Source organism: Arachis stenosperma, chromosome 1 (assembly GCF_014773155.1).
Source record: "Arachis stenosperma cultivar V10309 chromosome 1, arast.V10309.gnm1.PFL2, whole genome shotgun sequence".
In the NCBI taxonomy this organism is placed as follows: domain Eukaryota; kingdom Viridiplantae; phylum Streptophyta; class Magnoliopsida; order Fabales; family Fabaceae; genus Arachis; species Arachis stenosperma.
In genome coordinates, this window is record NC_080377.1 from 31,535,104 (window position 1) to 31,607,192 (window position 72,089).

The following is a 72,089-nucleotide window of genomic DNA, read 5'->3' on the forward strand; positions in this document are numbered from 1 at the left end:
GGTGTCCAAAAGTGTTCACAAAAGCCATCCAACAAAAAGCCCACAGGCCGGGCAAACCACTAAAAAGATCACAGAGGATCAAGGTCCTTTCCGGTCTCCGCATAAACAGAAGGCTGCGGAGGGAACATCGAAATCGGGACTGCATCGACAGCACCATCATCCCGGCTTGAAACCTCCACACCAGATCTATCCTCAGCCAAAGGTGAAGTCGGGTTCACAACCGGAACCTCGGGGTCGGACACCGGAGCCTTGTGGTCGGACACCGGAACCTCATCCTCGGCAGGAGCAGGAACAATCTTTCGCTCCACAACAATGTTTTCCGTACTGAATAAGCTCAGATCCAGGTCGGGAGCAAGAACCCGGACCTGATCCCTCAAATTCACAAACATAGCATCCATACCCTTGGCCACATTATCTTCCAGCTCGTAAACATCATCCCGAGCAGACTGCAACTTCTCCTTCGTCTCCACAAGCTCGGCATACAGCTTAGTATAGTTCTCCGTCGCCACCCTCGCCATCTCCTCAGATGTCTTCGCCGCCGCCACAGCCGCGGTGGCCCTAGTTTTCTCTTCCTCCAAAGAGGCCTCCAGCTCAGTAATCTTGGCAGCCTTCAGTTGACTAATCTTATCAAGCTCGGACCGTGCCTTCTCAAGTCGGGAGCTGGTCGCCCCAAGGGGAGCTTTCTTGAACTCCCGAGCAATAGCGGCATGAAGACTAGCCATCCGAACACAGCTCCGCGCCATATACTGAAAGTGATGCTCCATAGACGCATCATCAGTAGAAATAAAGGTCTGGGGGAGAATGTGCTGCTCAATCCAACCAAGAGCGTCAAAATCCTTATCATTGAAACCGGCAAGCTCTTGAGAGGTCTTCTGTTTCTTGGGGGGAGGACCGAGGTCGAAGACGGGGAAAGGTGACCGGGTCCGGAGGTCGGAGAATCTTGAGTTATAGCTCGGAACTGAGGAGTCGGAATGGTCTTCGACCGAGTCTGAACACCCACGGTAGTCTTCTGCGGAGAAGATCGGGCAGAAGCCTCAGCCTCGATATTCCGAGCAGCCGCAGACTTCTTCGACCGACGAAGGAACTTCATGGAATCAGCCTGAGAAGACATCTCTGCAGAAACAAAAGAAAGGGATTATCACAACAGAAAAACCTCCAAAACGAAGCCAAAATACTAAGATGAAATCTCAAAGAGGTCGGGAACTACCTAACTCGGAACGGAGAAGGCTTGGATCTCCCAACATTTTCTTCGTATCCAAGTGAGGTGCCCGACCCCATAAACTGCTCAACACACCCACAAAAGCCTGCTCCACCTCATCTAGACTCTCAAAAGTATACTTAACCGACACTACATTCTCCTGCCAACAAAGAGGAAAAGAAGGCTCCCCACTCTCATCTAGAAAGAAAGGTCGGACATCTCCAGCAGCCCGGACCTTGAAATAGTAGTTCTTGAAATCATGAAACGACTCATCATACAAGGTACAAAACTTCTTTCCCTGGTTAGCCCTAAAAGAGACCCAGGACACCTTCCCAGCACCCGACCCCGGCTTCGTCAACACGAACAGATAGGAAAAAAGAGAAACAGAAGGGGAGACGCCCAAAAACTGACACAAAAGTTGAAACAGCTTTAAAAACGCCCAAGAATTTGGATGGAGTTGCGTAGGGGCAAGGTTACAAGACCAAAGGACCTCGGACTCCAAGTCGGTAAAAGGAAGTCGTACACCCAGCTTAGAGAAAAAACAATCGTAAGCATAAAAGAATAGCTTCTCGGAACTTTCTAAAGGCGGGAAGCACACTCTCTCCTCGGACTCCGGGGCTACTAGCTCATAATCCCGCTCAGACTCCCTGTTCTCACAAATACTACACTCCCTACGGAACCTAACTAGATACTCAGAATCTACAACAGAAGGGACCCTTAGAGGAACAGGATCTACCCAACCAAGACCACTCGGAATCTTGGTCGACATTGCTTGAAACACCTTTCGAGACATAAAAATCTTGCCTACAAAGAAGAATACAACAGCAAGCCAAAAATCACATAATAGGCAGACAGCAAAAAACCCATTCAGCAGAAGCAAGAAAACAAAAGTTCTTTTAGAAGAAAAAATGCAGTAACCCGAAAATAAAGTACCAAGAGAAAAGAGCCCCCCCCACATACAAACAACTAAAACAATGGCGGCGCCTCTTTTCGGGGCAACCCCAGCATAGAAGAAAAAGAAACAAAAGCATATGTGCACAGCGAAAGTAAAGACGAGAAACAAACCTGGAAGAAAGGAAGAAGACGACGAGCTCCGATGCAAGAAGAACGAAAACAGCGGCGCAGAGGAAACCCCGAAAAACAACGCACAGAAAGAATCGGAGAAGAAGAACAGAGAGAAAGAAGGAAGATGCTCGAAAGAGAGGTGGCGAAAAACCCAGAAAAAGGGAAAGGGAACAGAATAAACAAAGAAAATGAGGAAAGGGGCAAATAAATAATGCCTTCACAGAGCCCGAACGGAAATCGAGGAGAAACGGTAAAAAGCAATAAATGCTGAAACGGCCATTTTCAAAATTTTGAAAAGACGACTATGCCCGAGCTCGACCTCTCAAAAGGACGAACTCGGACAGGGGCACTGTTCATACCCTGACCGAGCTCTCCAAACTCGGGAAGTTCGCAGAAGGTCCGACCTCGTCCCAAAGGCCCACGCCTAAGGTCGGACCTCGGACAAATAAAGAAGAAGGCCCATCAAAAGGAACGAAGCCCAAAACCTAAAGGCCGAAAAAGGCCTAGGAAAGGCGGTTCCACAAAAGATAGAGATAAGACTCCCAAAGATAAGATAAGATAAGAATATCTTATCCAGGGAAGATCACGACCAACCACTATAAATACACTGGAGCACCCAGGTATAACTCATACTCTAATTCTACTCAATATCTGCTTGGACCCATGCTAACTTAAGCATCGGAGTGTCATTGCAGGTACAACCCCCAGCCGCTCAGCACACCAAGCTCGGGTCACGGAACCCCTACCTCGGGTCTTGCCAGACGACCGAGCTACACGTTTCAGGTAACCCTCGGAACAGCAATGAACTCCAAAAACATCTATGAAGATCAGTATTAATTAGATGAGCGGGGCTTTTAGCTTTTTGCCTCTGAATAGTTTTGGCATCTCACTCTATCCTTTGGAATTCAGAATGATTGGCTTCTTTAGGAACTCAGAATCCAGATAGTGTTATTGATTCTCCTAGTTAAGTATGATGATTCTTGAATCACAGCTACTTTATGAGTCTTGGCCATGGCCCAAAGCACTCTGTCTTCCAGTATTACCACCGGATACATACATGCCACAGACACATAATTGGGTGAACCTTTTTAGATTGTGACTCAGCTTTGCTAAAGTCCCCAATTAGAGGTATCCAGGGTTCTTAAGCACACTCTTATTGCCTTGGATCACAACTTTATTCTTTTCTTTTTCTTTCTTTTTCTCTTTCTTTTTTTCGTTTTTTTTTTGTATTCACTGCTTTTTCTTGCTTCAAGAATCATTTTTATGATTTTTCAGATCCTCAGTAACATGTCTCCTTTTTCATCATTCTTTCAAGAGCCAGTATTCATGAACCACAAATTCAAAAGACATATGCACTGTTCAAGCATACATTCAAAGAACAAAAGTGTTGCCACCACATCAAAATAATTAAACTGTTATAAAATTCAAAATTCATGAAATTCTTATCTTTTTCGATTAAGAACAATTTTTTATTTAAGAAAGGTGATGGATTCATAGGACATTCATAACTTTAAGGCATAGACACTTAGATACTAATGATCACAAGACACAAACATGGACAAACATAAGCACTAAAATTCGAAGAACAGAAAAATAAAGAACAAGGAGATTAAAGAACGGGTCCACCTTAGTGATGGCAGCTTGTTCTTCCTCTTGAAGGTCTTATGGAGTGCTTGAGCTCCTCAATGCCTCTTCCTTGTCTTTGTTGCTCCTCTCTCATGATTCTTTGATCTTCTCTAATTTCATGGAGGAGAATGGAGTGTTCTTGATGCTCCACCCTTAGTTGTCCCATGTTGGAACTCAACTCTCCTAGGGAGGTGTTAATTTGCTCCCAATAGTTTTGTGGAGGAAAGTGCATCCCTTGAGGTATCTCAGGGATCTCATAATGAGAGGGGTCTCTTGTTTGCTCCATCCTTTTCTTAGTGATGGGCTTGTCATCATCAATGGGGATGTCTCCCTCTATGTCAACTCCCACTGAATAACAGAGGTGACAAATGAGGTGAGGAAAGGCTAACCTTGCTAAGGTAGGGGACTTGTCCGCCACCCTATAGAGTTCTTGGGCTATAACCTCATGAACTTCCACTTCTTCTCCAATCATGATGCTATGAATCATGATGGCCCGATCTAGAGTAACTTCGGACCGGTTGCTAGTGGGAATGATTGAGCGTCGGATAAACTCCAACCATCCTCTAGCCACGGGTTTGAGGTCATGCCTTCTCAATTGAACCGGCTTCCCTCTTGAATCTCTCTTCCATTGGGCGCCCTCTTCACATATGACTGTGAGGACTTGGTCCAACCTTTGATCAAAGTTGACCCTTCTTCATGGCCACAACTTCATAGAAGTGGTCTTGATGCACCCTTGAGATGAATCTCTCCATCTCCCATGACTCGGAGGTGGAAGCTTTTGCCTTCCCTTTCCTCTTTCTAGAGGTTTCTCCGGCCTTAGATGCCATAAATGGTTATGGAAAAACAAAAAAGCAACGCTTTTACCACACTAAACTTAAAAGGTTTGCTCGTCCTCGAGCAAAAGAAGAAAGAAGAGAGTAGAAGAAGAAGAAATGAGGAGGAAGGGAGTGGCTTTGTGTTCGGCCAAAGAGGGGGAGAAGTGGTGTTTAGGTTGTGTGAAAATGAAGGGGTGAAGAAGGGTATATATAGGAGAGAGGGGGCTCATGGTTCGGTCATGTATGGGTGGGTTTGGGAGGGAAAGTGGTTTGAATTTGAATGGTGAGGTAGGTGGGGTTTTATGAAGGATGGATGTGAGTGGTGAAGAGAAAGATGGGATTTGATAGGTGAATGGTTTTTGGGGAAGAGGTGTTGAGGTGATTGGTGAATGGGTGAAGAAGAGAGAGAGAGTGGTGGGGTTGGTGGGGATCCTTTGGGGTCCACAGATCCTGTGGTGTCAAGGAAAAGTCATCCCTGCACCAAATGGCATTCAAAATCACGTTTTGAGCCAATTCTGGCGTTAAACGCTGGGCTGGTGCCCATTCCTGGCGTTTAACGCCAGGTTCTTGCCCTTTCCTGGCGTTTAACGCCAGTCTGGTGCCCCTTTCTGGCGTTAAACGCCCAGAATGGTGCCAGACTGGGCGTTAAACGCCCAACTGCTAACCTCACTGGCGTTTAAACGCCAGCAACATCTTCCTCCAGGGTGTGCTATTTTTCTTCCTGTTTTTCATTCTGTTTTTGCTTTTTCAATTGATTTTGTGACTTCTTATGATCATCAACCTACAAAATAAAATAAAATAACAAAAGAAAATAGATAAAATATAACATTGGGTTGCCTCCCAACAAGCGTTTCTTTAATGTCAGTAGCTTGACAGAGGGCTCTCATGGAGCCTCACAGATACTCAGAGCAAATGTTGGGACCTCCCAACACCAAACTTAGAGTTTGAATGTGGGGGTTCAACACCAAACTTAGAGTTTGGTTGTGGCCTCCCAACACCAAACTTAGAGTTTGACTGTGGGGGCTCTGTTTGACTCTGATTTGAGAGAAGCTCTTCATGCTTCCTCTCCATGGTGACAGAGGGATATCCTTGAGCCTTAAACACAAAGGATCCTTCATTCACTTGAATGAACAGTTCACCTCTATCAACATCAATTACAGCCTTTGCTGTGGCTAGGAAGGGTCTGCCAAGGATGATGTTTTCATCCATGCACTTCCCAGTCTCTAGGACTATGAAATCAACATGGATGTAATGGTCTTCAATTTTCACCAAAACATCCTCTACAAGTCCATAAGCTTGTTTTCTTGAGTTGTCTGCCATCTCTAGTGAGATTTTTGCAGCTTGCACCTCAAAGATCCCTAGCTTCTCCATTACAGAGAGAGGCATGAGGTTTACACTTGACCCTAAGTCACACAGAGCCTTCTTGAAGGTCATGGTGCCTATGGTACAAGGTATGGAAAACTTCCCAGGATCTTGTCTCTTTTGAGGTAATTTCTGCCTAGACAAGTCATCCAGTTCTTTGGTGAGCAAAGGAGGTTCATCCTCCCAAGTCTCATTTCCAAATAACTTGTCATTCAGCTTCATGATTGCTCCAAGGTATTTAGCAACTTGCTCTTCAGTGACATACTCATCCTCTTCAGAGGAAGAATACTCATCAGAGCTCATGAATGGCAGAAGTAAGTCCAATGGAATCTCTATGGTCTCATGTTGAGCCTCAGATTCCCATGGTTCCTCATTGGGGAACTCATTGGAGGTCAGTGCACGCCCATTGAGGTCTTCCTCAGTGGCGTTCACTTCCTCTCCTTCCTCTCCAAATTCGGCCATGTTGATGGCCTTGCACTCTCCTTTTGGATTTTCTTCTGTATTGCTTGGAAGAGTACTTGGAGGGAGTTCAGTAATTTTCTTGCTCAGCTGTCCCACTTGTGCCTCCAAATTTCTAATGGAGGACCTTGTTTCAGTCATGAAACTTTGAGTGGTTTTGATTAGATCAGAGACCATGGTTGCTAAGTCAGAAGGGTTCTGCTTAGAATTCTCTGTCTGTTGCTGAGAAGATGATGGAAAAGGCTTGCCATTGCTAAACCTGTTTCTTCCACCATTGTTGTTGAAACCTTGTTGAGGTCTCTCTTGATTCTTCCATGAGAAATTTGGGTGATTTCTCCATGAAGAATTATAGGTGTTTCCATAGGGTTCTCCTAGGTAATTCACCTCTTCCATTGAAGGGTTCTCAGGATCATAAGCTTCTTCTTCAGATGAAGCATCCTTAGTACTGCTTGGTGCATTTTGCATTCCAGACAGACTTTGAGAAATCAAATTGACTTGTTGAGTCAATATCTTGTTCTGAGCCAGTATGGCATTCAGAGTGTCAATCTCAAGAACTCCTTTCTTCTGACTAGTCCCATTGTTCACAGGATTTCTTTCAGAAGTGTACATGAATTGGTTATTTGCAACCATTTCAATTAGTTCTTGAGCTTCTGCAGGCGTCTTCTTCAGATGAAGAGATCCTCCAGCAGAGCTATCCAAAGACATCTTGGATAGTTCAGAGAGACCATCATAGAAAATACCTATGATGCTCCATTTAGAAAGCATGTCAGAAGGACATTTTCTGATCAATTGCTTGTATCTTTCCCAAGCTTCATAGAGGGATTCACCATCCTTCTGTCTGAAGGTTTGGACTTCCACTCTAAGCTTACTCAATTTTTGAGGTGGAAAGAACTTTGCCAAGAAGGCATTGACTAGCTTTTCCCAAGAGTCCAGGCTTTCTTTAGGTTGTGAGTCCAACCATGTCCTAGCTCTGTCTCTTACAGCAAAAGGGAATAGCATAAGTCTATAGACTTCAGGGTCTACCCCATTAGTCTTGACAGTGTCACAGATTTGCAAGAATTCAGCTAAGAACTGATGAGGATCTTCCAATGGAAGTCCATGGAATTTGCAATTCTGTTGCATTAGAGAAACTAATTGAGGCTTAAGCTCAAAGTTGTTTGCTCCAATGGCAGGGATAGAGATGCTTCTTCCATAGAAGTCGGGAGTAGGTGCAGTAAAGTCACCCAGCACCTTCCTTGCATTGTTGGCATTGTTGTTGTTTTCGGCTGCCATGTGTTCTTCTTCCTTGAAGAATTCGTTTAGGTCCTCTACAAAGAGTTGTGCCTTAGCTTCTCTTAGCTTTCGTTTCAAGGTCCTTTCAGGTTCAGGGTCAGCTTCAACAAGAATGCCTTTGTCTTTGTTCCTGCTCATATGAAAGAGAAGAAAACAAGAAAATATGGAATCCTCTATGTCACAGTATAGAGATTCCTTGAGGTGTCAGAGGAAAAGAAAAATAGAAGACAGAAGGAGAAGAATTCGAACTTAATTAGATGGAGTTCGAATTGTGCATGAGAAGGAGTGGTACTCCAATAATAGAAGGATGTGAGAAGAGAGGAAGAAATTTTTGAAAATTAAGTGAAAGATTTTGAAAACATTTTGAAAAACTTTAATTGATTTTCGAAAACTAGAAGTGGGAGGGAAATCAAGTGTTTTTTTTTTTGAAAAAGAATTTGAAATTAGAAATTAAAAAGATCTGATTGAAAACTATTTTGAAAAAGATGTGATTAAAAAGATATGATTGAAAAGATATGATTTGAAAACAATTTTAAAAGATATGATTTGAAAACAATTTGAAAAGATATGATTTTAAAAATTAATGACTTGCCTAACAAGAAAAGATATGATTCAAACATTAAACCTTTCTTAGTAGAAAAGGCAACATACTTGAAATGTTCAATCAAATCATTAATTATTAGTAAGTATCTTTGAAAAAGGAAAGAAATTGATTTTGAAAACATTTGATTGAAAAGATTTGATTTGAAAAAGATTTGATTTTGAAAAACTTTGAAAACTTGAAAAAAAATTGGTTTGAAAAACAAAATCTTCCCCCTTGTGCCATCCTGGCGTTAAGCGCCCAGAATGGTATCCATTCTGGCATTTAACGCCCAAAATGCTACCTTTTTGGGCGTTAAACGCCCAACCAGGTACCCTGGCTGGCGTTTAAACGCCAGTCTGTCCTTCTTCACTGGGTGTTTTGAACGCCCAGCTTTTTCTGTGTAATTCCTCTGCTGCATGTTCTGAATCTTCAGTTCCCTGTACTATTGACTTGAAAATAGAGCCAAGATCAAATAAACAAGGCATGCAAGACACCAAACTTAAAATTAGACACTAGACTCAAACAAGAAACATAAAATCTTTTTGGTTTTTATGATTTTGTAATTTTTTTGTGTTTTTTTTTTTCGAAATTCATATGAAAATAGAAAATGAAGGTTTCAGAATTCTCAATTTGAATTTCCAGGAATCATTGCAATGTTAGTCTAAGACTTCGGTCCAGGAATTAGACATGGCTTCACAGCCAGCCAAGCTTTCAAAGAAAGCTTCGGTCTAAAACACTAGACATGGCCAATGGCCAGCCAAGCCTTAGCAGATCACTGCTCCAATAGCAAGATTGATGGAAATCAACAAGCTATTGTGATGATCAGTTGAAACCTCGGTCCAATAAGATTAGACATGGCTTCTCAGCCAGCCAGATTTCAACAAATCACCATGAAACTCTAGAACTCATTTTTAAGAATTCTGAAGAAAAATGCCTAATCTAAGCAACAAGATGAACCGTCAGTTGTCCATACACGAAACAATCCCCGGCAACGGCGCCAAAAACTTGGTGCGCGAAATTGTGAACAATACTTTTCACAACTCTCATAATCCCCGGTAATGGCTCCAAAGACTTGGTGCTCAATACCATGGCATAAACACAACTTCGCACAACTAACCAGCAAGTGCACTGGGTCGTCCAAGTAATAAACCTTACGCGAGTAAGGGTCGATCCCACGGAGATTGTTGCTATGAAGCAAGCTATGGTCACCTTGTAAATCTTAGTCAGGCAGACTCAAATGGGTATAGATGATGAATAAAACATAAAGATAAAGATAGAGATACTTATGTATATCATTGGTGAGAGCTTCAGATAAGCGTATGAAGATGCCTTCCCTTCCGTCTCTCTGCTTTCCTACTGTCTTCATCCAATCCTTCTTACTCCTTTCCATGGCAAGCTTATGCAAGGGTTTCACCGTTGTCAGTGGCTACCTCCCATCCTCTCAGTGGAAATGTTCAACGCACCCTGTCACGGCATGGCTATCCATCTGTCGGTTCTCGTTCAGGCCGGAATAGAATCCAGTGATTCTTTTGCGTCTGTCACTAACGCCCCGCCTTCAGGAGTTTGAAGCACGTCACAGTCATTCAATCATTGAATCCTACTCAGAATACCACAGACAAGGCTAGACCTTCCGGATTCTCTTGAATGCCGCCATCAGTTCTTGCCTATACCACGAAGACTCTGATCTCACGGAATGGCTGGCTCGTTTGTCAGGCGAGCACTCGGTTGTCAGGCGATCAACCATGCATCGTGCAATCAGGAATCCAAGAGATAAACACTAGAGCCTTGTTTGCTTGTAGAACAGAAGTGGTTGTCAGTCACTCTGTTCATAAGTGAGAATGATGATGAGCGTCACATAATCATCACATTCATCAAGTTCTTGAGTGCAAATGAATATCTTGGACAAAGAACAAGCGGAATTGAATAGAAGAACAATAGTAATTGCATTAATACTCGAGGTACAGCAGAGCTCCACACCTTAATCTATGGTGTGTAGAAACTCCACCGTTGAAAATACATAAGAACAAGGTCTAGGCATGGCCGAATGGCCAGCCTCCCAAAGTGATCAAAAGATCTAAAGAAAAAGGTTCCAAAGATCAAAAGATGAAGATACAATAGTAAAAGGTCCTACTTATAGAAAACTAGTAGCCTAAGGTGTACAAAGATGAGTAAATGACATAAAAATCCACTTCCGGGCCCACTTGGTGTGTGCTTGGGCTGAGCATTGAAGCATTTTCGTGTAGAGACTCTTCTTGGAGTTAAACGCCAGCTTTTATGCCAGTTTGGGCGTTTAACTCCCATTTTGGTGCCAGTTCCGGCGTTTAACGCTGGGATTTCTGAGGGTGACTTTGAACGCCGGTTTGGGCCATCAAATCTTGGGCAAAGTATGGACTATCATATATTGCTGGAAAGCCCAGGATGTCTACTTTCCAACGCCATTGAGAGCGCGCCAATTGGGCTTCTGTAGCTCCAGAAAATCCACTTCGAGTGCAGGGAGGTCAGAATCCAATAGCATCTGCAGTCCTTTTCAGTCTTTGAATCAGATTTTTGCTCAGAACCTTCAATTTCAGCCAGAAAATACCTGAAATCACAGAAAAACACACAAACTCATAGTAAAGTCCAGAAAAGTGAATTTTAACTAAAAACTAATAAAAATATACTAAGAACTCAACTAAAACTATTAAAAACATACTAAAAACAATGCCAAAAAGCGTACAAATTATCCGCTCATCACCAACCAACCACAAGCCCCTCAAATCACCTACCCTTCCCCTTCCTCCAATCAAGATAAAACACTCTGTTCCATTCTCCAAGGACAAAAAGAACTCCAAACTACACTTACATCTAGTCTTACCGGTCATACTTCTACCCTCCAAACTCTCATAGCTGCATGGAACCACCTTCTACCTCCACTCCTCAAGCTTCAAGTTCTAATGCCATGCCCTCCCAACCTCTACCAAACCTCAAGGGTAGCATCAATGCCATTACCTTGAGGTCTGGAACCAAATTGCAAGAGAGGAGTCCGAACACATCGAGCCCAATGATAGTCACTCAAGATGAAAAGGTGGTGGGGAAGAAGAAATTGAAGAGGAGGATGAGGCAAATGAGCTAGTTGAAGATGAAGTCCCTCAACCAAGGAGTGAAGTCTCTAAAGATGAGAATGTCTTGGAGGAAGTTGCTCAACAAATACCATTTCCCACATTGGCAAGGAAGACCAAGAAGCGTGTAGAGCTTGACTTCAAAATAGTGGAGATGTTCAAGAAAGTTGAGGTAACTATCCCTCTCTTTGATGCTATCCATCAAGCACCTTAATATGCCAAGTTTCTTAAAGACTTATGCATGAACAAAGAAAGAATTCATGAGTTAGAAACTATTCCATTGGGGAGCTCTATTTCGGCTTTAATGCGAGCAATACTGGAAAAGTGTGGTGATTTGGGCCCTTGCTTAGTCACTTGTACCATAGATGGTGTCCAATTCATTGATTGTATGTGTGATCTTGGTGCATGTGTTAGTATTATGCCTCTTTCCATTTATCATGTATTGAAGCTCCCACCGTTGAAGCGGTCGGCGGCTAGGTTTATCTTGGCGGACAAGAGCATAATCACTGTGACGTGAATTGCGGAAGATGTGTTGGTAAACATAAAGGGTTTGGTATTTCCAATTGATTTTCATATCCTTAAGATGCCTCCTAGTGAATCTGAAAAGACATCGTCTATCTTACTTAGGAGGCCATTTTTGAGGACCTCTAGGTTCAAATTGGATGTCTATTCGGGAATTTATTCTTTTGAGATTGACGGATGATGCGCGTTCATCATTGCGTACTTTTAGTAGTCATTTCAATAGATTTCTGTTTAGTTTTCATACAAATTTTGCCAAAATATGAGTAATAGCATGAAAAATCTTTGCATGAAACAAAATCTCAAGCATAGGTGACTTTTAGCTAATATACAAGGTAAATATGATAAAATAGATCACCCTAAGTGAAGTTTTGATTTTGAGTATTATTAGCACACTTAGCATATAAAGATCATCTTGTATGTTACCTTGATGCACTTTGTTTGTTTGATTTCAGGCAAAAAAAAAAGCAGAGAAGAGCCACGTTAGTGGCTACGTTAATCTAATTAACGTGACCACTAACGTGGAAGGAAGGAAAATTGGAACATTAGTGGGAACGTTAATGGCATCAACTTTGAAGAAGGAGCAGCGTTAATGGCAAAAGTGAGTGCCAATAATGCTAGCGAAGGCCAAGAAGACCCACATTAGCTTCCACGTTAGTTACATTAACGTGGGATCTAACGTGGAAGGAAAGGGAAATGCCAACGTTAGTGGAAAAAGTGAGTGCCACTAACGTTTGTGAAGCAAGAAGACCCACGTTAGCTTCCACGTTAGTTACATTAACGTGGGAACTAACGTGGAAGGAAAGGGAGACGCCAACGTTAGTGGAAAAGGTGAACGCCACTAACGCTAGCGAAGCAAAGGAAGACTGGTGCACGAAATTATGATTTCTAACAATGGCGATCAGCTTGGTATGCGCGTTTATAACTCAGCACTTTCTTCACAACTTTGCACAACTAACCAGCAAGTGCACTGGGTCGTCCAAGTAATAAACCTTACGTGAGTAAGGGTCGATCCCACAGAGATTGTTGGTATGAAGCAAGCTATGGTCATCTTGTAAATCTCAGTTAGGCGAATAATAAATGGTTATGGAGTTTTCGAATAATAATCATATATAAACAGAAAATAAAGATAGAAATACTTATGTAAATCATTGGTGAGAATTTCAGACAAGTGTATGGAGATGCTTTGTCCCTGTTGGATCTCTGCAACATACTGCTTTCTTACTTTCAATCCTTCTTACTCTTTTCCATGGCAAGCTGCATGTAGGGCATCACCGTTGTCAATGGCTATATCCCATCCTCTCAGTGAAAAAGGTTCAAATGCTCTTGTCACAACACGGCTAATCATCTGTCGGTTCTCGATCATGTCGGAATAGAATCCATTGATTCTTTGGCGTTTGTCATCACGCCTAACAATCGCGAGTTTGAAGCTCGTCACAGTCATTCAATCCTCGAATCCTACTTTGAATACCACAGACAAGGTTTAGACTTTCCGGATTCTCATGAATGCCGCCATCAATTCTAGCTTATACCACGAAGATTCTGATTAAGAAATCCAAGAGATACTCGCTCTTTCTAAGGTAGAACGGAAGTGGTTGTCAGTCACGCGTTCATAGGTGAGAATGATGATGAGTGTCACGGATCATCACATTCATCATGTTGAAGTGCAACGAATATCTTAGAACAGGAATAAACTGAATTGAATAGAAAATAGTAGAAATTGCATTAAAACTCGAGGTACAGCAGAGTTCCACACCCTTAATCTATGGTGTGTAGAAACTCTACCGTTGAAAATACATAAGTGATGAAGGTCCATGCATGGCCAAATGGCCAGCCCCCATGAATGATCAAAAGACCGAATGGTCAAGAGACTATATTGTCAAAAAAGACCCTAGTACAATAGTAAAAAGTTCTATTTATAATAAAACTAGCTACTAGGGTTACAGAGATAAGTAATTGATGCAGAAATCTACTTCCGGGGTCCACTTGGTGTGTGCTTGGGCTGAGCTTGAGCTTTACACGTGCAGAGGCTTCTCTTGGAGTTAAACACCAAGTTGTAACGTGTTTTTGGCATTTAACTCTGGTTTGTGACGTGTTTCTGGCATTTTACTCCAGAATGCAGCATGGAACTGGTGTCGAACGCCAGCTTGCGTCGTTTAATCTCGAATAAAGTATGGACTATTATATATTTCTGGAAAGCTCTAAATGTTTACTTTTCAACACCGTTGAGAGCGCACCATTTGGAGTTTTATAGCTCCAGAAAATCTATTTCGAGTGCAGAGAGGTCAGAATCCAACAGCATCAGTAGTCCTTTGTTAGCGTCCTTATCAGAGTTTTGCTCAAGTCCCTCAATTTCAGCCAGAAAATACCTAAAATCACGAAAAGCACACAAACTCATAGTAAAGTCCAGAAATGTGAATTTTACATAAAAACTAATGAAAACATCCTTAAAAGTAGCTAGATCCTACTAAAAACTACCTAAAAATAATGCCAAAAAGTGTATAAATTATCCGCTCATCAAAGACCCACATTAATGGCCACGTTAGTTACACTAATGTGGACATTAATGTGGGAAAAAGTCTCACCTGGCAGCCTGACCATGCCTTCTTCAAACAAGAATAACTTGAACTGCAAAGGACCTGGCAATATTAAGCCCCTAATCGCTAGCGTTATTGTGACTCACGTTTTCCAGTAACGCTAGCGACTGTGCCAGCGACCTTGTCTACTTCAAAGGAGCATAACTTGAGTTACAGAGGTCTAATTGAGGTGATTTGAGTTGCGTTAGAAAGCTGATATTCAGAGATTTCTAAAGATATATAATAGTCTATAATGGGCATGAAATTGGAGCACAAACAAGAGGCATCTTTTAAGCCCCAAAAACACCAATTGGGTAGCAAGTGTGACGTTAGCCATACTAACTTCAGCACTAACGCCACACTTGTAGCGTTTGTGTGTCTAACGGAAGCAATAAAGCCAAGTCACCCTGGACCTCAATTTGATTCACTTCTCTTTCAAGGACCACCCAACCTCAAGGAAGCAAGCCCAAAATTGTCGACCAATCAAGGCCACAAGAAGCATCTAGAATAAGAATTTTTATTTAATTGTAATTTACTTTTAATTTCATTTTATTTTGTAATTTAGGAGAGCCTATATAAGGGCCTTAGTTTTTACATTCAAGATATTCTGGAACAGAGAATTGAAGGAAGGGGGAGAAAGTGAAGACCAATTTGAACTTCTGTGAATTGGCACACTCCAAGGGGAGTGGGTCTTCGGACCCCTCCCCTCAACCACTCTTCTTCCTTTTCTCTTCTTTTCTTCCTTAGGAGTAGTTTCTTTTCTTTGTACTTTTCATTTATGAATTTTGAAGTTTCAATTTCAGTTTTAATCTTCATCTTTACTTTTCTGCACTTTCTTTCTTTTCTATTTTGGTAGAGCAATGATCAACTAACTCTTTTCATTGGGTTATAGAGCTCTATTGTGATTCAATGGATCAATTGTAGTTCTTATTCTTCTTCTTCTTTCTTTTCTCTTGATTTTACTAGAGAGCTTTTGATCTTCATTCAATTGGTTAGCTATCTTGGAAGAGAAGCTCTCCATAATTGGATCTCCTCGGAACCTTGGAAAAGGAATGAGGAGATCATGCTAGAAATGCTCTCTCACATTGGATTAGGTTGGGAGTTGGGCGGATATAGTGACATGTAATCCCCCCAATACTTTGATCTTTGAATGTGTGTGGTATAATCAGTGACCAAACTTCATCTCTTCCCATGAGCAATTAAATCAAGGAATTGGGAAATTGTTCAAGCTTAGAGAGATTGGATTGCCAAGGAATTGGGATCCAATCACTTAAGATTGCCAAGGAGATCAATGAATGTATTGTTTGAGGAAGAGATGAGAATGAACTTGATCCAGAGGATTATAATATCTCTTGATCCCAATGTTCATTTTATTTTTAGTTCTTACATTTACTTTTCTTGCCATTTTACTTTTCTGTATTTTATCTCTTTCTTTACTTTTGTGCCATTTATTTTCCTGTTGCTTATCACTCCTTAATGATTCGTCTAACTAGAATAATCAATTAACCATTGATTGCTTAATCCGTTAATCCCTGTGGATTCGACCTCACTCTATTGTGAGTTTTTACTTGACGACAAATTCGGTATACTTGCCGAAGGGAAATTCGTTGAGAGACAAGTTTTCGTGCATCAACGGAAGAGTTGTAAGCTTTAGTCTTGATGAAACCATGAGGCACCCACCGGAGGATGATTCCATATTCTGGTGTGACTTAATTGACAATGTTGTGGCCGAAGTACATTATGCTAATCTTGATGAGAAGAGTATAATTGAAGGATCAAGTGTGGGGAGCCCCCATGAATGTGAAGTTAACACCGTACCCCGTCCGGATCCACCGGAAGTTCAAATGCCAAGTCAAGAACAAAGTGTAGAGTTGAAACCACTACCGGCTCATCTAAAATATGCCTATCTTGATGAAGTTCACAAGTTCTCGGTAATTGTTGCAAGGGAGCTCACTCCTCAACAAGAGGAGAAGTTGCTTCATGTTTTGAGGAGGAACAAAAGGGCTATAGGATGAAGCTTCGCGGACCTAGTGGGCATAAGCCCCCAAGTGTGTGAGCACCGAATCCTCCTAGAAGAAGGAGCTAGACCCATTCGGCAACCTCAAAGGCGTTTGAATTCTACCATTCTAGAGGTTGTAAAGAAGGAGGTAACCCGGTTATTAGAAGCGGACATTATCTATCCTATTTCGGATAGTGAATGGGTAAGTCCCGTACAAATCGTCCCAAAGAAGTCCAGAGTTACTACAATCAAGAATGAGAGTGGTGAGCTTATAGCTTCGAGGGTGAAAAACTCATGCAGTGTGTGTATTGATTACCGGCGTTTAAACACGACCACTAGGAAGGATCACTTTCCGCTACCGTTCATCAATCAAATGCTTGATTGATTGTCTGGTAAATCTCATTACTGTTTCTTAGATGGCTATTCGGGGTATTTTCAAATCCATATTGCTTTAGAAGATCAGGAGAAAACTACCTTTACATGCCCCTTTGGAACTTATGCCTACAAGCGCATGCCATTTGGCCTATGCAACGCACCAGCAACTTTCCAATGGTGTATGATGAGTATATTTGCGGATCTTCTAGAGCATTGCATGGAGGTGTTCATGGACGATTTTAGTGTCTATGGGGACTCCTTTGATATTTTCTTGGACAATATTGCAAAAGTATTAGAGAGGTGTACTAAATCAAACCTTGTTTTAAATTTTGAGAAGTGTCATTTTATGGTTAGACAAGGTATTATTTTAGGACACATTATCTCTAATAGTGGTATTTCTGTAGATCCGGCAAAGATCAATGTTATATCTAGTTTGCCTTACCCCTCCTCCAAGAGGGAAGTCCGTGCGTTCCTTGGTCATGCAGGTTTTTACCGATGATTTATTAAGGACTTTAGTAAGGTGGCACTACCTCTATCTTGATTGTTACAAAAGGATGTTGAATTTGATCTAAGTGAAGAGTGCATGGAGGCCTTTGATAAGCTCAAAGTTGCATTGACCCAAGCTCCCATTGTAAGAAGGACCGACTGGAATCGGCCATTCGAGATAATATGTGACGCATCAAACTATGCGGTGGGAGCCGCGCTAGCACAGCACGAAGGTAAAAATCCTTATGTCATTGCCTATGCCTCTAAAACTTTAGATGGAATCCAATCCAATTACACTACCACCGAGAAGGAATTGTTGGCTATTGTCTTTGCTTTGGATAAATTCTGAGCTTATCTACTTGGCTCAAAGGTGGTAGTGTACTCGGATCATGCGGCCTTGAAATATTTGTTGGCCAAGAAAGAGTCTAAACCAAGGTTAATCCGATGGGTTTTGATATTGCAAGAATTTGATATAGAAATCAGAGATAGGAGTGGTTTGCAAAATCTAGTGGCGCATCACTTAAGTTGCCTTGAGCACACAAAAGGCGATTCCACTCCTATTAATGATACTTCCCCCATTGAGGGCTTGCAAGTAATCCCTGAAGTAATCCCTTGGTATGCACCTCTTACCAATTACTTTGTGTCTCGCACCTTTCTTCCCAATTTCTCTAAGCATCAAAAGGATAATCTTAAAAGAGAATCCAAATATTATGTCTGGGATGACCCATACCTTTGGAGATGTGGTGCGGATCAAGTAATTAGGAGGTGCATCCCACAAACTGAATTCCAATCTATCTTGGAGGCTTGCCACTCCTCTGAAGGAGGTGGCTATTATGGACCTTAGAGGATGGCAAGAAAGATCCTAGATTGTGGATTTTGGTGGCCAACTCTTTTCAAAGACTTTTCTCTCTTTTGTAAATCTTGTTCTCAATGCCTTAAGTTTGGTAATATCTCCAAGAAGGATGAGATACCCCAACAAACCATGTTATTTTGTGAGATCTTTGATGTTTGGGGTATTGACTTCATGGGGCCTTTCCCAAACTCTAATGGTTTCCTCTATATTCTACTTGCTGTTAATTATGTGTCCAAATGGGTGGAAGCAATACCCACCCAGATGGACGATGCTAATGTGGTTCTTTCTTTTATGCGGAATAACATAATTTGTCGCTTTAGATCACCACGAGCAATCGTGAGTGATCAAGGCTCACATTTTTGCAAGAAGAGAATGACAGGGCTAATGAAAAATTACGGTATCATCCACAAAGTAGCTATGACCTACCATCCCTAAATGAATGGCCAAGCCGAGGTTTCCAATCGAGAGATCAAGCGCGTATTGGAAAAGATTGTGAAGCCTCATAGGAAAGACTGGAGTGCTTAGCTCACCGATGCGCTTTGGGCCTACCGAGCCGCTTACAAAATGCCAATTGGCCTGAGCCCCTTTCGGTTGGTCTATGGAAAAGCTTGTCATCTATCGGTGGAGATAGAGCATAAGGCATATTGGGTCGTCAAAGAGTGCAATTCAAGTTTGGGGGGAAGAATTGAAAGAAAGCTACAGTTAGTGGAATTGGAGTGTTTGAGATTGGAAGCCTATGAGAATTCTAGACTCTACAAGGAAAGGATCAAACCCGTGCATGATAAGAATATAAGAAGAAGAGAATTTAGAGCCGGTGAACTCGTCCTTCTCTACAATTCAAGATTGAGGTTGATACCTGAGAAATTGAGATTAAGATGGGAAGGACCCTATAGAATGGAGAAAGCGGAGCCATATGGGGTCTATCACTTGCGTCATCCATCAAGCCCCGACATCTTCAAGGTTAATGGGCATTGTCTGAAGCTATACCATAGAGAAAAGATGAAAAGAAACAAGGAGGTTGAGGTGTTCCTTTTGGAGGATGCACCTAATGGCAAAAAAAATTGAGCTAATGATCGTCCAACTTAAGGACGTTAAACAAAAGTTCTAGGTGGCAAACACCCCACTATGGTAAGATCAACCTTTTTGTCTCTTTTGTATAAAGTTCTTGAACTCTTGCTAGATTTGGTGAATGCTTAGTTTTAGAGATTGTTTGGATATACTTGATTTTATTAGACTTAGTTGTGATATTCATGAAGGTTTGCATTAATCTTAAATAGGTTGGATTCTTAGTGTAAAAGAAAACACTCCATTTTAAGTATTGCATGGATTTTTGAGTGTTTTTGTTTTCTTTAGCTTAAAATGCCTACTAAACTTATGATGAAAATGCATTTCTTTATGTTTATGAAAAAAATGGGGTATCCACGCGTGAGCGTGCTAGACATGTACGCGTCGATGGCTTTTACAACTCCTGGTACAAAAAAACCAGAGAGTTATGCGAGAATTTAGTCAGCACAGAGCCCCACGCCTGACCCCACTCACACATACGCATGCCTGACGCGTGCGCGTCTCTGGTCATGATCGCGCAACCCACGCGTAAGCATGGGCGACGCGTATGCGTCGACTGCGCCATCTGAAACTCTGGGTACATTTTCCAAAGAGTTAGGCGAAATTTATGCGAATACTGTGCCTCACACCTAACCCTTCCCATGTGTACACATGCATAAGCGTACATTTTTCCCGAGAGTTGCGCGAACATTGTACGACCACTGTGCTGGGATCCCAACTCCCATCCACGCGTAAGTGTGCGTGACGCTTAGGCGTCAATATGCTTTCTGCCCATCCACGCGGGCGGGCCCCGTACGCGTACGCGTCGATGTCCACACAGCCAACTCTTGGTACTTCAACTAGAGAGTTGTGCAAGATTCATGCTAACATTGTGCTACTAGTGCAAGTTCTCCCACGCGTGGGAGACGCTTACGCGAAGGAGCATCACAGTAACGGTTGGGAAACTTAGTAGAATCCCTCATAGGGTTGTCCTTCTCGTGTTCATCGACATTAATGATGCTCCTTGCCTTCTTAAGGAGGGGCTTAACTTTTGGTGCTTGGTGCGCCTTGGTGGTGGATCTTTGAGGTACCTTTTAGGTAGGCGGTTTCTTCGGTGCCTTTCCCTTATCCTTTGTGATGACCATCCTGAGAAAGGGAGGAAAAGAGAAGACATTAAACTCAAAGAATAGCACATGAATAGTACCACACAAGTGTGAAAGAAAGCCACAAAAGAATAAGTGTCTTGAAGACATGACAGCTGTAACATGTAAGCAAGACAACAATGGAAACAATGGGCAAGTGGCGCGCACGCGTGGGGGCAGTTGCGCTAGTAGCACAATGTTAGCATGAATCTTGTGCAACTCTCTGGTTGAAGTACCATGAGTTGGCTGTAGGGACATCAACGCGTACGCGCACGGGGCGCGCACGCGTGGATGGGCAGAAAGCAGATTGACGCGTGGATGGGAGTTGGGATCCCAGCATAGTGGCCGCGCGATGTTCGCGCAACTCTCAGGAAAAATGTACCAGGAATTGGAGTTGTGCAATCGATGCGGACGTGTCATTCACGCTTACACATGGATGCGCAGATTAGCAGAGGGACGCGTACGCAGCATGCGTGCGTACGCGTGGGCAAGGTTAGGCATTAGGCATAGTATTCGCATTAATCTCGCCTAACTCTCTGGAAAATGTACCCAGAGTTTCAGATAGCGCAGTTGACGCGTATGCGTTGCCCACACTTACGCGTGGGTTGTGCAATCAGAACCAGAGATGCGCCCGCGTCAGGCGCGCGTAGGCGTGAGTGTGGTCATGCGTGGGGCTCAGTGCTGGCTCAATTCTCGCATAACTCTCTGGTTTTTTTTGTACCAGGAGCTGCAAAAGCCATCAACGCATACGCGTCTAGCACGCTCACACGTGGAAACATTTTTCAGAAACATGAAGAAATGCATTTTCATCATAAGTTTAGTAGGCATTTTAAGCTAAAGAGACCAAAAACACTCAAAAATCCATGTAATACTTAAAATGGAGTGTTTTCTTTTACACTAAGAATCCAACCTACTTAAGATCGATGCAAACCTTCATGAATATCACAACTAAGTCTAATAAAATCAAGTCTATCCAAATAATCTCTAAAACTAAGCATTCACCAAATCAAGCAAGAGTTCAAGAACTATATACAAGAGAGACAAAAAGGTAGATCTTACCATGGTGGGGTGTCTCCCACCTAGCACTTTTATTTAATGTCCTTAAGTTGGACAGTCATTAGCTCAATTCTCTTCGCCATTGGGTGCATCCTCCAGAAGGAACACCTCAACCTCCTTGTTGCTTTTCATCCTTTCTCCATGGTATAGCTTCAGACGATGCCCATTAACCTTGAAAATGTCGGGGCTTGAGGGATGACGCAAGTGATAGACCCATATGGCTCCACTTTCTCCACTCTATAGGGTCCTCCTATCTTGATCTCAATTTCCCGGGCATCAACCTCAATATTGAATTGTAGAGAAGGACGAGTTCACTGGCTCTAAATTCTCTTCTTCTTAAATTCTTATCATGCACGGCTTTCATCCTCTCCTTGTATAGCCTAGAGTTCTAATAGGCTTCCAATCTCAAACACTCCAATTCCACTAACTGTAGCTTTCTTTCAATTCTAACCCCCCAAACTTAAATTGCACTCTTTGACGACCCAATATGCCTTATGCTCTATCTCCACCGGTAGATGGAAAGCTTTTCCATAGATAAATCGAAAGGGGCTCATGCCAATTGGTGTTTTATAAGCAGTTTGGTAGGCCCATAGCGCGTCAGTGAGCTTAGCACTCCAGTCTTTCCTATGAGGCTTCACAATCTTTTCCAATACGCGCTTGATCTCCGGATTTGAAACCTCAGCTTGGCCATTTGTTTGGGGATGGTAGGCCATAGCTACTTTGTGGAAGATACCGTACTTCTTCATTAGCCTTGTCATTCTCTTGTTGCAAAAATATGAGCATTGATCACTCACGATTGCTCGTGGTGATCCAAAGTGACAAATTATGTTATTCCACACAAAAGAATGAACCACATTAGCATCATCCATCCAGGTAAGTATCGCTTTCACCCATTTGGACACATAATCAACAACAAGTAAAATATAGAGGAAACCATTAGAGTTTGAGAAAGGCCCCGTGAATTTAATACCCCAAACATCAAAGATCTCACAAAACAACATGGTTTGTTGGGGTATCTCATCCTTCTTAGAGATATTACCAAACCTAAGGCATTGAGAACAAGATTTACAAAAGAGAGAAGAGTCTTTGAAAAGAGTTGGCCACCAAAATCCATAATCTAGGATCTTTCTTGTCGTCCTCTGAGGTCCATAATTGCCACCTCCTTCAGAGGACTGGCAAGCCTCCAAGATAGATTGGAATTCGGTTTGTGCGATGCACCTCCTAATTACTTGATCCGCACCACTTCTCCAAAGGTATGGGTCATCCCATACATAATATTTGGATTCGCTTTTAAGCTTATCCTTTTGATGCTTGGAGAAATTGGGAGGAAAGGTGCAAGACACCAAGTAATTGGCAATAGGTGCATACCAAGAGATTACTTCAGATATTGCTTGTAATCCCTCAAAAGGGGAAGTATCATTAATAGGAGCAGAATTGCCTTTTATGTGCTCAAGGTGACTTAAGTGATCCGCCACTAGATTTTGCGAACCACTCCTATCTTTGATTTCTAGAATAAATTCTTACAATAGCAAAACCCATCAGATTAACCTTGGTTTAGACTCTTTCTTGGCCAACAAATATTTTAATGCTGCATGATCTGAGTACACTACCACCTTTGAACCAAGTAGATAAGTGATGGAGTGCAGAAGCTGGTGAATTAAAAATTTATTAAAATGATTACGTTGCGAGTGTAGTTCTTAACTCACCGAAAATCTGCTATCAATTTAAAAATATGTCACAGAAAGTCTAAATTAAAATTACTGGGAGTTTTAAGTCCCAGGTCATCTCCCAACAAGTTACAGAAAAGTGTGCTGTTTTATTAATCAGATATTCCAAAAAGTTGAGCTAAGTAAATTGGAATTTAAATTGAGGAATTTTAAATAACAAAAATAAAAGGCCTTGACTGGAAATTGATTGGTTAGAATCTCTATCGTTGATGGTGTGATTGTAAGATTAATTTATAATTAATAGTTGTTCTGTTTGGTTATCCCTTACTAGGTAAGGGAAAGTCAAACAAGTGGGAATGCCAGATCTGTTCACAAGTTGCAACCCACTTAGTTCAAAGGGATTGGCGTCGGTGACAGGATAGCAATCCAACATTTAACCCAATTACAAATTTTTCCTTCAATCCTTCCAACTCAAGAGTTCCTTTTAATCAACTCTCCATCAAGTAATGAAACTACTCACGCATTGTAAATAAAGAATCCATGGCACATGAAAGGGAATTAAAAGAAGACATGATTATTGGAATTGGAATTAAATTAAAAAGAAATAATCCTTGCATTAATTAATCATAAAAGTATCTGAATGACAAAATTGAACGTAACAAGAACATGGAAGAATAAAACCAAGTTAAGAGAACAAACTAGAATGATGAAGTCTTGATGAGGAAAATAACTCTTCTCAATGTTCCAATGCTAATACCAATTGAAAATTAAAATCCTAAAAACTAGAGAGAAAAACCAAAGAGAGTGAAAAAACTAGATCTAAAACTGCTAAAATGAATGTGTTCCTCTTATTTTTGCATATTCTCTGACTCTAGTCTGCTGTTCCGGGCCAAAAACTGGGCTGAAATAGGGTCCAAAATCGCTGGTTTTGGATTCTGCAGATTATGCAGATCACGCATGTCACGCGATCGCGTCGTCCATGCGGACGCGTCGCTTGCGCTTTTCCTCTTCACGCGTTCGCGTCGTCCATGCTACCGCGTTGCTTGTGCTTTCCAATCCGCGAGGCCGCGCAAGCCATGCGGCCGCGTCACTGCGATTTGTGCTCCTTCGCGCGGTCGCGTGATCCATGCGACCGCGTCACTTTTCGCTGGTTATCTCCACAAATTCTTGTGTTCCTTCCATTTTTGCTAGCTTCCTCTCCAATCTCCGTCTCATTCATGCCCTATAAAGCCTGAAACACTTGACACACAGATTACGGCATCGAATGGAATAAAGGAGAATTAAAATTAAATAATTAAAGTCTCTAGGAAGCAATTTTCAAACATGTAATAAATTCAGGAAGGAAATCTAAATGCATGCTAAATTGATGAATAAGTGGGTAAGGATCACGACAAAACCACACAATTAAACACAATATAAACTATAAAATAGTGGTTTATCAACCTCCCCACACTTAAACATTAGCATGTCCTCATGCTAAATTGAAGGAGACAAGGAAATAAGTATGAACATGCAGAAACTCATGAAATGCAATGCAATCCTACATATATAAATAAATGCAACTATATGATTATTATCCACTTGATCAAAAGTAAATAAGCCCTTCAAAGCAATTACAAATCAAATTCCACTAATTCTATCATCATATAATAAAACCGATAAAAGTGCAAGAAGATAGCTTATGAAGGCCGGGAACATGAAAATTCAAGCATTGAACCCTCACTGATAATGTATGTACGCTCTAATCTCTAGTGTATAGGGTAATCACTCTATTCTTCTCTAGTCATGTTTTCTAACTTTTGTTTTTCTCCTAACCAATCAACAACAGTTAATATACCAATGCAAACATCATGAGGTCTTTTCAGGGTTGTAATGGGGCCAAGGTGCAGGTAAGGATATACATATGGCTAAGTGAGCTTTATAAATTGAATCTTTAATTAACCTAAGCTCTCACCTAATATACATATATTCTATGTACTTTTAAATTCATGCCTAGCTACCCATAATTCCCTTTTTCAACCCATACTCATGTTTCAACCTTGTATTTTAATTCTATCATATGTGCATTGATCTTTGAATTCTGAATTTAACATTGGGGTAATTTTGTCCCCTTATTTATTGATATATTTTTTGAATAAATAAAGCTTATCAATGCACATAGATTTTTCATTCTTATATTTTGACATGAGTGGGTATCCAAATTTCCTTTAAATTTTCATGACATATTCCCTTAACAACTTTTGTTCCCACAATTTCCAATACTTAACTAGCACACACAATTCTATCTTAAGCTAACCAAAGATTCAATTTGGGATATGCTATTGTTTTTCAGCTTAAGGTTAGTAATGTGGTAAAATATAGAACAAATGGGGTTTTAAAGGCTCAAAGTGGTTAACAAGGGTAATTGAAAAGGGTAGGCTTGATTTGGATAAGTGAGTTTAAACCAATAATGGCCTCAATCATGTGCAAGCATGTAAATATAATAAATATTGGACATATAAGATAAACCAAAATATAGATTACAATCATAGAGAAGTAAACACACAAGAATAAAATAATTATGGTTAAATAATGTAACCATACATAAAGGCTCAAATCTTTCACAAGTTGTGTGTTCTTTAGCTCAAACATCATGTTCCAAATACAACTCAAGCAGATTTATCATAAAAATTTTGAAAAATTAGTGAAATTTTGTTCCAAAGATAGATTTTTAAAAGAAACTTATTGTCTTTTCAATCAAGTAGAACATGCATGCAACTATCCTAACCTATGCAATTTATTCTATTCTATAAAAGAAAGAAAAATCTAACTAAAATATCCTAATTATTGGTGTCAGAGAAGAGAATTTACCTCCAGAAGTCAGGTACTAACTGACCTCCCCACACTTAAGGCTTTGCACCGTCCTCAGTGCCATCTGTCAGGAACAGGGGTGGGCTGGTGGCAGTATCTCCACAGTCGGGATCATCATGGCTCCCGGTGTTGGTAAAAGAAGTGGAGTCCGGGGTGTCTGAGTCTCTAAAGCGTCCCTTGAGTAGCTCCTTGAGGTGTTTGAATTGGCGCTCGTTACGGCGCTCTCTCATCTTTGCTTTCTGTTCATGCCGATCCAACTTTTCAAGTATCTACTGGAGCAATTTCTTAGTGGTAGATGCTTGTGGTGTTGAAAAAGGAATATCTTCAACCGGCTCAGTAGGCTGGCTTGTAGTGGCTGCTGAAAGTCTGAGGTATTTCCCGTTAGGGACATATTGATCATCCCGTGGAAGCATGGCTTTGGTGTCCCCAGCTCTGCAGGAGACTCCGGCTGCTAAGATAAGATTTGAGACCAAGGCGGGGAAAGGTAAGTTGCCCACGATTTGTACATGTTCCATAGCATGCCGGATGTGTCTTGAGAGATTCAGAGGTTGGTCTGTAAGGATGCACCATAGTAGAACAGCCATGTCCGCAGTGAATGATGACTCATGAGTGCTCGGAAAGACGTAATGGGACATGATCTGTGCCCATATGCGAGCCTCCAAGGTAAGTGCGGAAGCCAAGATTCCCTTAGGGCGGTTGCGGTGGTATCCGTAGATCCAACGGCTGCCAGGTAAAGCGATGACTCTGAGAACGGAGTCCCAGTCAAATTGGTATTTCTGGCGCTGAAGGGTGGCTTCTTGAAAAGCATCCATTCCTGCTGGAATAGGGGGAAGACTCAGAACTTGCTGAATGGCCTCTTCTGTGATGGGCACTTGTTTCTGCCAGACATAAACAGACTGCAGGGTTGGTATGTAGAAGTTGGAGTATAACTCAACTACCCAAGAAAGATTAATCTGCCTTGGCTGTCTCCGTAGGAAACCCCATTGTCTTCGCTCAATTTGCGGCTCAACAAAGGTGGCAATATTGGACGGGAGGATAAGAAGGTATTCATTGTTATAGTTCCTTTCTGCTAGGATAGGGAACATCTGCTCACAGTAGCGATTGGGAAATCACGCAGTGTCCTTTGTTGGAAAGGCTTTCTCCTTGTCGTCAACCTTTATTATCCTCTTAACTCTTTTTGTTGAGGGCTTGACTGCGGTTGAAGAAGGCTCTGCCACTAATGCTCTTTTAGTTCCTCTTCTTGCTGGTGGTTTGGAAGTAGCTTTCTCTTTTCCTTTCTTGGTGGCCATCCTGAAAGAGGGGAAGAGAAAGAAAATTAAATTCAAAGAGATAGAGCAAGGAAGAGGGTATTGTAAGTGATAGTCAATGCACAATAAAGATAAATGGCATTAACACATGGTCCAGATTACATGTGAAAAGCTCATCAATAGAAATATAGCAAGTGCATGTAGGACAATGGAATGCAAGAGGTTTATTGGCATGCAGGCAAAGGCATGAGTAGCATATATCAAACATTCAATGTCCAAGTTAGGTTACCATTTGTAACAAACTAACGATCACGTTTGTATTGACAATTAAATTGAATTAATAAAATATGAAAGGGAATTTGTGAAAAGCAAGCATTGCAGAGTAGAGTAAAGTAATGTAGAAAAGTCCATAGTGCTATATGGGCTTTTTCACAAACCCATGGCATGCATGTTAAACAAGATATAAAAAGTATGAAATTGAACATGCAAGCAATCCCTTAAATAATTGTCAAACAATTTACAATAATCCACAAGCATATAATGAGGAATGATGACTCAAAAGGTTTCTCTAACACCATGTAAAAGGAAAAGAAGAAGAAGGAAAAATAAAGATTTGAAAGGAAAAAGAAAAGAAAAAGAAAATAATAATATATATACATAATATAATAAGAATGATAGAAAAGAGAAGAAGGAAGAAGAAGGTAAAACCTTGTTAATGGTGGTGAGAGAGATAGAGAGTGAAAGGTGAGGTAGAAGGGGAAGGGGGAAAGAAGAAGGAAGGAGGGAAAAGAAAAATTAGGATTTGGAGGAAAGAAAGATAAGATAATTTGGTAATTGAAGTTGAGCTGTGCGGCGCATGCGACGCGGCCGCGAAAGGCACGCGTTCGTGTGAGTGCGCATCATGAAAGGGGACGCGATCGCGTCTGTCACACGGTCGCGTGACCTACGTTGTGCTGCTGGCGCGAGTGCAGCCTCACTCCAGCACAACTCTCTGTTCAATATAATTCAATTGCCAAATTAAGGTGACGCGATCGCGTGGGTCATGCGATCGCTTGAGTGTGCATCAGAAATTAATTGACGCGGCCGCGTCGGCGACGCGGTCACGTGACAAGGATTGTGCTTCCAGCACCAATCCAGTACCACTCTCGCACAATATAGCATTGTGCACCCTTTGACGTCGAAAATGCAAAGCACGCGGCCGCGTGGAGCACGTGGTCGCGTGGGAAGCCATGATTTCCATGCGACGCGGTCACGTGAAATAATTTATGCCTTTGGCACGACTCCAGCGCTGCTCCTGCGTAACTTTCTGTTCATTTTTTATTTTTCTTTACTCCCCCTGCCACGCGGACGTGTCGCTGGTGCGATCGCGTCGCGCGGCAAATTTTTTTTTTTTTTTTTAAGGAAAGATAAAGACATGTAATTGAAAGAGCACGAAAGCACTAATAAAGAGAAGAGTTATTCAAAGAAGAAAAGCTAAAAGTGAAGAAAAGAACGATCATACCGCGGTGGGTTGTCTCCCACCAAGCACTTTGCTTTTACGTCCGTAAGTTGGACACTCCAATGGCTCAATTCGCTGCGATGTGGGGATCTTCCAGGCGGAAGATCTCAAGCTCCTTGCTTTTCTGCACCTTCTCACCATGGTATAGCTTCAGGCGGTGTCCATTAACCTTAATAAGTTCTGAACTTGAAGGGTGGCTTAGGTGATAAACTCCGTATGGTTCAGCCTTCTCTATTCTGTATGGACCTTCCCATTTTGATCTCAACTTACCGGGCATGAGCCTCAGTCGAGATTTGTAAAGGAGAACAAAATCTCCAGGTTGGAACTCTCTCTTCTTGATGTTTTGATCATGCACAACTTTCATCTTTTCCTTGTATATTCTGGAGTTCTCATAAGCTTCTAGGCGAAGGTTCTCCAGTTCCTGCAGTTGCAACTTTCTTTCAGCTCCAGCGTTCTCAATCCCCATGTTGCACTCTTTAACTGCCCAGAAGGCTCTGTGTTCGATTTCAACTGGGAGATGACAAGCTTTTCCATAGACTAAGCGGAAGGGACTCATCCCAATGGGTGTCTTGTATGCTGTTCTATATGCCCACAGTGCATCTTGTAGTCTGGTGCTCCAGTCTTTTCTGTGAGGCTTTACTATCTTTTGCAAGATACGTTTAATTTCTCTGTTTGACACCTCGGCTTGCCCATTAGTTTGGGGATGGTAAGCTGTTGCAACTTTATGGATTATCCCATGCTTCTTCATCAATCCTGTTAGTCTCCTGTTACAAAAATGGGTGCCTTGATCGCTCACGATCGTTCGTGGTGATCCAAAGCGGCATATGATATGGTTTATCACAAAGGAAACAACAGTGTTAGCATCATCAGTGCGGGTAGGAATTGCTTCCACCCATTTGGAAACATAATCTACAGCTAACAATATATAAAAATATCCACTAGAATTTGGAAATGGACCCATGAAGTCAATGCCCCAAACATAAAAAATTTCACAGAAAAACATATATTGTTGAGGCATCTCATCCCTCTTGGATATGTTACCAAATTTCTGGCATGGGTGACAAGATTTACAAAACTCAGCAGCATCTCTAAAAAGAGTAGGCCACCAGAATCAACAGTCTAAGATCTTTCTAGCTGTTCGTTGAGGGCCAAAATGTCCTCCACTCTCAGATGAGTGACAGGCCTCTAAAATGGACTGGAATTCTGATTGAGGTACACAACGTCTAATTATCTGGTTAGCGCCATATCTCCATAAATATGGGTCATCCCATATATAATATTTAGATTCTCTTTTCAGATTGTCTCTTTGATGTTTAGAAAAATGTGGAGGAAATGTGCGGCTAACTAAATAATTAGCAACAGGTGCATACCAAGGGACTACCTCAGATACTGCTTGCAGGTTGTCAAAAGGAAAATTATCATCTATAGGAGTAGAATCATCCTTAATATGTTCAAGGCGACTCAAGTGGTCTGCTACTAAATTTTGATTACCACTCCTATCCTTGATTTCAAAATCAAATTCTTGTAACAGTAGTATCCAACGTATAAGTCTTGGTTTGGATTCCTTTTTAGCCAATAGATACTTTAGAGCTGCATGGTCCGAATACACTACTACTCTAGTACCAAGTAAATAAGCCCCGAATTTATCCAGAGCAAAAACAATAGCAAGTAGCTCTTTTTCAGTAGTAGTATAATTGGATTGGGCAGTGTCTAAAGTCCTAGACGCATAGGCAATAACAAAAGGATTCTTACCTTCACGCTGAGCCAGTGCTGCTCCTACTGCATGGTTGGAAGCATCGCACATGATTTCAAATGGCTGGCTCCAGTCGGGTCCTCTCACAATTGGAGCTTGAGTTAGAGTAGTCTTTAGCTTATCAAATGCTTGTTTTCAATCCTCACTGAACTCGAACTCAATATCCTTTTGTAGTAATCTGGATAAGGGAAGTGCCACCTTACTAAAGTCCTTAATAAATCTCCTGTAGAAACCTACATGGCCAAGGAACGAACGGACTTCCCTCACAGAAGAGGGGTAAGGTAAACTAGAAATAACATTCACCTTTGCTGGATCTACAGAAATGCCATTATTAGATACCACATGTCCCAATACAATCCCTTGCTTTACCATAAAGTGGCATTTTTCGAAATTCAATACAAGGTTTGTATTAATACATCTATCTAATACTCTAGATAATCCATCTAAGAAAAGGTTAAGAGAATCACCATAAACGCTAAAATCGTCCATAAAAACTTCCATACAGTCCGCAATAAGATCAGAGAAAAGACTCATCATGCACCTTTGGAAAGTAGCTGGTGCATTGCACAAGCCAAAGGGCATTCTCTTATAAGCGTAGGTCCCAAAAGGACATGTAAAAGTAGTCTTTTCCTGATCCTCAGGAGCTATATAAATCTGGAAATAACCTGTGTAACCATCTAAAAAGCAATAATGTGATTTACCTGACAGGCGATCCAGCATTTGATCAACGAATGGAAGTGGGTAATGATCCTTACGAGTAGCTTGGTTGAGACGCCTGTAATCAATGCAGACTCTCCAAGCATTCTGAACTCTAGTTGCTATGAGCTCTCCATGCTCATTTTTCACGGTAGTGACTCCGGATTTCTTGGGCACCACTTGTACTGGGCTTACCCATTCATTGTCTGAAATGGGATATATGATACCGGCCTCCAATAGTCTGGTTACTTCCTTTTTGACAACTTCCAAGATGGTAGGATTCAATCTTCTTTGTGGTTGACAGACAGGTCTTGCTCCCTCTTCTAAAAATATTCTATGCTCGCATATTTGAGAGTTGATTCCCACTATGTCTGCCAAACTCCACCCAATTACCTTCTTATGCTTCCTCAGTACATCAAGTAACTACTCTTCTTGTTGAGAAGTCAGTTCTCTTGCAATAATAATCGAAAGCTTCTGCTCATCCTCAAGATAAGCATATTTGAGATGTGGAGGGAGAGGTTTCAATTCTAACTTTTGATCATGGGCAGGCTCTGGGTTATCTGGGGCTTGTGAAAATGGCGAAGTGTCCTCATTGTCAGTTAAGAGGGTCCCCACACTTGGACCTTGTCCAGTGTGCCTCTCTTCAAACTCTTCCTTTTGATCTTTAGCCACACTTTCGTCTATGACATCACACTGGAAGATAGAACGATCTTCTGGGGGGTTGTCAATGACTCCATTCAGATTGAAGATTACTATGCGGCCATCTATTTCAAAGGAGTATGTCCCTGAAAAAGCGTCCAATTTGAATTTTGATGTCTTCAGGAATGGTCTTCCAAGTAGGATCGATGATGGCTTATCTGAATCATTATGGGGCATCTCCAAGATATAAAAATCAGTGGGAAATGTGAGCCCTTTAATGTTCACTAAAACATCTTCAGCAACTCCAGCCACTGTGATAATGCTTTTATCTGCTAACACAAAACGAGCTGCCGACCTTTTTAAGGGAGGGAGCCTTAAAACATCATATATAGACAAAGGCATTATACTGACACATGCTCCTAAATCACACATGCAATCATAAATTACTACACCACCAATAGTACAACTAACTATGCAAGGTCCTGGATCACTACATTTTTCAGGTAATCCTCCCATTAAAGCAGATATAGAACTACCTAAAGGAATAGTTTCTAATTCATTAATTTTGTCTTTATGGATACATAAGTCTTTTAGAAACTTTGCATGTTTAGGTACCTACTGAATAACATCAAAAAGGGGAACAGTTACCTCAACCTTTTTGAATATTTCTACCATTTTAGGATCAGGTTCCAGCTGCTTCCTAGGCTTCCTTGCAAGTTGTGGAAATGGGATGGGAGTAGTGTTTTCTGTGGTGCCTGCACCTTTTTGTGCTTCTTCCTGTGGTTGAGCTATCTCTTCTTCCGCTATGTCCTGTATATCCTCTTCCTTTTCAACATCTTCGATTTCTACCACCTCTTCAGCTGAGGCGTATTCTGGTGAGCTTGGTTCCTCCTGATGCCTCTCCTGCAGTGTGGTTCCAGACCTCAGGGTGATGGCATTAATGCCTCCTTTTGGATTGGGTAATGGTTGAGAGGGGATTCCAGTGGTGCTTGAAGGTTGGTTACTGGAATTTTGTGCTGAACCAAGTTGTGTCATAAAAGCTTGCAGAGTAGAAGTGAAACCATTCAGACTGGCGTTAATACTGTTCACGATGGTATTTTCCATGGCCAGTTGTCTTTTCTCAAAAGCTTGTAATAAATCTTCATTAGAAGATACAGAAGAATGAGTAAATTGAGAGGTTTGCTGCTGATTGTTCGGTGATTCTTGGTTTTGCCTCAGGTGAGGTGCTCGGTAAGGTTGATTTTGCTGCCTGTTGTTGTAATTATTCCACCTCTGATTTTCCTGATTATCTCTGCCTCCCCTATTATTGTTGTCCCTCCAATTCTGGTTTGAATTGTCCTGCCATCCATGGTTATTATTTCCACTTTGATTGTACCCTTGGTTGGGGCGGTCATAGAAGTTGTGAGTGGATGCCACCATGTTGTCTTCTTGTTGGAGCTGAGGGCATTCATCAGTGTAATGGCTGTAATCAGCACAAATTCCACAAATTCTTTATGGAACTAGTTGTTGGTTTTGCTGTAGTTGAGTTTGCTGAGCTTGTTGATTTAACTGCATTTGCTTCAGCAGGTTGGTCATTTCACAGATGCTTCGATTTAGAGCAGCGGTCTCTATGCCAGAAGATACTTCTACAACGGCCCTTGAACGGCCTTGCTTCTGTCTGGGGTTCCGAGTAGATTCAGCTAAATCACTAATCAATTGCCAAGCTTCATCAGTGGTCTTGTACTTCTTCATAGACCCATTGCTGGCACTTTCCAATATGGTCTTATCTTGGGACCTCATACCTTGTGTGACATAGCTGAGTAGCACGATCTTGTCAATCATGTGGTGGGGGCATGCTTCCAGAAGATTATTGAAGTGCTCCCAGTATTCAAAGAGAGTCTCATTGTCATCCTGAATAATTGTAGAGATATCCTTCCTCAGTTTATCAGTAACTTCAGATGGAAAGAATTTCTCCAGAAACTCCTTTCTGAGTGTATCCCAGTTGGATACATTTGCTAGAGGTTGAGTGTAGTACCACTCTCTTGCTTTTCCCTCAAGAGAGAACGGAAAAGCTTTCAGCAGAATTGAAGTTTCATCAGTGCCATCACGCCTGATAGTAGAACAGGCTGCCTGGAAATCTCTCAAGTGCTTGATAGGCTCTTGAGCAGGTAGGCCATGAAACTTGGGCATCAAATTTAGCAATGTGGTCTTCATTTCAAAATCCGTAGCTACCGCTGGATGATGCGCTTGAAACGGTTGCATTGTAAAATCAGGAGCTCCATCCTCCTGAATTGTAACTCTTCTAGCTGCCATGTTTTCTGCACATAAAACAACCGAATCAGTAGAACGGGGGCTGGCTTCTTCCTCAGATTCACTTTCAGATCCGCCCTCAGAGCGGACTAACCTACACTGTTCTCGCCTTATTCGTGAAATTGTTCTTTCAATTTCAGGATCGAATATTAGCAAGCGCGGATCAGGAAGTGAACGTGTCATTTGACGGAAGAAACATGCAGCTCATAGTAGCAAAATTAAATAAAATGCAAGTAAATAGATTCTAATTAATAAAATTAGCACTCTATTGCAACTCTCCGGCAACGGCGCCAAAAATTGATGGAGTGCAGAAGCTAGTGAATTAAAAAATTATTAAAATGATTACGTTGCGAGTATAGTTCTTAACTCACCGAAAATCTGCCTATCAATTTAGAAATATGTCACAGAAAGTTTAAATTAAAATTACTGGGAGTTTTAAGTCCCAGGTCGTCTCCCAACGAGTAGCAGAAAAGTGTGCTGTTTTATCAATCAGATATTCCAAAAAGTTGAGCTAAGTAAATTGGAATTTAAATTGAGGAATTTTAAATAATAAAAATAAAAGGCCTTGACTGGGAATTGATTGGTTAGAATCTCTATCATTGATGGTGTGATTGTAAGATTAATTTATAATTAATAGTTGTTCTGTTTGGTTATCCCTTACTAGGTAACGGAAAGTCAAACAAGTGGGAATGCCAGATCTGTTCACAAGTTGCAACCCACTTAGTTCAAAGGGATTAGCGTCGGTGACAGGATAGCAATCCAACATTTAACCCAATTACAAATTTTTCCTTCAATCCTTCCAACTCAAGAGTTCCTTTTAATCAACTCCCCATCAAGTAATGAAACTACTCACGCATTGTAAATAAAGAATCCATGGCACATGAAAGGGAATTAAAAGAAGACATGATTATTGGAATTGGAATTAAATTAAAAAGAAATAATCCTTGCATTAATTAATCATAAAAGTATCTGAATGACAAAATTGAACATAACAAGAACATGGAAGAATAAAACCAAGTTAAGAGAACAAACTAGAATGATGAAGTCTTGATGAGGAAAACAACTCTTCTCAATGTTCCAATGCTAAGACCAATTGAAAATTAAAATCCTAAAAAATAGAGAGAAAAACCTAAGAGAGTGAAAAAACTAGATCTAAAACTGCTAAAATGAATGTGTTCCTCTTGTTTCTGCATTTTCTCTGACTCTAGTCTGCTGTTCCGGGCCGAAAACTAGGCCGAAATAGGGTCCAAAATCATTGGTTTCGGATTCTGCAGATTATGCAGATCACGCATGTCACACGATCGCGTCGTCCATGCGGACGCGTCGCTTGCGCTTTTCCTCTTCACGCGTTCGCGTCGTCCACGCTACCGCGTTGCTTGTGCTTTCCGATCCGCGCGGCCGCGCAAGCCATGCGACCGCATCACTGCGATTTGCGCTCCTTCGCGCAGTCGCGTGATCCATGCGACCGCGTCACTTTTCGCTGGTTATCTCCTCAAATTCTTGTGTTCCTTCCATTTTTGCTAGCTTCCTCTCCAATCTCCGTCTCATTCATGCATTATAAAGCCTGAAACACTTGACGCACAGATTACGGCATCGAATGGAATAAAGGAGAATTAAAATTAAATAATTAAAGTCTCTAGGAAGCAATTTTCAAACATGTAATAAATTCAGGAAGGAAATCTAAATGCATGCTAAATTGATGAATAAGTGGGTAAGGATCACGACAAAACCACACAATTAAACACAATATAAACTATAAAATAGTGGTTTATCAATAAGCTCGGAATTTATCCAAAGTAAAGACAATAGCCACCAATTCCTTCTCGGTGGTAGTGTAATTGGATTGGACTCCATCTAAAGTTTTAGAGGCATAGGCAATGACGTCAGGATTTTTACCTTTGCGCTGTGCTAGCGCGGCTCCCACCGCATAGTTTGATGCGTCACACATTATCTCGAATGGCCGACTCTAGTCGGGCCCTCTTACAATAGGAGCTTGGGTCAATACAACTTTGAGCTTGTCAAAGGCCTCCATGCACTCTTCACTTAGATCAAATTCAACGTCCTTTTGCAACAATCGAGATAGAGGTAGTGCCACCTTACTAAAGTGCTTAATAAATCACCGGTAAAAACCTACATGACTAAGGAACGCACAGACTTCCCTCTCGATGGAGAGGTAAGGCAAACTAGATATAACATTGATCTTTGCTGGATCCACAGAAATACTAATATTAGAGACAATGTTTCCTAAAACAATACCTTGTCTAACCATAAAATGACATTTCTCAAAATTTAAAACAATATTTAATTTAGTACACCTCTCTAACACTTTTGCATGGTTGTCCAAGCAAAGATCAAAGGAGTCCTCATGGACTCTAAAATCGTCCATAAACACCTCCATGCAATGCTCTAGAAGATCCACAAATATACTCATCATACACCTTTGGAAAGTTGCCGGTGCGTTGCATAGGCCAAATGGCATGCGCTTGTAGGCATAAGTTCCAAAGGGGCATGTAAAGGTAGTTTTCTCCTGATCTTCTAAAGCAATGCGGATTTGAAAATACTCCGAATAGCCATCTAAGAAATGGTAATGAGATTTACTTGATCGATGAACGGTAGCGGAAAGTGATCTTTCCTAGTGGCCGTGTTCAAATGCCGGTAGTCAATACACACCCTCCATGAGTTTTGCACCCTCCTGGCTATAAGCTCCCCGCTCTCATTCTTGATTGTAGTAACTCCGGACTTCTTTGGGATGACTTGTATGGGACTTATCCATTCACTATCCGAAATAAGATAGTTAATGTCCGCTTCTAATAACCGGGTTACCTTCTTCTTTACAACCTCTTGAATTGTAGGATTCAAACACCTTTGAGGTTGCCAAACGGGTTTAACTCCTTCTTCTAGGAAGATTTGGTGCTCATACACTTTGGGGCCTATGCCTACTAGGTCCGCCAAGCTCCATCCTATAGCCCTTTTGTTCCTCCTCAAAACATGAAGTAACTTCTTCTCTTGTTGAGGAGTGAACTCCCTTGCAACAATTACCGGGAACTTGTGAGCTTCATTAAGATAGGCATATTTTAGCTGGGCCGGTAGTGGTTTGATCGGGGTAAAACTTGTCTCTCAACAAATTCCCATTCGGCAAGTGTACCGAATTTGTCGTCAAGTAAAAACTCACAATAGAGTGAGGTCGAATCCCACAGGGATTGATTGATCAAGCAACTTTAATTAGAGGAATGATCTAGTTGAGCGAATCCATGAATAGAGTTGATAATTGCAGAAATTAAAATGGCGAGAAAGTAAATGACTGAAAGTAAATAGCAGAATTGTAAATGGGAATGGGGGAATTGCTCATAAAAGTAAATTGCAGAAAATAAAGAGAATGGGTAAGATCAGAAATGGGGAGTTCATTGGGCTTAGGAGATGTTGCATTCTCCGGATCAATTTCATTTTCATCTCTTCCTCAATCAATGCACTCATTGATCTCCTTGGCAATCTTAAGTGATTGAATCACAATTCCTTGCAATTTAATCTCTCAAATCTTGATCAATAGCCAATTCCTTGGTCAATTGCTCATGAGAAGAGATGAAGTGTGGTCACTGATTATACCACATGCACTTCCCAAATCAAATGCTTAGAGGGTTATAGCCACATACCCACCCACACTCAATTTGGTCCAGCATGAGAAAGCATTTCTAGCTAATCTCTTCATTCCTCTTTCAAGGATCCGAAGAGATCCATGTTTGAATAGCTTCTTTTCCAAGATAACTATCCAATTGGATGAAGATCGAAAGCTTTCAAGTAAAATCAAAAGGAAAGATAGAAGAAGAATAAGAAAATTAGTATTGATCCATCAAATTACAACAGAGCTCCCTAACCCAATGAAAGGGTTTTAGTTGTTCATAGCTCTAGAAATCAAAATCAAAGATGGAGAATACATGATAAAGCTAGAAGTACAAAGAAAGTAAATACAAAGAGTAGTTCTCTGTCCTAGCTCCTTCCAAAAGCTCCTCTCTCTTTCAAAACTACTCCTATATATACTACTCTTCTCAGCTTCTAGTTAGCTCTTCAAGTCTTGGGCCTCTGGATCTTTGAGCTTAAAGCAGTTCCTTTCTTCAATTGGGCTTGGCTTACTTGCAGAGAGATAGTGTGAAGTGGGCATAGACTTTAGCTCAAGACGTTAGGGGTTTTTATCATTTAGTGAAAATACAAGTTCAAGAACGTTAGTGACACTTAACATTGTCACTAACGTTGCCATGCACCCCTTTGCCTCACGTTAAAGCCTACGTTAACTGGGTTAACGTGGCTTTTAACGTTGCCTTGTTAGCCTTCGAGAACGTTAGTGACACTCAACATTGTCACTAACGTTCAAGTGTGCCCCTTCTTGCTTCACGTTAAAGCTCACGTTAACTAGGTTAACGTGGCTTCTAACGTGGCTTTTGCCAACCTTCGAGAACGTTAGTGACACTCAACATTGTCACTAACGTTCAAGTGTTCCCCTAGGGCTCACGTTAGAGTCAACGTTAACTAGGTTAACGTGGCTTCTAACGTGGCCATTCTTAGCCATCCCAACGTTAGTGACAATGTTGAGTGTCACTAATGTTGGCTCATTCTTTATTCCTCATCGTTAGCTTCCACGTTAACCAAGTTAACGTGGAAGTTAACGTGGCTCTTGGGGGTTGTGTGGTTGCCCCAACGTTAGTGACAATGTTGAATGTCACTAACGTTGTCGACAACTCTCCATCTCTTACGTTAGCTCCCACGTTAACCAAGTTAACGTGGGAGTTAACGTGGCTCTTTGCACCTTAGGCCAACGTTAGTGACAGTGTTGAGTGTCACTAACGTTGGCTTCTCTTCCCCCTTTGACGTTAGAGGCCACGTTAACTAGGTTAACGTGGCTTCTGACGTGGCCATTTGTGAGCAATTGCCAACGTTAGTGACAATGTTAAGTGTCACTAACGTTGGCTCAACTTCCCTTCTCCACGTTAGAGTTCACGTTAACTTAGTTAACGTGACTCTTTAACGTGGGCATTGATGGCTTTAGAGAGTGTTTTTGGCAATCACTTTTCTCCTTAACTTTGCAAGTTACCTCTCATTCCTTGCTTCCTTTGGTCCTGAAATCAATGTATGCTTGAATCAAGGTCTGAGTGAATAATGTAAAATGCACAATGTATGCTTGAATCAAGGTCTGAGTGAATATCTGCTCAAGACTAACTTATTTCCTAAGAAAATGCATGAAATTACCTAAAAACAGTAAAGAAAAGGTTAATGAAACTGGCCAAAATGCCCTGGCATCACAACACCAAACTTAAAGCTTGCTTGTCCCTAAACAAGTACTGGAACAAGAGAATGATGAATGGAATCTCCAGAGAAATGAGTCATTCTTGTGGAAGTCATATTACTGATTTTATGGTGGTTTCATGCATAGCAACTTAGGTTCATTCCACTACTGGCTTTCAGACCTTTATCATCTCCTAAAATACTCACTTTGTTATATCCCATGAGACCTTTATTTATTGATCCTTTTATTGTTATTTCAAGGGTTGTTTGTGTTATTTAGGCTAAGTGTTTTGTAAGGGGGCAACTCTTTAGGATAAGCTTTCAGCCAACACTCCTGAACCAGTTGGTTCAAGGTGCTAGGTGTTGAAGCACCCATAAGGACTTACTTACTCAAGTCTCTCCCCCATACATACACACCACAGGCATATAGTTTATTTGTTTTCTTTCCTTCAGACCTTGGTGTCCAGCACCTCTTTGGGTTACTAAATGCTCTGTGGTGAGGGTTACTCTTGATAGTGGATTTTCAGCTGATAATCCCGGGTTAGTTAACCCAAGTTACCAGGTGATGAAGCACCCCAAAGAGCTTATTCATCCAAGTAGATCCCTGGTGCACGAAATTGCAATCACACTTTTGCAATCCCGCACAACTAACCAGCAAGTGCACTGGGTCGTCCAACTAATACCTTACGTGAGTAAGGGTCGATCCCACGGAGATTGTCGGCTTGAAGCAATCTATGGTTATCTTGTAACTCTTAGTCAGGATATCAATAATTATCAGGGTTGATTGTAAAAAGCAAAAGAACATGAAATAAATACTTGTTTTGCAGTGATGGGGAACAGGTTGAGGTTTTGGAGATGCTTTGTCTTCTGAACCTCTGCTTTCCTACTGTCTTCTTCTTCAAACACGCAAGGCTCCTTCCATGGCAAGCTGTATGTAGGGTTTCACCGTTGTCAATGGCTACCTCCCATCCTCTCAGTAAAAATGTTCAACGCGCTCTGTCACAGCACAACTAATCATCTGTCGGTTCTCAATCGGGTTGGAATAGAATCCAGTGATTCTTTTGCGTCTGTCACTAACGCCCAGCCCTCAGGAGTTTGAAGCTCGTCATAGTCATTCAATCCTTGAATCCTACTCAGAATACCACAGACAAGGTTTAGACCTTCCGGATTCTCTTGAATGCCGCCATCAATTCTAGCTTATACCACGAAGATTCTGATTAAGGAATCCAAGAGATATCTACTCAATCTAAGGTTGAACGGAGGTGGTTGTCAGGCACACGTTCATAGTTGAGAATGATGATGAGTGTCACGGATCATCACATTCATTCGGTTTAAGAACAAGTGATATCTTAGAATGGAAGCAACCATGATTGAATGAGAAACAGTAGTAATTGCATTTATCCATCAAGACACAGCAGAGCTCCTCACCCCCAACCATGGGGTTTAGAAACTCATGCTGTAGAAAATACAATGAGAAACGTGTAAAGTGTCATGAGGTACAGATACAATATCAAAAGGTCCTATTAATAGTGAACTAGTAACCTAGGGTATACAGAAATGAGTAAATGACGTAAAAATCCACTTCCGGGGTCCACTTGGTGTGTGCTTGGGCTGAGCATTGAAGCTTTCATGTGGAGAGACTTTTTCTGGAGTTAAACGCCAGCTTTTATGCCAGTTTGGGCGTTTAACTCCAATTTTTGTGCCAGTTCCGGCGTTAAACGCCGGGAATTCTGAAGCTGATTTGCAACGCCGTTGATACCTCCCCAATTGGGCTTCTGTAGCTCCAGAAAATCCACTTCGAGTGCAAGGAGGTCAGAATCCAACAGCATCTGCAGTCCTTTTCAGCCTCTAAATCAGATTTTTGATCAGGTCCCTCAATTTCAGCCAGAAAATACCTAAAATCACAGAAAAACACACAAACTCATAGTAAAGCCCACAAAAGTGAATTTTAACTAAAAACTAATAAAAATGTAATAAAAACTAACCACAATGTATTAAAAACATACTAAAAACAGTGCCAAAAAGCGTATAAATTATCCGTTCATCACAACACCAAACTTAAACTGTTGCTTGTCCCCAAGCTACTGAAAATCAAAATAGAATAAAAAGAAGAGAATATACTATAGACTCCAAAATATCAAAGAAACTTAGCTCCAATTAGATGAGCGGGACTAGTAGCTTTTTGCTTCTGAACAGTTTTGGCATCTCACTTTATCCTTTGAAGTTTAGAATGATTGGCATCTATAGGAACTCAGAACTCGGATAGTGTTATTGATTCTCCTAGTTAAGTATGATGATTCTTGAACATAGCTACTTTATGAGTCTTGGCTGTGGCCGAAAGCACTCTGTCTTCCAGTATTACCACCGGATACATACATGCCACAGACACATAATTGGGTGAACCTTTTCAGATTGTGACTCAGCTTTGCTAGAGTCCCCAATTAGAGGTGTCCAGGGTTCTTAAGCACACTCTTTTTGCCTTGGATCACAACTTTATTTCTTTCTTTTTATTTCTTTTTCTTTTTCTCCTCTCTCTCTTTTTTTTTCGTTTTTCTCCCCCCCTTTTTTTGCTTCAAGAATCAATTTGATGATTTTTCAGATCCTCAATAACAGTTCTCCTTTTCCATCATTCTTTCAAGAACCAACAATTTTAACATTCTTAAAACAACAAATTCAAAAGACATATGCACTGTTTAACCATTCATTCAGAAAACAAAAAGTGTTGTCACCACATCAAACTAATTCAGCTAGTTTCAAAGATGAATTCAAAATCCTGTACTTCTTGTTCTTTTATGATTAAAACACTTTTCATTTAAGATAGGTGATGGATTCATAGGACATTCATAGCTTTAAGACATGAACTTTAAATTTTATTAATCATGAATTAAGAACAAGACTCAAAAATAGATATAAGATAAGACTAATAGTAATAGAAAACAAAAATTTAAATAGGCTCCTAATGATAGAGGTTATCACAGAGTTAGGACTCAACAACCTTAATTTTGAGAAGTGGATGCTCCCTCAACTTGAGGGGAGAGCTTTTGGCATTTCAACTCTTGAAGTTCACACCCTTGCTTTTCTTGTTCCTTCAGCAATTTACAAAGCATGCAGTTCTGATTCTGCTGTTCTTCCTTAAGTTGCTCCATAGTTTCTTGCAGCTTGGTGATAGATGCTTCTAGGTTGGCCCAGTAGTCAATTTCAGGAAATTCAGGGAGGTACTCCTGCACCCTCTTTTTGATAGAGTTGTCTTGCATTTTTCCTTCCATTGACTTCTTGGTGATTGGATGTTCAATGGGTATGAATTCATCTACTCCCATCTTCACCCCAGCCTCTTTACAGAGCAAGGAGATCAAGCTTGGGTAAGCCAGTTTGGCTTCAGTGAAATTCTTATTTGCAATTGTGTAGATCTCACAAGCAATCAGATGATGAACCTCCACTTCTTTTCCAAGCATAATGCAATGAATCATCACTGCTCTCTTGATAGTGACCTCAGAACGGTTGCTAGTGGGCAATATGGAACGCCCAATAAAGTCTAGCCAGCCTCTTGCAATTGGTTTGAGGTCTCCCCTCTTGAGTTGATTTGGGACACCTTTTGAATTGGTTATCCACTTAGTTCCAGGGAGGCAAATGTCCTCTAGAACTTGATCCAACCCCTTATTTGCTCTCACCATTCTCCTATTAAAGGATTCAGGATCATCTTGCAGTTGAGGCAATTTGAAGACCTCTCTTATTTTGTCCAGATGGAAGTAGATAACTTCCCCCTGACCATGGTTCTGTAAGTATGGAAAGCAGTTCCAGTCATTCTCTGCTTATCTGTCAGCCACATATTTGAGTAGAATTCCTGAACCATGTTTCTCCCAACCTTTATCTCAGGATTGGTTAGAACTTCCCATCCTCTGTTTCGAATTTGCTCTTGGATCCCCGGATATTCATCTTCTTTTAGATCGAATTTGACTTCCGGGATCACTGACCTCAGACCCATTATTTTATGATAATGGTCTTCATGTTCTTTGGTTAAGAACTTCTCTTGATTCCAAAGATTCTTTGGATTATTCTCTTTCTTGCCTCTTAAATTGGTTTGTTTTCCCTTAGGAGCCATGATTTTGATGAATCTTGGCTTAGTGATCACGGAAAAGCACACCAAACTTAGAGGTTTGCTTGCCCTCAAGCAAAAGAAAGGAAAGAGAGAAGAGAGGAGGAGAGCAAATTCGAATGGTGGGGAGAGAAGGGTGGCCGAACATGTATTTATAAGAGAGGAGGAGAGATTTCGAAAATTTTGAAGGAGATTTGAGAAGATATGGAAAAAATTTGAGAAATATTTGAGTTTTTGAAGAAGATTTGGGAAGGATTTGAGAGAGATTTGAAGGATGATTTTTTTTATTTTTGAAAATTTGAAGGTGAATGATGAAAGTTTGAAATGTGTTTGTGTAGAAAATTATGGATCAAAAAAGGAAAGTCTGAAAAAATTTTAATCAGAAAGCAAAATCTCTGCCTCCCACCTTTCTGGCGTTAAACGCCCAGAATGGTACCCATTCTGGTGTTTAACGCCCAATTGTTGGCCATTATGGGCGTTTAACACCCAGCCAGGTACCCTGGCTGGCGTTAAATGCCAGAATTTCCTTCTTCACTGGGCGTTTTGCTAAACGCTCAGGATACTGCACACCTGGCATTAAACGCCCAGAATGGTGCCCATTCTGGCGTTTAACGCCCAAAATGGCACCTTTACTGGCGTTAAACGCCCAGAATGGTGCCCATTCTGGCGTTTAACGCCCAAAGTACCCCTTACTGGCATTTTTTCGCCAGCAAGCTCTTTTTCTCTGCTTTTTGCATTGAATCTTTCTGTAACTCTGTGAATTCCTTCAATTTTGATAATTGCCCTTTGAGAATATGTATCAAACCTTGATTAAACCGAACAGATACCCTGCTAACCACTGGGTTGCCTCCCAGCAAGCGCTTCTTTATTGTCTTTAGCTGGACCTTCACTGAGGATCACTCAAGCCTCAGTTTTGAGCATTCCTGCTCAAAATTGCTTTCAAGATAATGCTTGATCCTCTGTCCATTAACAATGAAATTTTTGTCAGAATCGGTATCCTGAAGCTCAACATATCCATATGGTGATACTCCTGTAATCACATACGGACCCCTCCAGCAGGATTTAAGTTTTCCTGGGAACAATCTGAGCCTAGAGTTGAAGAGCAGAACTTTTTGTCCTAGCTCAAAGACTCTGGATGACAACTTCTTGTCATGCCACTTCTTTGCCTTTTCCTTATAAATTTTAGCATTTTCCAAGGCACTGAGTCTAAATTCATCTAGCTCATTTAGCTGGAGCAATTTTTTTTCACCAGCTAACTTAGCATCCAGGTTTAGGAATCTGGTTGCCCAGTAGGCTTTATGTTCCAGTTCCACGGGCAGATGACAGGCCTTGCCATACACAAGTTGGTATGGAGAGGTTCCTATTGGAGTCTTGAATGATGTTCTGTACGCCCACAGAGCATCATCCAAGCTCTTTGCCCAATCCTTTCTACGGGCAATTACAGTCCGTTCTAAGATTCTTTTTAGCTCTCTGTTAGAGACTTCAGCTTGCCCATTTGTCTGTGGATGATATGGAGTTGCCACTTTGTGACTAATTCCATATCGGACCATAGTAGAGTACAGCTGTTTATTGCAGAAATGAGTGCCCCCATCACTGATTAGTACTCTGGGAACACCAAACCTGCTGAAGATGTATTTTTGGAGGAATTTCAGCACGGTCTTGGTATCATTAGTGGGTGTAGCAATTGCTTCTACCCATTTAGATACATAGTCCACTGCCACCAGAATGTAAGTGTTTGAGTATGATGGTGGGAATGGACCCATGAAGTCAATCCCCCATACGTCAAACAATTCAATCTCTAATATCCCTTGTTGAGGCATGGCATATCCGTGAGGCAAGTTACCAGCTCTTTGGCAACTGTCACAGTTACGCACAAACTCTCGGGCATCTCTATAGAGAGTAGGCTAGTAGAAGCCACATTGGAGGACTTTAGTGGCTATTCGCTCACTTCCAAAATGTCCCCCATACTGTGACCCATGGCAGTGCCATAGGATCCTTTGTGCTTCTTCTCTGGGTACACATCTGCGGATCATTCCGTCTGCACATCTCTTAAAGAGATATGGCTCATCCCATAGGTAGTACTTGGCATCTGAAATCAATTTCTTTCTTTGCACTCTGCTGTACTCCTGGGGTATGAACCTCATAGCTTTATAATTTGCAATATCTGCAAACCATGGAGCTTCCTGAATGGCAAAGAGTTGCTCATCTGGGAAGGTCTCAGAGATCTCAATAGAAGGGAGGGATGCCCCAGCTACTGGTTCTATTCGGGACAGATGATCAGCTACTTCGTTCTCTGTCCCTTTTCTGTCTCTTATTTCTATATCAAACTCTTGCAAAAGCAACACCCATCTTATGAGCCTGGGTTTTGAATCCTGCTTTGTGAGTAGGTACTTAAGAGCAGCATGGTCAGTGTACACAATCACCTTTGATCCTACTAAATAGGATCTAAATTTGTCAATGGCATAGACCACTGCAAGTAACTCTTTTTCTGAGGTTGTGTAATTCTTCTGTGCGTCATTTAGAACACGGCTGGCATAATAAATGACGTGCAGAAGCTTGTTATGCCTCTGTCCCAACACTGCTGATCGGGGTAAATTTTGTCTCTCAACAAATTTCCATTCGGCAAGTGTACCGAATTTGTCGTCAAGTAAAAACTCACAATAGAGTAAGGTCGAATCCCACAGGGATTGATTGATCAAGCAACTTTAATTCGAGGAATAATCTAGTTGAACGAATCCATGAATAGAGTTGATAATTGCAGAAATTAAAATGGCAGGAATGTAAATAACTGAAAGTAAATAGCAGAATTGTAAATGGGAATGGGGGAATTGCGTATAAAAGTAAATTGCAGAAAATAAAGAGAATGGGTAAGATCAGAAATGGGGAGTTCATTGGGCTTAGGAGATGTTGCATTCTCCGGATCAATTTCATTTTCATCTCTTCCTCAATCAATGCACTCATTGATCTCCTTGGCAATCTTAAGTGATTGAATCACAATTCCTTGCAATTCAATCTCTCAAATCTTGATCAATAGCCAATTCCTTGGTCAATTGCTCATGAGAAGAGATGAAGTGTGGTCACTGATTATACCACATGCACTTCCCAAATCAAATGCTTAGAGGGTTATAGCCACATACCCATCCACACTCAATTTGGTCCAGCATAAGAAAGCATTTCTAGCTAATCTCTGCATTCCTCTTTCAAGGATCCGAAGAGATCCATGTTTGAATAGCTTCTTTTCCAAGATAACTATCCAATTGGATGAAGATCGAAAGCTTTCAAGTAAAATCAAAAGGAAATATAGAAGAAGAATAAGAAAATTAGTATTGATCCATCAAATTACAACAGAGCTCCCTAACCCATTGAAAGGGTTTTAGTTGTTCATAGCTCTAGAAATCAAAATCAAAGATGGAGAATACATGATAAAGCTAAAAGTACAAAGAAAGTAAATACAAAGAGTAGTTCTCTGTCCTAGCTCCTTCCAAAAGCTCCTCTCTGAGTGAATATCTGCCCAAAACTAACTTATTTCCTAAGAAAATGCATGAAATTACCTAAAAACAGTAAAGAAAAGGTCAGTGAAACTGGTCAAAATGCCCTGGCATCACAACACCAAACTTAAAGCTTGTTTGTCCCTAAACAAGTACTGGAACAAGAGAATGATGAATGGAATCTCCAGAGAAATGAGTCATTCTTGTGGAAGTCATATTACTGATTTTATGGTGGTTTCATGCATAGCAACTTAGGTTCATTCCACTACTGGTTTTCAGACCTTTATCATCTCCTAAAATACTCACTTTGTTATATCCCATGAGACCTTTATTTATTGATCCTTTTATTGTTATTTCAAGGGCTTTTTGTGTTATTTAGGCTAAGTGTTTTGTAAGGGGGCAACTCTTTAGGATAAGCTTTCAGCCAACACTCCCGAACCAGTTGGTTCAAGGTGTTAGGTGTTGTAGCACCCCTAAGGACTTACTTACTCAAGTCTCTCCCCCATACATACACACCACAGGCATATAGTTTATTTATTTTCTTTCCTTCAGACCTTGGTGTCCAGCACCTCTTTGGGTTACTAAATGCTCTGTGGTGAGGGTTATTCTTGATAGTGGATTTTCAGCTGATAATCCCGGGTTAGTTAACCCAAGTTACCAGGTGATGAAGCACCCCAAAGAGCTTACTCATCCAAGTAGATCCCTCACACAGGAGCACCACAGACACATGTCTTAGGGTAAACCATTGGTGCCTAGCTTTATTGCTTACTCTTTTTCTTTTACTTCCATTGTTCTTTCCCTTTTCTCTTATTAAGATCTTATTGTTATCTTAGTCTAATGGGTATATCAAAAGTAAAGCATTCAGGATAGATAGTTGTCATCCTAACCTTGTGGTTGAACCAACTTAGCTAACTTATGACTACCCCCAAAGATTCATGAATGCACTTCCACATTATGAACTCCTTTCTGGTCTTTTAAAACATAAACATTCTCTTCTTCATACAAATAGACAAGCTTACAAGTAAATAAGGGAAAGATGCAGTGACACTTAAACCAGAATCACAGACCATGCTCAACAACAAGGTAGAGTAAAAAAAAATTGTTTAGGCCTCACTGGTAATCATTAATCAAGATTGCATTTGAGCTTCCAATGTTCGAACTGTAAATATATGGAATTAAGTGACAATACAACCTTCAGGTGACAACTTCTAATCGCCTTCTTTTCGTTCTCCTCTTGCTCTTTGCTTCCTTGAGCGAGGGTGCACCATAAGGTTCCTGTAAAGTTATTGGAAGTTACTTGTTCCCAAAGCACTTGAGGAATAATTAGCTTGCATGTGCTTGTGTCTTATGAACTTAATTTGGTGTGTGAACACCAAACTTAGTTCCTTGTTTAGTACACAATCTTGCACATACGCCGACAACTCATATCTCGTTGTTAACAGAACAATGATTATCTAAAGTCTAACTACATCTAAGTGGTTTCCCTCAATTGGTTAGAGCTAGCAATGTGTTTTGGGAGCAGGTGTAATTCTAACTAAATGTCCTTTTGGTGGAACACCAAACTTAGAATTACACTGTCTCTTTTGATTGTTCTGGTGTGAAACACCAAACTTAGCTCCTTGCAATACAGGGGAGACAACTTGTGATTTTTATTGAAATGAAGATGAAAATGACTACCTGAGGTTGTGTTGCCTCCCAACAAAGCGCTTTTTTATCGTCGCTAGCTCGACGAGTCCTCACTCACTTGAGATGGTATTTCATTATGGGGTTTTCCCCCATGTTACCCAGATAATGCTTGAGTCTTTGTCCATTCACTGTAAAAGTCCTTTCTGACCCTTCATCCATTACTTCTACATGCCCGTATGGCGAGACCTTTGTGACAAGAAAGGGCCCGGACCACATTGATTTGAGTTTTCCTAGGAACAGCCTTAGTTTGGAATTGTATAGGAGCACTCGCTGCCCCTTTTCAAAACTTCTAGGTGCAAGATGTGAGTCATGTCTTCTCTTTGCCTTCTCCTTGTACATCTTGGTATTCTCACAGGGGTTGTGACCTGAATTCCTCCATCTCTTGCAGTTGCAAGATTCTCTTTGCACCAGCAGCAATGCTATCAAAATTTAGTATCTTGATAGCCCATAAAGCTTTGTGTTCTAGCTCCAGTGGTAAGTGACAGGCTTTACCGTACACCAGCTGATATGGGGACATTCCAAGTGGTGTTTTGAATGATGTTCTGTATGCCCAAAGAGCATCATCCAGCTTCTTTGACCAATCCTTTCTTGATGCACCCACAGTCTTTTCCAAAATTCTCTTTAGTTCTCTGTTGCAGATCTCAGTTTGCCCATTTGTTTGGGGGTGGTAAGGTGTGGCTACCTTGTGTTTTACCCCATATCGTAGGAGAAGGGCCTCTAATGGTCTGTTACAAAAATGGCTCCCTCCATCACTAATGAGGGCTCTTGGGACTCCAAACCGGCTAAAAATATTCTTCCTGAGGAAGTTCATAACCACCTTGTTATCATTTGTTGGAGTTGCAATTGCCTCCATGATGGTGTTTTTGCGGAAAAACGAATTTCCAACACACAAATCCAACCAGCAAGTGTACCGGGTCGCATCAAGTAATAATAACTCACAAGAGTGAGGTCGATCCCACAGGGATTGATGGATCAAGCAACTTTAGTGGGTGATTAGTTTAGTCAAGCTAACATTTAAGTGAGAATTGTGGCAGCAAAATGTAAATAGCAATGAACTTAAAGTGCAGAATGTAAATAGGCAGGAAGCTTAAAGAACAAGCAATGTAAATTGCAGAAACTTAAATGACAAGAAATGTAAATTGCTTGAATCTTAAATGGGTCAGGGATGTGGGATTGCAGAAATTAATCAAGGAAAAATAAATTGCAACAAGTAGAAGAGTAGAGAATTGATTCAATGGAACTAGATCTTAATAGAAAAGTGAAAATGCCTTGAAGAATTTAGAACAGAAAAGCAATGCTTAAGTTGCAGCAAATTAAAAGTGATTGAAGATCTCAGGATTGGAGGAGACTAGATAACAAGTCTAGATCTCAAATCCTTCCTTGATCCAACAAGAACAATTGCAGAAGAAATAAAGGAAAGCAAATTGCAGAATCGCAGAAGAAGAAGAAATGAACAGAAAGTAGAATTCAATTATGCAGAAAATTAAAGAAGAGATCTCAAGGTGAGATTGAAACAGAAGTTCTTCAATTCTTCACCCAAGATCTAAAGCAAGAAGAGTAAAGAGTGCTCAAGAAGGAACCAGGAGGAAGAGAGATCAATTCTCCTTCCTAATTCTCTAAGAAATTCCAAAGTTCAAAATTAAAATGCAAGTAGAAAGGAAAATTCAAAAATAAAGTCTCCAGCTCCCCAATTACATAAAACTAGATCCTATTTATACACTTTCTATTCTTGGATTTTGGGGTTTGGATGGGCTTTTGATTTGGTGAAGAAATGAATTAAATTGGGTTTTTAATTCAATTTCAGCCCATGAAGGAAAATTGCTTCCAGGAAACTGCCCTGCCCTTATGGAGGGCAGGGCAGAAAATGTTCGTGCGCCCTTGGTGCGTGCTTGTTGGTGAGAGTTGGTGCTGCAGGATGCTGCCCTGCCCTCGCGGAGGGCAGGGCAGAAAAAATTGGTGCGCCAGAATTGTGCCACGGTGCGCTGCTGGTGCTGCCAGATGATGCTGCGGTGCGCCAGAAGGGTGCCTTGGTGCGCCAGAATTGTGCACCAACAAAATGCTGCCCTGCCCTCGCGGAGGGCAGGGCAGTGTTTTCACTTTGATGTCCCAAGTTCGAACCATGGCCGAAACACACGCTACTTAATTTCCTTGGCTTTCTTGGCACCAAAGTAAGGCCTAGTTTCTTGCTTTCTCATGGCCCTTAAAGATGCCTCTCGTTCCTGCCCCAATTGGACGCCAAATATGGATTTCTATATATCGTTGGAAAGCTCTGAATGTCAGCTTTCCAACGCAACTGGAAGCACATCAATCGGACGTCTGTAGCTCAAGTTATAGCCCTTTGAAGTAGGCATGGTCATGCTGTGTGCGGCCAGATTTTACCTTAGCGAAATTCTTGCTTCCAACCTCACTTTGTATCTCGATTCTGCCCTGCCCTTGGCAAGGGCAGGGCAGTGTGCGTGCTGGCTGCTTCCTTCCTTGATTTGGTCATGGGCCACGCTTTTAAAAGCGTGGCCTAAGGCTCCAAAGTGTACCCCAACTTCAAAGTGTACCCCAAAGCTCTTTTTTTCTCCTTTTTTTGTGCTTCTTTGCTTCTTTTTCTTCTTATTTCCTACAAGATTTATAAAATTAAAATATCAAGAAAATATATCATTTAAGTACAAAAAGCACCAAAAACTTGATGGTGTTTTTGCGGAAAACGAATTTTCCAAACACATAGATCTAACCGGCAAGTATACCGGGTCGCATCAAGTAATAATAACTCACTTAGAGTGAGGTCGATCCCACAGGGATTGATGGATCAAGCAACTTTAGTGGGTGATTAGTTTAGTCAAGCTAACATTGAAGTGAAATTGAGTGAAATCGTAGCCAACAGAATTGTAAATGACAGGAAATTTAAAGTTGCAGAAAGTAAAATTGCAAGTAACTTACATAACAAGAAAGTAAAATAACTGAAATTTAAATTGCAAGAAATGTAAATTGCATGAAAAGTAAAGGGGGTTGGGTGCTGGAAATTAAAATTCAACAGGAAAGTGTAAATAGCAATCAAACAGAGAAGTAAAAGGTGCAAAATCATGCAACAGATCTAAACAGAAAATGGAAATTGCTTGAAGAATTCTAAACAGAAAAGCAGTGCTTAATTTGCAGCAATTTAAAAGAATGTTGAAGATCTCAGGATTGGAGGAGACTAGATAACAAGTCTAGATCTCAAATCCTTCCTTGATCCAACAAGAACAATTGCAGAAGAAGTAAAAGAAAGCAAATTGCAGAAATTGCAGAAGAAGAAATGAACAGAAAGTAAAATTCAATTATGCAGAAAATTAAAGAAGAGATCTCAAGGTGAGATTGAAACAGAAGTTCTTCAATTCTTCACCCAAGACCCAAAGCAAGAAAAGTAAAGAGTGCTCAAGAAGGAACCAGGAAGAAGAGAGATCAATTCTCCTTCCCAATTCTCTAGCAAATTCCAAAGTTCAAAATTAAAATGCAAGTAGAAAGGAAAATTCAAAAATAAAGTCTCCAGCTCCCCAATTACATAAAACTAGCTCCTATTTATACACTTTCTATTCTTGGATTTTGGGGTTTGGATGGGCTTTTGATTTGGTGAAGAAATGAATTAAATTGGGTTTTTAATTCAATTTCAGCCCATGAAGGAAAATTGCTTCCAGGAAACTGCCCTGCCCTTATGGAGGGCAGGGCAGAAAATGTTCGTGCGCCCTTGGTGCGTGCTTGTTGGTGAGAGTTGGTGCTGCAGGATGCTGCCCTGCCCTCGCGGAGGGCAGGGCAGAAAAAATTGGTGCGCCAGAATTGTGCCACGGTGCGCTGCTGGTGCTGCCAGATGATGCTGCGGTGCGCCAGAAGGGTGCCTTGGTGCGCCAGAATTGTGCACCAACAAAATGCTGCCCTGCCCTCGCGGAGGGCAGGGCAGTGTTTTCACTTTGATGTCCCAAGTTCGAACCATGGCCGAAACACACGCTACTTAATTTCCTTGGCTTTCTTGGCACCAAAGTAAGGCCTAGTTTCTTGCTTTCTCATGGCTCTTAAAGATGCCTCTCGTTCCTGCCCCAATTGGACGCCAAATATGGATTTCTATATATCGTTTGAAAGCTCTGAATGTCAGCTTTCCAACGCAACTGGAAGCACATCAATCGGACGTCTGTAGCTCAAGTTATAGCCCTTTGAAGTAGGCATGGTCATGCTGTGTGCGGCCAGATTTTACCTTAGCGAAATTCTTGCTTCCAACCTCACTTTGTATCTCGATTCTGCCCTGCCCTTGGCAAGGGCAGGGCAGTGTGCGTGCTGGCTGCTTCCTTCCTTGATTTGGTCATGGGCCACGCTTTTAAAAGCGTGGCCTAAGGCTCCAAAGTGTACCCCAACTTCAAAGTGTACCCCAAAGCTCTTTTTTTCTCCTTTTTTTGTGCTTCTTTGCTTCTTTTTCTTCTTATTTCCTACAAGATTTATAAAATTAAAATATCAAGAAAATATATCATTTAAGTACAAAAAGCATTCAATATTTAAGCACAAAACATCAATTTCTTGTATGAAAAAGCATAGAAAATGGGTATATGATGACATGTCATCACAACACCAAACTTAAATCTTGCTTGTCCCCAAGCAAGAAAAGAATCATGCAATAAAGATTGACAATCCAAGGTGTTCCGGGGGTTACCTGAAACGTGTAGCTCGGTTGTCTGGAGATGCCCGAGGTGGGGGTTCAGGGACCCGAGCTTGACATGCAGAGTGGTTGGTGGTTGTACCTGCAATGACACTCCGATGCTTAAGTTAGCATGGGTCCAAGCAGATAATGTGTAGAATCAGAGTATGAGTTATACCTGGGTGCTCCAGTGTATTTATAATGGTGAGAAGTGACCTTCTTAGATAAGATAAGTTAGTTATCTTATCTTATTTTTATCTTATCTTTGGGTGAGGTCAGCTTATCTTCAACGGAACCGCCTTTATCTTTCTGGGCTTTGGCTGCCTTTAGATTGGGCTGCGTTCCTTCGTTTTGGGCCTGCTTTGGGCTCCTTTGGCGAGTTGGCCGAGCTCTTTGAGAAGAGGTCGGGCATTTAGCCGAGCTCTTTGAGAAGAGGTCGGGCATTTGGCCTGAAGAGGTCGGGCATTTGGCCTGAAGAGGTCGGTCGGCTTGTCGCTAAACATCCCGGGTCGGACAGCTTGGCCCAGGGTATGAACAGTGCCCCTGCTTGAGTTCGATCTTTCCATGAGATCGTGCTTTTCAGAGTTTCGATCTCTTTGGAAGTAGTGCTCAAGCATCTGTCTTGCTTGTTTCTTCATTGATTTGCAATCTTTTGCAGATTTTCTAGAGGTTTGGTACTTCTCAGTCCGTCCTCTTTTGAGTAGTAGTGTGGGTTTTCTACCTTTGCTTTCTGGATTACGCCTTGCTTTTGTGTTGACAACCCTCTGCTTTGGTGAAGTTATCCTTGCGGCTTGATATCCGGACTCTTAGTAACTTGTCTGATGACTTTTTAGTGTTCTTTGTATAGAACATTTTTAGTCTCGGATGACATACGTAGCCCTGTTTGAGATTGTGCCTTCTTTGAGTGGAGTTGTATCCCTTTTAGTTAAGCACTTTTGAGCCTTAAGGTTTTTTCTTAACCTTTTGGCTTGTTCTTTTTTGAGATTGTACTTGCGCCTCTTCTTAGCTGACGTCGACCTGTACGACTTTGCCCCTGCTTGAGTTCGATCTTTCCGTGAGATCGTGCTCTCTTTGGGGGAAGTCGTACTCAAGCATCCTGACTTTGGTCGATTCTTGAGTAGTTTTATTTTGTGCGATTTTGGCATTGCCTTTTTTAGTTGGTCTGAACAATTTTGATAGCCTTGTCATGGAGCCGTGGCCTTTTGGGCAAAGCTATGTCCCTTTTAGCGCACGCTTTTTGTTGGTCCAATTTCTCGTGTCGACGAGCTGTAGCTTTCGTTGGTCCGACTTCTTGTCGGTCCAAGCTGTGGTTTTCGTTGGTCCGACTTCTTGTCGGTCCAAGCTGTGGTTTTCGTTGGTCCGACTTCTTCTTGTCGGTCCAAGCTGTAGCTTTTGTTGGTCCGACTTTTTCTTGTTGTTCCAAGCTGTAGCTTTGGGCCGACTTTTTCATGTCGGTCGCTTCTAAGTTATTTCTAGTAATCCTCTTTATTGGACCTCTGTCAGGTCTCTTTCAGGGATTACTTTTTATAACTTTTTGTTTATGGGATGACTTCTTTACGTCAGTCCCTTCTCCAAGTTATTTTTGTAATCCTCTTTCTTGGACCTTTGTCAGATCTCTTTCAGGGATTACTTTTATAACTTGTCCGTTGTAGGAGACCGACTTCTTTATGTCGATCTCTTCTAAGTTATTTCTAGTAATCCTCTTTATTGGACCTCTGTCAGGTCTCTTTCAGGGATTACTTTTTATAACTTTTTGTTTATGGGATGACTTCTTTACGTCAGTCCCTTCTCCAAGTTATTTTTGTAATCCTCTTTCTTGGACCTTTGTCAGATCTCTTTCAGGGATTACTTTTATAACTTGTCCGTTGTAGGAGACCGACTTCTTTATGTCGATCTCTTCTAAGTTATTTCTAGTAATCCTCTTTATTGGACCTCTGTCAGGTCTCTTTCAGGGATTACTTTTTATAACTTTTTGTTTATGGGATGACTTCTTTACGTCAGTCCCTTCTCCAAGTTATTTTTGTAATCCTCTTTCTTGGACCTTTGTCAGATCTCTTTCAGGGATTACTTTTATAACTTGTCCGTTGTAGGAGACCGACTTCTTTATGTCGATCTCTTCTAAGTTATTTCGTAACCCTCTTTCTTGGACCTTTGTCAGGTCTCTTTCAGGGATTACTTCTATAACTTTATTATTGTAGGAGACCGACTTCGTCATGTCGATCTCTTCTAAGTTATTTCATAATCCTCTTTCTTGGACCTTTGCCAGGTCTCTTTCCATGGATTTGCTGATAACTTGGGTTGACTTGGTCCGACTTCTCAACGTCGGCTAGTCTTTAAGTTACTATTTTAGCAATCCGTAAGACCTCGTCAGGTTCTTTTTTTGGATCACTTTCGATAACTTCTTACATTATTCTGTGTTCATCTTTGCCGATTTTGTCGTGATCGGGCGATGATTTTGGTGTTTCACCTTGCCGACCTGCCGTAGTCGGGCGTCTTGGTAGGAAACTTTTTAGGGAATCTGCAATCTTTTAAACAATAATATAAAGATAAGAGTGTGTACATGTTAGTACTTTACCTTTCTAGGTCGGGCAATTTTTTTGGATCTCGGCCTGGCGCCTTTTTTAGATTGCAGGCATGCCATGACCTTGGTAGCTCTTGCCCTTCAAGTTCGGGCAGTCTGTAGCAACCTTTCCCCAGTTCTTCTAAACAACTTGGTATGGTCCTTTCCAGTTGGGTGCTAGCTTTCCTTCTCCAGGTTGAGTTGTTCCGATATCATTTCGGATTAGGATAAGGTTGTTGTTGGCAAAGCTTCGCTGTACTGTCTTCTGATTGTATCTTGAGGCCATTCGACGTTTTTAACGCCTCTTCCTTGATCGGAGCTCTCTCTCGGACTCTTGGGAGTAGGTCGAGTTCTTTCCTTTGGATTTGGGAGTTGACCTCTTCATTGTAGAAGATCATTCTTGGGGGATCCTTCTTCGATCTCTACTGGGATCATTGCCTCCATTTCGTAAATCAATCGGAAGGGTGATTCCCCCGTGGTGAAGTGTGGAGTTGTCCGATATGCCCATAGGACTTGTGGGAGCTCTTCAGCCCAAGCTCCCTTTGTGTCCTTTAGTCTCCGTTTTAACCTAGCTAGTATGACTTTGTTGGCAGCTTCTGCTTGTCCATTGGCTTGTGGGTGTTCTACGGATGTGAATTTGGTGCTTTATTTTCAAGTTAGCCACTCTTTTCTTGAAACCTGTGTCCGTGAATTGAGTGTCATTGTTTGTGGTGATGGAGTAAGAAACCCCAAACCTTGTAATAATGTTCTTGTACAAGAATTTCTGACTTCTTTGAGCAGTGGCATTAGCTAGGGGCTCTGCCTCAATCCATTTTGTGAAGTAATCCACCCCTAAAATGAGGAACTTGACTTGTCCCGATCCTTGGAAAAATAGTCCAAGGAGGTCGAGTCCCCTCTTTGCGAACGGCCAAGGTGATGTTACACTGATGAGCTCCTCTGGTGGGGCAATGTGGAAGTTGGCATGCTTTTTGATGTAAAGCTTTGACTTTGTATTTGGGTTTTTGCTCTGTTGTTGCCTCCAAAGGGTGCCCTTGGACTTTTGTGTGAGTCCTGGGGTTTCCCTTTTACTGCCACGTCTGTCACTTTATGTTTTACTGTTATTGTCCGAGTTGTTTCCTTATTTGCCCGAGTTGTTTGGTAGTAATTCCATAGTCGACCTATGTCTTTGAGATGTCTACTAAGATCCCGGACAGCGTGTCTGATTAGCTGGATTTCATAGTTTAAATGCGTGTTACTGTGGCTGACCCTGAGTACATCCCTTATACTGCCTTCGAGACCGATTTGTTGTGGTCTTGTAATGTAGCTCGGATGAGGCTTCTGTTATTGCCCCTTGGTTGGCTAGTTTTGAAAATGCATCAGCTCGAGCATTCTGCTCTCAGGGTATGTGTCGGACCTCGTATCCCCGAATTGTCCGAGCTTGTTGGTGCTGGCTGCATTAGCTCGGGCATTCTATGTGTCAGACTTCATTTTCCCCGATTTGTCCGAGCTATTTTCTGTTTTTGTCCAGAGTCCCCCGGATTGTCCGAGATGTTCTCTGGTTTTGTCCAAGGTCTCCCGAATTATCCGAGCTGTCCTCTGTAGGATTCTTCCAGCTAAGTTTGTTTTCTGCAGGATGCCCTTTATTGGCTGGTTGGTTGGAACTCTGATAGTGTGAGCTTGAAAGTATGGGTGGAGTCGTCGAGAGGTGAGTATGAGGGTGTAGGCGAACTTTTTCTATCTGTTGATAGGTTAGTTCGGTCCCTTGTAAAGCTTTGCTGATGAAGTAGACGGGTTGTTTCCCACTTTCGTCTTCTGTGACTAGTGCTGAGGCTATTGCCTGACTTCCCACTGCGAGGTATAATGAGTTCTTCATTTTCCCGCGGTCTGGAAAGGATGGGTGGTTGCTCCAAGGATTTCGAAATCTCGGAAGGCTTGTTCGTACTCCGTTGTCCTTTTTAACTCGTCTGACCTCCTTGGTGTGAGGTGGCCCTTCAACTCGCCCGACCTCTTTGGTGTGAGGTGGACCTTAACTCGCCCGACCTCTTCCGTGTGAGGTGGACCTTCAACTCGTCCGACCTCTTTGGTATGAGGTGGACCTTCAACTCATCCGACCTCTTGGTTGTGAGGTGGACCTTCAACTTGTCCGACCTCTTTGGTATGAGGTGGACCTTCAACTCATCCGACCTCTTGGTTGTGAGGTGGACCTTCAACTCGTCCGACCTCTTTGGTGTGAGGTGGACCTTCAACTCGCCCGACCTCTTCGGTGTGAGGTGGACCTTCAACTCGTCCGACCTCTTTCGTGTGAGGTGGACCTTCAACTCGTCCGACCTCTTTGGTGTGAGGTGGACCTTCAACTCGCCCGACCTCTTTGGTGTGAGGTGGACCTTCAACTTGTCCGACCTCTTTGGTGTGAGGTGGACCTTCAATTCGCCCGACATCTTCGGTGTGAGATGGACCTTCAACTTGTCCGACCTCTTTGGTGGTGAGGTGGACCTTCAACTTGTCCGACCTCTTTGGTGTGAGGTGGACCTTCAATTCGCCCGACATCTTCGGTGTGAGATGGACCTTCAACTTGTCCGACCTCTTTGGTGTGAGGTGGACCTTAACTCGCCCGACCTCTTCCGTGTGAGGTGGACCTTCAACTCGTCCGACCTCTTTGGTGTGAGGTGGACCTTAACTCGCCCGACCTCTTCCGTGTGAGGTGGACCTTCAACTCGTCCGACCTCTTTGGTGTGAGGTGGACCTTAACTTGCCCAATTCTTTGTTATGAGGTGGGCCTTCAACTCGTCCGACCTCTTTCTCCTTTTTGCTTTTGATTGGGCGAGGTGGTGGGATCTTCTCCGATTGATCTTCTCTTTTCTTGGACTCTTCATCCTTGTCCCGTGGTGGGTTAGGAGAATTCGGTTTTTTAGCTTTCTCCTAGTCGAGAGTTCTCTTCCATGTTGATGTATTTCTGTTCCCGTTCCTGTACCTCGTTCAGAGATGTTGGGTGCTTCTTGGATATTGAGTGGCTGAGAGGTCCTTCTCTTAGGCCATTGATGAGTCCCATGATGGCCGCTTTTGTTGGAAGACTTTGTATGTCAAGGCATGCGTTGTTGAATCTTTCAATGTAGCTGTGAAGGCTTTTCTGATCTCCTTGTTTAATTCCCAGCAAGCTTGAAGTGTGTTTGGCTTTATCCTTCTGGATGGAGAACCTGGCGAGGAATCTTCTTAACAAGGTCGTCAAACTTGTGATGGATCTTGGAGACAAACTGTCGAAGCACCATATTGCTGTCTTCGTTAGAGTAGTCGGGAAGACTTTGCATCGAATGGCGTCCGATGTGTCGGTGAGGTACATTCTTCTGAAATTACTGAGATGATGGCTTGGATCCAATGTGCCGCCGTACGGGATCATGTTGGGAGCTTTGAAGTCCTTTGGGACCTTTAGCTTTCATGATCTCTTTGGTGAATGGGTCTTGATCTTTGTGGGGGCTATCTTCGTGACTGGATCGTGGTCGTTGTCATGGTTGTCCGCCATGGTGGTGGGATGACTTCCAGGTCCCCGGCAACGGCGCCAATATTCCGGGGGTTACCTGAAACGTGTAGCTCGGTCGTCTGGAGATGCCCGAGGTGGGGGTTCAGGGACCCGAGCTTGACATGCAGAGTGGTTGGTGGTTGTACCTGCAATGACACTCCGATGCTTAAGTTAGCATGGGTCCAAGCAGATAATGTGTAGAATCAGAGTATGAGTTATACCTGGGTGCTCCAGTGTATTTATAATGGTGAGAAGTGACCTTCTTAGATAAGATAAGTTAGTTATCTTATCTTATTTTTATCTTATCTTTGGGTGAGGTCAGCTTATCTTCAACGGAACCGCCTTTATCTTTCTGGGCTTTGGCTGCCTTTAGATTGGGCTGCGTTCCTTCGTTTTGGGCCTGCTTTGGGCTCCTTTGGCGAGTTGGCCGAGCTCTTTGAGAAGAGGTCGGGCATTTAGCCGAGCTCTTTGAGAAGAGGTCGGGCATTTGGCCTGAAGAGGTCGGGCATTTGGCCTGAAGAGGTCGGTCGGCTTGTCGCTAAACATCCCGGGTCGGACAGCTTGGCCCAGGGTATGAACACAAGGTAAGAAGAATAGCAACTCAATGTTCATGGCAAGCTAGTTTTCTATGCATGCTACAATTACAAAAGAGATGTAAATGATTGATGCTTCTATCTAGCTTATTTTATGAAATCTTTTTCTTATAATTCTTCCTTGAAACAAGCTTTTGATTTTTTTTTCTCCTTTTGGGTGCTTTGCCCCATGAGTTAATAACAAAGCTACGACTTCTAAATGCTTTGTTTTCAAGTATTACCACTTGATACATAAGCACCACAAGCATTTAATTAGAGGACTTCATTAAGCTCATCATTTTTTCTTTTCTTGACTCTCTAATCATTGATACTCAGAACCTTGAGCTTTGAGGGAGTGCTTTTGCACTTGAGCCTAGCCTTGACTTCTAAGTGTTTTGTTTTCAAGCATTTGGCTTGATACATAAACACCACAAGCACTTAACAAATAAATTGCCATTGGTACTCAGAGCCTTCAGCTTTCTCATTCTTTCCCTTTTTCTTTTCTTGCTTTAATTGTATTTGCTTCTTCAAGGTTTTCATGATTTCAAAAGATTTCACAAAATGTACTAGATGAAAAACTTCAATTAAATAAAATCCAATGCAATTGAGCAACAATCAAACATACTAGCTTTCCAATACTTGTATGCACATGCTAAATTCTTCTTTAATTCCTTGTTTGTTTATAATCATGATGCTTTTTTGCTTTTGAATTCACAAAACTCAAGTTGGTAGTCATAATGTCACAACAACATATTTCAAAACAAATTCAAGCTATGCTTAGTCATACCACACATGTAAACAGAGAAGATAATAAGACAATCATGCAATTTAAAGTGCTGGAAATAAATGAGAGGAAAAGGAACTTTACAACCTTGTAATTCATCTTCTCTATTGTTGTCATTTTCCTCCCATTCTTCTCCTTCCCATACCAACTCAGAATGCTTGCTCATCCTCAAGCAACAATTAGAACAATGGCTATGGGGCTAAGAAGGATCATGAATGTCTTACACAATGATATGTTAGTAGTACATGTGTTTCAAGCAAGCAAAATGAAAGATAACAATCAAGGCACAAGAGACAAACACATTTTGATTGCAAACATAAGAGGGTGTGCATGATACATTGCATAAAAAATAAGTGGCACACCAAACTTAGTGTGACACTTTCACTTGAAATTAATGCAAGTATCTAGTAAGCATTGGAACCAAATTTTGTTGCATAGCAACACCAAACTTAGAATGCAACCATATGTGAATTTATTTGAATTAAAACTAAACAAAAGAAACTGTTATATGTTAAATACAATCACCAAGCCAAGAATATGTCATGAATAAGGATCTCTTGGTGATGTATTAACAAAAACAGTCAAGAAGCAAAATAAGTGGAAGTATTAAAAATAAAGAAATAACTAAAGTAAATAGAATAATAAAGTGTCAAACCAAAAGAAAAACAACACTGTAAAGGCCTTATGATTATGCAGACAAGTGGTGTTGCTTAATGAATTGCATAGAGAATTAAGTGGCACACCAAACTTAGAATCTTAATGTGTCACTTCCATTTTTGATTTGATGCAATCATCCAAAAAGATTAAAAACAAGTTGTTGCAAGACAACACCAAACTTAGAATGTAACCATATGCCCATTTATTGAATTTAAACAAAGTAAAGAACAAAGCAGAGAAGAAATGTTACCTACGGTTGGGTTACCTCCCAACAAGTGCTCTTTTAGTGTCATTAGCTTGACATGTTGTTCTTCACTTTCTTCCTCTTCTTCCAATTGGTTAAGAGGAATGACTTCAAGGAAGGAGAAGTTTCAGCTATTATCCCCTGTCTTGGTCTCCTTTCAGCAAGCTTTCTTTTGAAATTGGCTTGATTGAGCTTGCTTGCTTGATCAGGGGGAGGATTGTTTGCAGTTGACCTTTTCTTTAATGTTGTCCTTGGTATCTTGGTCACAATCCTCTTCTTGGTGCTTTTGTTAATTGCCTTCACTTCTTGGATGTTAAGACATGGTTGCTGTGTGATTATTGGAGTGATTTCTTCATTAAGAGCCTCTTCAATTGGTGGTTCCATGAATCCTTCTTCTATGCAACTCTCTGCTTCAATTGAGGGTGACTTCTCTTGAGTGTCTTCCTCACTTTCTTGATCCTCCACTTCTTCCCTTGTCACCTCAAGTGCAGTTTCATTTTCAACCACCTCATTCTTCATTGAAAATTCACTTGATGCAGTGGCCTCCTTATCTTGCTCTTCCACTTTCTCCTTCACATCCATCAATTGGCCTTCATTTTCCTTGCTCAGTGGTTCTACGCTCCTCCTTGTTTGCTCTAAGGGGCCATTCATCTTCTTGAAGATGATTTCTTTCCAGGATTGGGGTTGTGTGTATCTTTCCACGAGTTTTTTATGTATTTCAATGGCTTGAAGGTAATCCTCATCAGGTGGTTCAAGAAATGAAAGTTGAGAGTAATAATAATCAAGTGATGAAGAACTTTCAAATGAGAAACTGGGATGTGAGGGTGGATGCTCTTCCATTCTTTGGTGATACTTCCATCCACCATGAGGATAATGATATGAATCATTTTGTGGTGGTGGTTGGTATCCCATATGATTTTCTTGCTCATCTTGTGTCTCTGAAGCAAATCTCCATGAATTGGAGTGCTCAGAATGTGTATTCTCTTGGTGATATTCCCAGCCACCATTAGAGATTGGTGATGGTGGGTAATATCCCATAAAATTTGTTTGATCATAAGATGAGTTGAACTCCATTTGAATTTTGTAAAACACAACACCACGGAAAATTGAAATTCATATCTCAGAGATGATTTTCTTAGTGAGGCAATAACTCAAACACCTTGGTTTCAACTTAGAACAGAGAACAAAAATAAAGAAAATGCTTGATCTAGACTTCTCACCCACTTAATCATTGTTGATCTAATCAATCCCCGGCAACGGCGCCAAAAACTTGATGGTGTTTTTGCGGAAAAACGAATTTCCAACACACAAATCCAACCAGCAAGTGTACCGGGTCGCATCAAGTAATAATAACTCACAAGAGTGAGGTCGATCCCACAGGGATTGATGGATCAAGCAACTTTAGTGGGTGATTAGTTTAGTCAAGCTAACATTTAAGTGAGAATTGTGGCAGCAAAATGTAAATAGCAATGAACTTAAAGTGCAGAATGTAAATAGGCAGGAAGCTTAAAGAACAAGCAATGTAAATTGCAGAAACTTAAATGACAAGAAATGTAAATTGCTTGAATCTTAAATGGGTCAGGGATGTGGGATTGCAGAAATTAATCAAGGAAAAATAAATTGCAACAAGTAGAAGAGTAGAGAATTGATTCAATGGAACTAGATCTTAACAGAAAAGTGAAAATGCCTTGAAGAATTTAGAACAGAAAAGCAATGCTTAAGTTGCAGCAAATTAAAAGTGATTGAAGATCTCAGGATTGGAGGAGACTAGATAACAAGTCTAGATCTCAAATCCTTCCTTGATCCAACAAGAACAATTGCAGAAGAAATAAAGGAAAGCAAATTGCAAAATCGCAGAAGAAGAAGAAATGAACAGAAAGTAGAATTCAATTATGCAGAAAATTAAAGAAGAGATCTCAAGGTGAGATTGAAACAGAAGTTCTTCAATTCTTCACCCAAGATCCAAAGCAAGAAAAGTAAAGAGTGCTCAAGAAGGAACCAGGAAGAAGAGAGATCAATTCTCCTTCCCAATTCTCTAGCAAATTCCAAAGTTCAAAATTAAAATGCAAGTAGAAAGGAAAATTCAAAAATAAAGTCTCCAGCTCCCCAATTACATAAAACTAGCTCCTATTTATACACTTTCTATTCTTGGATTTTGGGGTTTGGATGGGCTTTTGATTTGGTGAAGAAATGAATTAAATTGGGTTTTTAATTCAATTTCAGCCCATGAAGGAAAATTGCTTCCAGGAAACTGCCCTGCCCTTGTGGAGGGCAGGGCAGAAAATGTTCGTGCGCCCTTGGTGCGTGCTTGTTGGTGAGAGTTGGTGCTGCAGGATGCTGCCCTGCCCTCGTGGAGGGCAGGGCAGAAAAAATTGGTGCGCCAGAATTGTGCCACGGTGCGCTGCTGGTGCTGCCAGATGATGCTGCGGTGCGCCAGAAGGGTGCCTTGGTGCGCCAGAATTGTGCACCAACAAAATGCTGCCCTGCCCTCGCGGAGGGCAGGGCAGTGTTTTCACTTTGATGTCCCAAGTTCGAACCATGGCCGAAACACACGCTACTTAATTTCCTTGGCTTTCTTGGCACCAAAGTAAGGCCTAGTTTCTTGCTTTCTCATGGCCTTTAAAGATGCCTCTCGTTCCTGCCCCAATTGGACGCCAAATATGGATTTCTATATATCGTTGGAAAGCTCTGAATGTCAGCTTTCCAACGCAACTGGAAGCACATCAATCGGACGTCTGTAGCTCAAGTTATAGCCCTTTGAAGTAGGCATGGTCATGCTGTGTGCGGCCAGATTTTACCTTAGCGAAATTCTTGCTTCCAACCTCACTTTGTATCTCGATTCTGCCCTGCCCTTGGCAAGGGCAGGGCAGTGTGCGTGCTGGCTGCTTCCTTCCTTGATTTGGTCATGGGCCACGCTTTTAAAAGCGTGGCCTAAGGCTCCAAAGTGTACCCCAACTTCAAAGTGTATCCCAAAGCTCTTTTTTTCTCCTTTTTTTGTGCTTCTTTGCTTCTTTTTCTTCTTATTTCCTACAAGATTTATAAAATTAAAATATCAAGAAAATATATCATTTAAGTACAAAAAGCATTCAATATTTAAGCACAAATCATCAATTTCTTGTATGAAAAAGCGTAGAAAATGGGTATATGATGACATGTCATCACTCCACCCACTTGGAGACATAATCCACAGCTACTAAGATGTACTTGTTTGCATATGAAGTTGAAAATGGCCCCATGAAATCTATTCCCCACACATTAAACAGTTCCAGCTCTAGAATGAAACTTTGTGGCATGGCATTTCTTTTGGGCAAATTTTCCGCTCTTTGGCATTCGTTGCAACTTTTTACCAGTTCCTTGGCGTCCTTGAAAAGGATTGGCCAAAAGAACCCACTTTGTAGAACCTTTGCTGCAGTTCTGTCCCCTCCAAAATGGCCTCCATAACTTGAGCTGTGGCAATTCCATAGCACCTCTCGTCCTTCTTCTTCCGAAACACATCTTCTGAGGACTCCATCTGAACACTTCTTGAAGAGATATGGCTCATCCCAGACAAAGTATTTTGCATCATTCATGAGCTTTCTTTTCTGATGTTTATGTATCTCTGGTGGTAAAGCCCTAGTTGCCTTGAAGTTGGCTATGTCTGCAAACCATGGAGCCTTGTGAACTATCATCAACTGCTCATCAGGGAAGAGCTCGTTCACTTGAGTATCATGTCCCCCACCTTCATCCTGAGGGATTCTGGAGAGGTGATCTGCTACCTTGTTCTCTACTCCTTTCTTGTCTTTGATTTCAATATCAAATTCCTGCAACAATAAGATCCATCTTATTAGTCTTGGTTTTGATTCCTGCTTAGCAAACAAATATTTAAGTGTTGTGTGATCTGTGAAAATAATCACTTTTGCACCAATGAGGTATGATCTAAACTTGTCAAATGCGAATACTATTGCCAGCAGTTCCTTTTCGGTTGTGGTATAATTTTTTTGAGCATCATTAAGGACCTTGCTGGCATAGTATATCACATGGACTGAGCTATCTTTCCTCTGTCCTAACACTGCCCCTATTGCATAATCAGATGCATCACACATTAGTTCAAAAGGTAAGTTCCAATCCGGTGGGGAGATGATAGGTGCAGAGGATAGCCTCATTTTCAAGTTCTCAAAAGCCAACATGCATGTTTCATCGAAGACAAATGGTGTGTCAGCTACAAGGAGATTGCTTAAGGGCTTTTCTATCTTTGAAAAATCCTTAATAAACCTTCTGTAAAAACCTGCATGCCCTAAAAAGCTCCTAATTCCCTTGACATCACCGGGTGGAGGAAGTTTTTCAATAATTTCCACTTTAGCTCTGTCCACCTCAATACCCTGGTTAGAAACCTTATGACCAAGCACTATTCCTCCTGTCACCATGAAGTGACATTTTTCCCAGTTCAAAACCAGATTGGTCTCTTGACATCTCTTCAATACCAGGGCTAGGTGATGTAGGCAACTAGGAAAAGAATCTCCAAATACTGAGAAATCATCCATAAAAACTTCAATGAATTTCTCTATCATGTCTGAGAAGATAGAAAGCATGCAACATTGGAACGTTGCAGGTGCATTACATAGCCCAAATGGCATGCGCCTATAGGCAAACACTCCATATGGGCATGTGAAGGAGGTTTTTTCTTGGTCTCTAGGATCAACCACTATTTGGTTATATCCTGAATAGCCATCGAGAAAATAATAAAATGCATGGCCTGCAAGCCGTTCCAACATCTGGTCCATGAATGGAAGCGGGAAATGATCTTTTCGTGTAGCTTCATTGAGTTTTCTGTAGTCTATGCACATCCGACATCCAGTGACGGTCCTTGTAGGAATTAATTTGTTCCTCTCATTTGGAACAACAGTTATTCCTCCCTTCTTTGGGACAACATGTACAGGGCTGACCCATGGGCTGTCTGAGATAGGGTATATCACCCCTCCCTGCCATAACCTCATAACCTCTTTCTGCACCACCTCTTTCATAATTGGGTTCAGCCTCCTTTGAGATTGAATAGATGGTTTGGCATCTTCTTCTAGCAGTATCTTGTGCATGCATATGGCTGAGCTTATTCCTTTCAGGTCAGCAAGAGTCCAGCCAATGGCATCCTTGTGCCTCTGCAGTACTTTGAGTAGTTCATCCTCTTGATCCTGGTTGAGGGATGAGCTTATGATTACTGGGTAACTTCTGTTTTTCCCCAAATATGCATATTTGAGAGTAGGTGGCAGTGCTTTGAGCTCAAGCTTTGGTGCCTCTGACTTTTGATTTTCCACCTTGGGCGCTTCTTGTGTATGAATTTCTGTTGCTGCAACCTCTTCACTTGATTCATATTCCTCCCCTACTACCCTCTCTGGCTCTTCAGGTTCTTTTTCCTCAAAGTCCTCATGTACTTCTTCCTCAAGCGCATCTAATCTCATGCATTCCCCGAATTGCTCTGGTGGGTAACTCATGGCCTTGAATACGTTGAAGGTCATCTCTTCATTGTGTAATCTCAAGGTGAGGTCACCTTTTTAGACGTCAATGACAGCTCCTGCAGTGGCCAAGAAGGGCCTCCCCAGGATAATGGAAGCCTTGGGTTCCTCTTGCATGTCCAGGACCACAAAATCTGCTGGGAATATGAACTCTCCCACTTTTACCAACAAATCCTCTACTATGCCGTGAGGGAACTTGAATGATCGGTCTGCCAATTGTAGGGCCATCTTTGTTGGTTTAGCCTCTTCGATATTCATCTTCCTCATCATAGCTACTGACATCAAATTAATGCTGGCTCCTAGGTCACAAAGAGCCTTCTCTACCGTGATCTCACCTATGACACAGGGGATCTGAAAACTCCCTGGATCCTTCAATTTCTGGGGTAATTTGTGCTGAATGATAGCACTGCATTCTTCGGTCAGTATCACAGTTTTGTTTTTCTTCCAGCTTCTCTTCTTAGTCATGAGCTCCTTTAAGAACTTGGCATAGAGATGCATTTGTTCTATTGCTTCAGCAAAGGGTATGTTGATTTGTAGCTTTTTGAAGATTTCTAAAAATCTCAAAAATTGGTTGTCATCCCCCTTTTTCTTCAATTGCTGAGTGTATGGAACTCTCGGGACATCCGGCTTCAGCTTCCCTTCTTCTTTTTGACTTTTAGAAGTTGGGCTCTGATCTCCATCTTGCCTTTCTCCTTCGTCAATTGACTCTTCTTCTAGTTTCTTCTGGTCAAATCCCTTCAGTTCCTTCCCACTCCTTAGAGTGATAGCTTGACACTCCTCCTTTTTACTTCTGTTGTTGCCAAAAGTCCCATTGAATAGGTAACCAACTTGTGTTTCAAGCTTCTCAATGGCAGCATCTTGGTTCTGCATATTTGACTGCACTTCCTCTCGGAATGCTTTACTGTCTTGGATGTCTCTGCATATGCTCTCCAGTAAGGTTTCAATCTTAGAGATTTGGTCATTAAATAAGGAATGGGCTGTATTGTTGTTGGGGTTGTGACGTCTCTGATCTTGGCCTTGGTCTTGTTGATTCCCCCACCCAAAGTTTGGGTGATTCCTCCATCCCGGGTTGTAGGTCTTGGAGTATGGATCATAGTTGTATCTAGATGAATTCCCAATGTAGTTGGCTTGCTCCTGAGTGCCTTCTTCCTCTTCACTTGCTTCCTCTTGAGTTGAAGTGGTGATTGCTGCCACTTGACTTCTCTCCATCTTCTTGGTGAGGTCAGCTAGCTGCTTAGTGATGAGCTTGTTTTGAGCAAGCAGAGCATCTACATTGTTCAACTCCATTACCCCTCTAGTGTTCCCTCTTTCGGAAGCATAGAAGTAGTCATTCTCAGCTACAGTTTCAATGACATCTATGGCTTCCTCAATGGTCTTCTTCTTGTTCAAAGAACCTCCGGATGAATGGTCTACGGCCTTCTTAGATTCATATGACAGTCCTTCATAGAAGATGTGCAGCTGCACCCATTCATTGAACATATCAGATGGACATCTCCTTGTTAGGTCTTTAAACCTCTCCCATGCTTCATATAGAGTCTCACCATCTTGTTTCCTGAAAGTTTGGACCTCAGCTCTCAGCCGATTGACTCGTTGAGGGGGGTAAAATCTTGCTAAGAACTTCTTCATAACATCATCCCAAGTTGTCAAGCTCTCCTTTGGAAAAGACTCCAACCACTTGGTTGCCTTGCCTTTAAGAGAGAATGGGAACAACAACAGTCTATAGATGTCTGGTTGAACGCCATTGGACTTCACTGTGTCACATATTCTCAGGAAGGTGTTTAAGTGTTGGTTGGGGTCTTCTTGGACACCTCCTCCGAATGAGCAATTGTTCTGAACAAGGGTGATGAACTGTGGCTTTAGTTCAAAGTTGTTGGCATGGATGGTTGGTTTTTGGATGCTACTTCTGCAATTCCCTGGGTTTGGATTGATGTAAGAGCCCAAGACTCTTCTATCTTCCCCACCAGGATTTGCTCTACCTCCTCCACCATGGTTGTGCACCTCTTCCTCACGATGGTCTTCCATGGTTGTTTCAAAGTATTCTTCACAGTGTTCCTCCTCTTCTTCAGCACCCACTACACGTTTTTCTTTTGCCTCCCTTCTTAATCTTAAGAAGGTTCTCTCAGGTTCAGAATCAAAGGAAGTTGAAGCTCCGCTTCTTCTCCCTGTCATACAACCAACAGATTACAAGCAAGAAAAGCAATGCAGAAAGTATCTTGTTAGAATAGCTTGTTAGTGTCAGTGATGCAATTTATCAAACAGTTAGTGGGTTAGTGAACTGAATTGTAAATAGCAAAGAAAAACTCAGAAACAGGGGAAGGGAAGAATTAAAGTAAAACGGAAAGCAAATTAACCAAACAGAAAATTAAATCAAACAAAATACAAATGCTGAATCTAGTGATCCTCTAATGTAATCATTGTCGATGCAAAATCAATCCCCGGCAATGGCGCCATAAACTTGATCGGGGTAAAACTTGTCTCTCAACAAATTCCCATTCGGCAAGTGTACCGAATTTGTCGTCAAGTAAAAACTCATAATAGAGTGAGGTCGAATCCCACAGGGATTGATTGATCAAGCAACTTTAATTAGAGGAATGATCTAGTTGAGCAAATCCATGAATAGAGATGATAATTGCAGAAATTAAAATGGCGAGAAAGTAAATGACTGAAAGTAAATAGCAGAATTGTAAATGGGAATGGGGGAATTGCTCATAAAAGTAAATTGCAGAAAATAAAGAAAATGGGTAAGATCAGAAATGGGGAGTTCATTGGGCTTAGGAGATGTTGCATTCCCCGGATCAATTTCATTTTCATCTCTTCCTCAATCAATGCACTCATTGATCTCCTTGGCAATCTTAAGTGATTGAATCACAATTTCTTACAATTCAATCTCTCAAATCTTGATCAATAGCCAATTCTTTGGTCCATTGCTCATGAGAAGAGATGAAGTGTGGTCACTGATTATACCACATGCACTTCCCAAATCAAATGCTTAGAGGGTTATAGCCACATACCCATCCACACTCAATTTGGTCCAGCATGAGAAAGCATTTCTAGCTAATCTCTTCATTCCTCTTTCAAGGACCGAAGAGATCCATGTTTGAATAGCTTCTTTTCCAAGATAACTATCCAATTGGATGAAGATCGAAAGCTTTCAAGTAAAATCAAAAGGAAAGATAGAAGAAGAATAAGAAAATTAGTATTGATCCATCAAATTACAACAGAGCTCCCTAACCCAATGAAAGGGTTTTAGTTGTTCATAGCTCTAGAAATCAAAATCAATGATGGAGAATACATGATAAAGCTAGAAGTACAAAGAAAGTAAATACAAAGAGTAGTTCTCTGTCCTAGCTCCTTCCAAAAACTCCTATCTCTTTCAAAACTACTCCTATATATACTATTCTTCTCAGCTTTTAGTTAGCTCTTCAAGTCTTGGGCCTCTGGATCTTTGAGCTTAAAGCAGTTCCTTTCTTCAATTGGGCTTGGCTTACTTGCAGAGAGATAGTGTGAAGTGGGCATAAACTTTAGCTCAAGACGTTAGGGGTTTTTATCATTTAGTGAAAATACAAGTTCGAGAACGTTAGTGACACTTAACATTGTCACTAACGTTGCCATGCACCCCTTTGCCTCACGTTAAAGCCTACGTTAACTGGGTTAACGTGGCTTTTAACATTGCCTTGTTAGCCTTCGAGAACGTTAGTGACACTCAACATTGTCACTAACGTTCAAGTTTGCCCCTTCTTGCTTCACGTTAAAGCTCACGTTAACTAGGTTAACGTGGCTTCTAACGTGGCTTTTGCCAACCTTCGAGAACGTTAGTGACACTCAACATTGTCACTAACGTTCAAGTGTGCCCCTAGGTCTCACGTTAGAGTCAACGTTAATTAGGTTAACGTGGCTTCTAGCGTGGCCATTCTTAGCCATCCCAACGTTAGTAACAATGTTGAGTGTCACTAATGTTGGCTCATTCTTCATTCCTCATCGTTAGCTTCCACGTTAACCAAGTTAACGTGGAAGTTAACGTGGCTCTTGGGGGTTGTGTGGTTGCCCCAACGTTAGTGACAATGTTGAGTGTCACTAACGTTGTCGATAACTCTCCATCTCTTACGTTAGCTCCCACGTTAACCAAGTTATCGTGGGAGTTAACGTGGCTCTTTGCACCTTAAGCCAACGTTAGTGACAGTGTTGAGTGTCACTAACGTTGGCTTCTCTTCCCCCTTTGACGTTAGAGGCCATGTTAACTAGGTTAACGTGGCTTCTAACGTGGCCATTTGTGAGCAATTGCCAACGTTAGTGACAATGTTAAGTTTCACTAACGTTGGCTCAACTTCTCTTCTCCACGTTAGAGTTCACGTTAACTTAGTTAACGTGACTCTTTAACGTGGGCATTGATGGCTTTTGAGAGTGTTTTTGGCAATCACTTTTCTCCTTAACTTTGCAAGTTACCTCCCGTTCCTTGCTTCCTTTGGTCCTGAAATCAAGCAATAGAGTGCATCAAAGTTCTAGTCCAAGTCATGAGTAATGCTATATACAATTTTGTCATTAAAATCATGCAAAATCCACATGAAATAATGTAAAATGCACAATGTATGCTTGAATCAAGGTCTGAGTGAATATCTGCCCAAAACTAACTTATTTCCTAAGAAAATGCATGAAATTACCTAAAAACAGTAAAGAAAAGGTCAGTGAAACTGGCCAAAATGCCCTGGCATCATGGTTTCAACTCTACACTTTGTTCTTGACTTGGCATTTGAACTGCTAGTGGATCCGAAGGGGGGTACGGTGTTCTTTTCACATTCGTAGGGGCTCTCCACACTTGATTCTTCAATCATACTCTTCTCATCAAGATTAGCGCAATGTACTTCGGCAACGACATTGTCAATTAAGTTACACCGGAATATGGAATGATCCTCCGGTGGGTGCCTCATGGGTTCATCAAG

At 41.5% G+C, this 72,089-nt stretch overlaps 1 protein-coding gene and 1 non-coding gene across 2 annotated transcripts; both read left to right on the forward strand.

The window, feature by feature from the left end:
• Positions 1-7,284: 7,284 nt before the first annotated feature.
• Positions 7,285-7,392, forward strand: LOC130950412 (small nucleolar RNA R71). The gene has a single exon (XR_009073572.1). It is a non-coding gene; the product is annotated as a small nucleolar RNA R71 (small nucleolar RNA).
• An 11,458-nt stretch (positions 7,393-18,850) lies between these two features.
• LOC130977047 (uncharacterized) lies at positions 18,851-19,351 on the forward strand. The gene has a single exon (XM_057902049.1). It carries the CDS (start codon positions 18,851-18,853, stop codon positions 19,349-19,351), a length of 501 nt encoding a protein of 166 aa, XP_057758032.1.
• The last annotated feature ends 52,738 nt before the right edge of the window (positions 19,352-72,089 follow it).

What these genes read in the sequence shown, in the direction of transcription:
- LOC130977047 (XM_057902049.1), top strand. Translation starts at nt 18,851, where the DNA reads ATGCCAATTGGCCTGAGCCCCTTTCGGTTGGTCTATGGAAAAGCTTGT.